The sequence below is a fragment of the Schistocerca serialis genome, chromosome 3 (genome assembly GCF_023864345.2).
Source record: "Schistocerca serialis cubense isolate TAMUIC-IGC-003099 chromosome 3, iqSchSeri2.2, whole genome shotgun sequence".
Lineage (NCBI taxonomy): Eukaryota > Metazoa > Arthropoda > Insecta > Orthoptera > Acrididae > Schistocerca > Schistocerca serialis.
Genome location: NC_064640.1, coordinates 519,654,825 through 519,726,913, shown reverse-complemented (window position 1 = coordinate 519,726,913; position 72,089 = coordinate 519,654,825). Strand labels below are relative to the sequence as shown.

The following is a 72,089-nucleotide window of genomic DNA, read 5'->3' as shown; positions in this document are numbered from 1 at the left end:
AGTGGTCGGCAGAAGGTGCACGTGCCCTTCGACCTGGGACCAGACCGCAGCGACGCACGGATGCACGCCAAGACCGTAGGATCCTACGCAGTGCCGTAGGGGACCGCACCGCCACTTCCCAGCAAATTAGGGACACTGTTGCTCCTGGGGTATCGGCGAGGACCATTCGCAACCGTCTCCATGAAGCTGGGCTACGGTCCCGCACACCGTTAGGCCGTCTTCCGCTCACGCCCCAACATCGTGCAGCCCGCCTCCAGTGGTGTCGCGACAGGCGTGAATGGAGGGACGAATGGAGAAGTGTCGTCTTCAGCGATGATAGTCGCTTCTGCCTTGGTGCCAATGATGGTCGTATGCGTGTTTGGCGCCGTGCAGGTGAGCGCCACAATCAGGACTGCATACGACCGAGGCACACAGGGCCAACACCCGGCATCATGGTGTGGGGAGCGATCTCCTACACTGGTCGTACACCACTGGTGATCGTCGAGGGGACACTGAATAATGCACGGTACATCCAAACCGTCATCGAACCCATCGTTCTACCATTCCTAGACCGGCAAGGGAACTTGCTGTTCCAACAGGACAATGCACGTCCGCATGTATCCCATGCCACCCAACGTGCTCTAGAAGGTGTAAGTCAACCACCCTGGCCAGCAAGATCTCCGGATCTGTCCCCCATTGAGCATGTTTGGGACTGGATGAAGCGTCGTCTCACGCGGTCTCCACGTCCAGCACGAACGCTGGTCCAACTGAGGCGCCAGGTGGAAATGGCATGGCAAGCCGTTCCACCGAACTACATCCAGCATCTCTACGATCGTCTCCATGGGAGAATAGCAGCCTGCATTGCTGCGAAAGGTGGATATACACTGTACTAGTGCCGACATTGTGCATGCTCTGTTGCCTGTGTCTATGTGCCTGTGGTTCTGTCAGTGTGACCATGTGATGTATCTGACCCCAGGAATGTGTCAATAAAGTTTCCCCTTCCTGGGACAATGAATTCACGGTGTTCTTATTTCAATTTCCAGGAGTGTACATTTACTGCTGCTGGCTTTGCCATTTTGCATTCTTTTCATTGCTGTTTGTATTAATTGTTTTGTGCTGCTGCATTGCCTCGTCCCTTTTGTTTAGCATCTGAGCTCAGTAGATTTAAGTTAGCTTAAGAGGGGGTAGTCTATAGAAGAGAATGAGTTGCGATGAATTGGAAGAAATGCATTGAGAATCTATACGAAAAACGTACAGAAAGCAGGTATAGGTAGGATTTTCTTGGAAATAAATAATGAGGTAAGAAATATGTGAAATAAATACAGAAAGCATGCTTGGATAGGATTTTTTTGGTGGAAACAAAGGATGAAATAAGAGGAAAGATATATGAAGTTTTGGGTTGGACTGCAGTACCACATGTTACACTGAAAACGAACCCTGTCCTTTCCTATTGGTGTTATCCCACTATATGTTTGTGTACCCTTGTGTATTTGTTTTCTTCCTGTCTCTGTGTACTGTTTCATAGATTTTTTTTCTCTTCTAACACTAAGTTACATTCACTATGATGAGGAATACTGTTATCCTCAAATACAATTGGCATTAATAATGTGTTATTTACTTTGTAAAGATGTTTAGACATTATTTACTCTGTTTTGTGTTAATGCTCATGTGTGAAGTTGATGTTTCGAAAGTTATTCTGATCTTTTATCTATGTACTTATGTAATAATTCCTGTAACACTGATGTATATGTCTATTTCTATTCTTTTGTAAAGCCTGTACTACAAATGTTATCTGTATTATTATGTTCTTTAATGATGTATTTTGTACCTTTGTAATTGTATTTTCATGTTGTAAATTTATAAAATTGTAATTGACACCAGATCATCTTATTATTAACTTGTAAGTTACGTTTCACTGCACACATTTCTGTTGGTCATAGTACATGGACAATATATGAGAAGTAGGGACTGATAGTGTTTGCACGTGTGTTAATAATTCAGCAAGGGACTGGATAACAGCATTGCTGGTTCTAAGGACAATTCCAGAAACTTTGTGAGTGCACAAGTGGTGGTTTATGGATTTGCTATATTCTCCGCAAGACTCTTCAATGGTGATTGTGCACCTGCACAGTCACAACAGATGGCTGCTGGCCATCTCTACAAGGACTACAGTGGGTCTGCATCTTTGATGACCCACCAGTACCATTATCTCTACAAGGACTACAGTGGGTCTACATCTTTGATGATCCATCAATATCATTATTTCTACAAGGACTGCAGTGGGTCTGCACCTCTGGTGGCCCACCAATACCATACTCTCTACCAGGACTACAGTGGGTCTACTCTGTGTTGACCTAACTACCAATATTCTTCAAAACGTCGAATGACTCTGCTGTGGGTTTGCTCTGTTGTGGCCCATTATCTGTCAGCAGCTTTTGACCAACATTGTATCAATAAGTGTGTGCATTTGATTTCTTTGTTATTGTAATTATGAAAAATTTTATCAAATCATTATTGGCCACTGCCCAAAAAAAAAAATTTGTAAAATTTTTTGTGGGGAGCATGGGGGCTATGTAAGTAGGCTGTTTATGTTTTCTCCATGTAAGTAGGCTGTTTATGTTTTCTCTATCTAAGTAGGCTGTTTATGTTTTCTCTATGTAAGTAGGCGGTTTATGTTTTTTTTTATTGGTAACGCCACCTCTGTATGAAAATCACTGGCTGTGCTGTGTGCAGTCTGTGGCTGCTTTGCATTGTTGTAATACTCGCCATTGTAGTGTTAGGCAGCTGGCTGTGAACAGCGCGTAGCGTTGCGCAGTTGGAGGTGAGCCGCCAGCAGTGGTGGATGTGGGGAGAGAGATGGCGGAGATTTGTAATTTGTCATGAACTGCTATATTTATATATGATGATATCAAGTTTGAATCTTTTATTTAGCTGGCAGTAGTGGCGCTCGCTGTATTGCAGTAGCTTGAGCAGCGAAGATTTTTGTGAGGTAAGTGATTTGTGAAAGGTATAGTTTAATGTTAGTCAGGGCCATTCTTTTGTAGAGAATTTTGAAAGTCAGATTGCGTTGCGCTAACAAAATATTGTGTGTCAGTTTAAGCACAGTCATGTATAATTGTTCAAAGGGGACGTTTCATCCTTCATCTATTATGCCTTTTAGATTCCTGTAGCTACTCCTGAGTGTTTTGCACATTCTACACCGTTCGGGCAACGTTGACAGCGCCACCGCTCGTGACCCAACTGCTTAGAGTCTTGCTAACGCTGAAATTAGAAACAGAATAATAATTACCAGATGTCTTTGATATTGGCAGGACATTGGGCGTTTTTACACTTCTTTCTACTCCTTTCCGCCTCTTCTTCATGATGCTTTTAGCCGCTATCGGATGCAATATTTTTAACACCCAATAAGTTTCCCCTTCTTCAGTGGGCGGTGAGCCGCGTTCATTATTTGTTTGAAAATTATCCCTGCAACCAATTTAAGCCTGTTACGGATTGTTTTATCAACGGTGAATGCTGCAGTACTTGTCCTATGTCTAAATACCTTCTACGTTGTATTTACTTCACCTTATTGGCTAAAATTCGATCTGCAGCGTCACTTCCTGCCAAACTTTGATTTGCAGATTACGCTAAATCGGGCATCTGCCACGCCTCGTCAAGTAGATTAATCACCTTACTACCACGAGCCAGGCGCTTTCCCAGTTTCGTTTCATGAAATTATACACACAAAGGTGAAGTTCGACTGGGAGAGTATCGAGAATCCCACCACCGTTTCTGCTGATACACTTCCTAACACTCATGGTATGCTACTGCACTGTATGAGGTTTGGGCACCCTGTTATATAGCAAATAGCGAGCGTTCACCCAGCTGTTTTCTGATCCTTTTCACTAACGCTCTGTTCCTGTGTCACCTAATGACACGCTCTACGAGAAACATGTTGGGTTCGGAACTTTTCTGTAATTACTCTGTGTAAAAACTTCTTGCAATTTCCCCACTATCATTGTCCTCTGTACTTTGGACACTGTAAGTATCTCCATTGGTCAGCTATGAAAGTAAGACTTCTTACTCACTTTGTACCTGTGCTTGCTTGGATCCGCCATCTTAATACAATTGTATGCTGTATTCAGAAATCCATTCTCATGTACATCGACAGGTCTCTTCCTAATCGTTCGATGCTGAGTTTCACTATACCCTCAATAATTTGTGGGAAAATGGCTAGCTATATGTACAAGCCACGACGACTCAACTGCATCCACATACAGTTATTAATGATTTTGCTCAGATGCTCTACAGTACTTGCTGTCCTGTAGAAGAATGTTGACTAGTGGTTTAACCTGTACCGCTCCATTACCGACTTGAAACCCTTATTGTAAAATTTACCTCTCTGGTCTGTCTGTATGTTGTCAAGACACCGATCCATACAAGTCTGAAGCAGTTGCTCAAAAGCCTGCGCGACGTGTCTCCCAGACTTTGCCTTCACAGGAAGGGCCCAGGCGAATTTGGAATACATATCTATGGTGATTAAGATATATTTCAACCCTTTATTCGATTGTGAGTATTCCCTCATATCCACGAGATCGGCCTGACATAAATCATCGAAACTACGTATTATGACACGTCTGCACTGGAACATTCTGCGAGCTGGCCTGTGAAGTTCATGGACCACCGTGTCCATTATTCAATAACGCTAACACGTCTTTCTCAAAGGCCTAAGATGTCTTACATTATTTAATTCGTGTGTACTGCATTCCCTGCTGCTGTTGATGCTGACGGTAGTCACAGTCTATCCATGATTTCGTTATGATCATTGTCATATACGAGGGTTGCCCAGAAAGTAATGCACCACAATTTTTTTCTTCAACAATTCTTTATTGAACATAACGAGAGCTATACACACAAAACAATGGTGTTTTATCTACACTCCCTATTTTTCCACGTAATCGCCATCCCGTTTTATGACCTTCCTCCAGCGCGAAACAAGGGCATGTATGCCCTGTCGGCACAAATCCTTGTCCTGGTAGCGGAGCCAGAGTTTCACTGTGCGAATCATTTCCTCGTCGTCCTCAAAATGTATTCCACGAATGACATCCTTTATTGGCCCAAACAAGGGGAAGTCTGAGGGGGCTAGGTCAGGTGTGTCAGGTGTGATGGCTGTGGATGGTCTCCCTGACCGCTGCAAATCGTGGAGCTCCGCCGAACCGACTAACTGTACTTTTGTCGACAGCAGATTTTCTATAGACATTGCACAAGCGTTTGTGAATATTCCCAACAGTTTCTTTCTCTGCAGTTAGAAGCTCAATGACGGCACGTTGCTAGTAACGTACGTCACCTACAGACGCCATTTTGAAGCTGTCCTGCAGCTACGCTATCTCTTGGAAACGACGGAACTTTGGCGCGCTCACTCAGGAGACGTTAAATAATACATACTAACGTTTCGCATTCGTCGCATTGTTTTCCGCTGAGAAAAAAATGCGGTGCATTACCCTCGTATATACTCCAGAGATAGCGTCTTCAGCTTTTTATATTGCATGACAACACTGTGGCCTTCGCTGAATTCACTATTCAACACCGGTCTAATAATGTTAATGTATGTCCTACTGTTAGTGTTTTTTAATCGTCCTTTTGGAGTGTTGTCTCGCCTATGTACGTAAGTCATTCGCAATATGTCAGCACATAATCTTTTCTTTTCTGGCAAATACTTTTGAGGCTTCAGTGATTTTTTAATATTAACTTCACTAAATCAGACCCCTGTCTCTAACGTGGATAGTATCCTTCTGTAAGTATATAGGTAGTTTTCCCAGTATGTGTGGTTGATCTCTACTGAGCCCATAATTTGCACCTAATTCACTGTGACATTTGATGAAATCGGAGACAGGGTATCTTTCTTCTTCATCATTTTCTGTTCTTCTTCTTCTACTACCATCTGACACTACCACCAAGAGCTGTTTAATACTTTCTGTTATGGGTCTGTTTCAGCGAGAGGCTGTTTATTACCCAGCTGTCCTAGTTTTAAAAGTAGCCATATGGCATGAATAGCTTTCTGTGGCTCCATGACTTTGCATTTTGTTGACATACTGTCACATACTGATCACACTTCGAGATATTACACATCTTATATACTCTGGGGTGATGGGTTGTTCTCCTTCTTAACTCCTCTACCTCAGATTCATATCAATGGACTCTTTCATTTGTATCCCCCACCAAGGATTCATACAATTAAATTTTCATAGCTATTTCCTTGAGCTCTCAAGTTCAGAAATTTTTCTCATATATTTTCTCAGCCATACGCCCTAGTTCACATTAATCACATCCCAAAGATAACATCCAAGTGCATAGGAGATTTTCTACTGAAAGTCCCTTTGCCCTTTCTTTGCCACTGAATCCTCTTGCAGAAAATTTAGAGCTTTATGTGGAGATTTACCCTTCCTTCAGTTTAAGCCTATCTACATACATTACTCTTTCAATAACTTGTCCACCAACCTTTTCCTTGAAAGACGTTTTGTCGTAAGTGTTATAATATTTTACAAAGTTTACTTTGATTTCCTTCCAGTTTTAGAAGTTCTGCTGCCTTTCCAGATACATGGCACAGGGAAGACTGCCTTTCTCTCCACTTGCAGTGTAGCTGCTGTCACAATAACTGATGTTATTATAATAGAAGCAGATGTAGTTAAATTTTGTAGCAGGTGTAGTTTTTATTAATTGCAGTTAATTAGTTATGCTGATAGGAAGTAGTATAAGGTTGGATGTAATAATGTACAGGGTTATTCAAAATGATCGATTCCACTTTCATGTGATTGTAAAAAATGTTTGTATGGAGGTACCTTAATATATGATTATATTTATGGATACCACAACTCAAGAAATTATTTTTGTTACAATAACTTCCAACAACATGTCTGCCAAACCAATGGAGAAGGTGAAACTTCCTGGCAGATTAAAACTGTGTGCCAGACCGAGACTCGAACTCGGGACCTTTGCCTTTCGCGGGCAAGTGGTCTACCAACTGAGCTACCCAAGCACGACTCATGCCCTGTCCTCACACCTTTACTTCTGCCAGTACCTCGTCTCCTATCTTCCAAACTTTACAGAAGCTCTCCTGCAATCCTTGCAGAACTAGCACTCCTGAAAGAAAGGATATTGCAGAGACATGGCTTAGCCACAGCCTGGGGGATGTTTCCAGAATGAGATTTTTCACTCTGCAGCGGAGTCTGCTCTGATATGAAACTTCCTGGCAGATTAAAACTGTGTGCCGGAAATTTGGTAGAGCATTTGCGCACGAAAGGCAAAGGTCCCGAGTTCGAGTCTCGGTTTGGCAAACAGTTTTAATCTACCAGGAAGTTTCATATCAGCGCACACTCCACTGCAGAGCGAAAATCTCATTCTGGAAACATCCCCCAGTCTGTGGCTAACCCATGTCTCCACAATATCCTTTCTTTCAGGAGTGCTAGTTCTGCAAAGGTTCGCAGGAGAGCTTCTGTAAAGTTTGGAAGGTAGGAGACGAGGTACTGGCAGAAGTAAAGCTGTGAGGACGGGGCGTGAGTCGTTCTTTGGTAGCTCAGTTGGTAGAGCACTTGCCTGCGAATGGCAAAGGTCCCGAGTTCGAGTCTCGTTCTGGCACACAATTTTAATCTGCCAGGAAGTTTCATATCAGCGCACATTCTGCTGCAGAGAGAAAATCTCATTCCCAATGGAGAAGCTGTTTTCCATGATCGAGTTCTGCATGAGTGAGCCCATAACTGCAGTGTTCTCGAAATTCAGGACAACATTTAGCTAGCTCCACCTACCAAACAATCCATGAGTAATTACAGAAGTTTACGGTAACAGGGTGTCTTTGTAAAGGGTACATGTGCTTGGCAGCTGTGTCTAACATCAATGTGTACAGTTTGGAGCAAGAGTGGGTCCAGTTGGACTACAGACTGAATGTGTGCCATGAAACTAACCATTCACATACTGAACATCTATGAACACATCACAAAAAACTTCCTGAGTTGTTCTTTTTAAACAAATAATCACATAATTTCTTAGCCCAATACAAACATTTCTAGTCACCTCATAGTGTCTACATCATTTTCAACACTTCACCCCAATGGCTGAGTGGCCAGTGCAACAGACTGTCATGCCAAGGGGCTCAGCTTCGATTCCCAGCTGGTTCAGGGATTTGCTCCGCTCAGAGACTGGGTGTTGTGTTGTTGTAATCATCATCATCTCATCCCCATTGACGCACAAGTCGCCGAAGTGGTGTCAACTCAAAAGACTTGCACCAGGTGATGGGCCTACCCGACGGGAGGCCCTAGCCACATGACATTTCATTTCATTTCATTTTGAACAAATCTGTATATAATATTTGAAATATAGTTTTGCATTGACTTTTAACTAGAAAACAAATAACTATGGATAATTTAGGTACAGAATTTGACTCTTTGATTTACAAAATCAAGCTAGAATTTTATTCGACTCTAATTGTGTATATAATACAAGTAAACCAAATAAAATAAAATTAAGTAAAGGAAATCGATATAATAATTTGATAAAAGAAATTGTTGCAGAATATTTTCCCACTTTTTCAGAAATAAATCTTAGTGATTCATTGAAAAAGTTGGTTAAGGTTTAGTAAAAAAATATTCATAAAAACCAATCGAATATGTTTTGATGGATGATGTTCATCAATTAGTTGATAGGCTAGCAGTAATCCATGGAGTAGAATTAGCTGAAAATTGACATTGCAAAGAAAAATTTGGAATAACTCAAGTGTTAACAAATAAACTTAGTGATTTTACTATTCAGTATCCAAAAGGAATACCTTATTTAATTAGATTTTTGAATAATTTACCACACATGTTTTGGAAAAGTGAAAAATATGGAATAGGGTCAGTTCATACTACCAATCGAAATTCATGTTCCAAATTATAAATTTTGTGGTCTGGGAACAAAATTAGAAGAAAGATTAGCTAGAGGAGATAAAGGACTTAAACAGTTAGATGAAGATTTAAAGAACATCATATTTCATATAGAGATAATTAAGATTTAGAACAATGACGACACAGATAAAAAGTCTCAGTTATTTGAAAAAAAAGAATTCATACAAGTGATCCTTCATTAGGAGAAAAAATAACTGTAACTGCAGATAAAGGAATAATGTATGAAAAACGAGAACTAGAAATGGGTTTCGATATACATAAAAATGGATCAGGTTTATAAAAAAATTTTATTAATTTTTAATCTACATAAATGAATAACTTTACAGTTGATTTTACTCTGGTATCTAGTGGCCAAATTAAAATAAAATCACTTAAACCCAATCATTAACAATTAAATACTACGCACTTTTACCTGATGCACAAAAAAGAAACATGGAAAAAACAGGTAAAAATATTCTTGTTTCATTAACTATTCATGTTGTGAAATAGACCGTTGAATATCTCACAAAAAACAAGGAAGGTAAACACAACATGAAGGTGGGTTTACATCATTATTATTGGCTGCATTACCGTATTTCACTGCAATTGGTTCACTTGCTGATGGTTCTGCAGCAATTTCAAAGGCAGTTATGAATAAGGAAAAAGGTGATAAAGAATTAGAAGAACAACAATGATACAATTTAGCAGTGGAAAATTGTCAAAGAAATAATTGCAAAATTTAATAATTCTTAATCTAATTCTGATATTGAACAGTTAGTTAAACAATTAAAAATTAAATATTTCCGTGGCAATTTTCTGACTGGTGAATTTCCTAATGAAGCAAAAAATTTAGAATGTGAAATATAGATACTTCTGATTAAATTGGTACTCACTGGATTGGAATTAGGATATGAAATTGGTTCATATGGAGGAAATACACAAATACTTATGATAAAGTACAAATCAACCTATTCTTAATGAATGGTGAAGTACAAATCAGCCTATTATAAGCGAAATGTTTTTCGAACTAAAAATCAAATCAAATTGTAAATAACTTAATTACAGACCACTGATGATGCTTTACCTTAATAAAGCAAAACACGTCTGCAGAAAAAATCACACATTTTTGTAGTTCCAATGACGTAACCAAAATACGCTCAAGAATTGTAAAGCACCTATGTACACTTTGGCTGCACAAATGAAGAATCTATTTTTAATTCTCTATGTTCTTTATAGTCGTTCTCATGATTGCTTAATTTTTCTAGGGAATCAAACACCTTAATCATCTATCACAAACATAAATTTTTCCACTGTCTTTACTTGTTTATGAACTAATTAATCTAGATAATATATCTTATAGTTAAATGTTTCCCTGAGACATTTAAGTCTGTTTTTATTATCTACAATAATGATCGAAACAGACGAAATAAATTAAAATTTGTGCTGTGGCTGGTACTTCTTGCTTGCTAGACTTCGGTGTAATGGTTGTCATTCTGCCTAGCAAGCAAGAACACCCAGGTTCGAGTCCTGGCTGCAGCACAAATTTTAATTCATTTCGTCTGCTTCGATGATTATCGTAGATAATAAAATGAGACTTAAATGTCTCAGGGAAAAATAACCATTTTATCCAACAACAATGTGAATTATTTTCATCTTTAATTAAAAGAAGATTAACATGTTTTTCTTGTTTATTTTGCCTATGGTAAAGAGGAAATACAATAATTGGCACTTCTTTATCTTTGCTTTCATATGTATAAACATTAACTGAAATATTGGACTTCTTTTCCAATTTTGTATCGTGTCTTAAATGAATAGGAAAATTAGTTTTCTCTTTTTCAAAAATTTCATCTAATGCACACCCAATATTTTTATAATTATTAACATATTCTAAATGAACATTTGCCGCATATAAAACTAATTTTATTGAGTAAAGAAGGCATTTGTGATCTGTGATTTGTACATTAACTACAGCTTTTTTATCTTTAATTACTTTTGGTAAGTCGACATAATAAGAACCTAAAAATTGGATTTTGTTTGTTAGCTCTTAGTTTAAACTATCTATATGAAATAAAGACCAATGAGATTTTTTCCTTTGCATTTTTTCCATTTCAGTTAATAGTTTATTCATTGATATTTGATAGTAACCTTCTAAATCAGTTGTCCTTAATTGAATTTCATTTGTTGTTTTAAAATTAAATTCTTGTATTCCATCTGTTCTTTTAAAATTAGAATAAAATTTCATGCTAACTTCCATCACTCTTCTTTGTATTAGAATATTCTTTAATTAGGCGATTATTTCTTCTTTCATTTGATTAAAAAATTCTTGTGGTTCAACAATATTATCAATATTATTAATTCCATAAGTTATTATCCTTGATTTAAAAGCAGAAACATTTCTATAAATTTATTAGAGTAATTGGAAAACAACTTCATCTAGTAAATTTAAAACTGATAAATTTTTCTGAATATTTTTTCTTTAATTTCTTCATATTTATCAACTGGAAACTTTGAAAAAATTTTCATTAATGATATTATTAATTTTACCCTCAGATATATTGATGAGGTCGATTAATTGTTGTTTATTGAGATCACAGTAATTTTCTAAATTTTTTGTTTAATAGATTTTACAAAGATCACAATGATTTTTTACTAAAATCCGTATTGTTATCAATTTTACCTTTAGATTTTGATAAGATCAATTAATTGATGTTTTCCGAAATTAGAATACTTCTTAATTTTTTTCATTTACAGTTTTCATTAAGTTCTGTTAAGGATATTTTATTCAGTTCATTATCATTATCTTTGTTTCTAATATTGACAATAAGTACGAGAAATTATTGTTTATTAAGTTTAGAATAATTCTTCCAGTTTTCTGTTTTACAATTTCATCGAAGTTCTTTTATAGTTTTATATCTTAGTTCTCTCTTCTTCATTTGTTTGTTCATTTCTTTCTTATTAAAATAGTCAGTAAATCCCATCAGATCTTGTCTAGTTACTTTTGAATAATCATTTTCTCTACAACAATTTTCTAAATCTGTGTTACTCAATCTGTACTTTCCTTTACTATAATTATCCAATATTTTAAATAGCTCAACTTCGTTGCTCATTTTGTTTTCGTTGTATTTATATTGAATGAAACTTGAGTTTGTTTATTAAAACGTTTACAGCTGAAATGCACTTTTGAGGTTTATAATTTAAATTTCAATCGATGATATAGATAGGCAATGTTTAACAGATCTTATTTATAAAGAGAATAATTTATTTGATTGTTATTTTCTTAAATAAATGACAATTTGGTTTTTTTCGATATAGGCATGTGAGGTTTGATGGTTCTTATTTATAGAGTACAAAATTTATTAGATTTGTAAATTTTTAAATGAGAAAATGAGAAACTGGTTTTTTCTATATAGGCAAATGAAATTTAGCTGGGGAACACTGTGAAATTAGAATCTTGGTTTGCATCCTGGAATTTTTAATCCAATATACTATTTGTCCCAGAACTCTCACAAAAATGTACTACTATGTAGGCAATCAGAAATGAGGGCAAAGCACTGATTCCTTTTTCCTAAATTGTTTCCTTGAGAAAGATCACACTGCAGTTCCTCTTTTCAGCCATCACACAAATATCAAAATGACAATTATCGAAATAACTGACCTTTCGATTGAAAATCAACTAAAATCGCTCAGCAGAGAAATGGTGACTGGGTCTGATAATATACCTATATGATTCTACATTGGGTAACAGAAATAACCTGCTTATCTTCCAGTAGAAGTCTACTGTAGGTCGCTGTAGGAGTGAAGAATCCCTTGTGATTGACAAAATGTGTAGGTCACGTCTGCTTTCGAAAAGAGAAATCCGATGGGCACACACAGTTCTTGGCCTGAGAGTGGTTGCAGTTCCAAAGCTCTGACTGGAAACAAAGGGTGTCATCAGGAAAGACACATGTTTCAAGCTGTCAAGCATCGTCCAACTAGAAACTAATCACATGTGGTGTCCCAGAAGGTTCCATCTTTGGGCCCTTATCTTTCCTTGTGTACATCAATGACACTTCATCAGCAAGAGTACCAGACTCAGAGTTTGATTTGTTTCCAAATGATACAAACATTGCAAAAAATAGCAAATTATGTATAGTCTTAGGAAAACCGTTTAATGAAATATTCATGGACATTAATAAATCGTTCTTAGCCATGTCTTTCATACTAAACTTTGAAAAAACTCACCCATTGACGTTTAGTCTTTATAAGAGGTTCCCCACAAGTATATGCCTAAAGCAGGACGACAGACAGACAGCAGACGTCTACAGTGTTAATTTCTTGCCTTTACAAATTTGTAATAAATTCAACAGGAGGAGCATTCCACAGACATGGTGAACTTCCTAAACAAATCTCTTTCTGCACTGCAAACATTATCAGACATAGATGATATAAAAATGAAAAGTTGGTGTACTCTGCTTACTTTCATTCCAGAATGACATAAGGGTTTTTTTTTTGCAACTCAAGTCTAGACAAAGTATTCCAGGTGTGTAATAAGAATTATTTGTGGCATGAACTCAAGAACATCCTGCAGGAGCTTGGTCAAGGAATTGGAAATACTAACCATTGCTCCCAATACATTTATTCCATAATGAAATTTGTCATTTAAAAGAATATCTATTTTTTAAACCAACAGCTTAGTTCATGGAATCAATAATAGATGTAAGAATAATCTTTACAAATAAAATAAAACTACATGGTTCCAGAGACCTTTTCAGGTTTCAAACATCTATGATGTATAGATGCAGACTGAAGTGACAAATGAAAATTTGTACCAAGGCTGGGATTCGAGCCCAGGTCTCCTACCAACTAGGTAGATGTGCTACCCGCTGCACTATCCTCACACAGTGGCTTTGCACAACTGCACAGACCGCCATAACATGCCTCCAAAGCCACTGTGCCAAGGCGGCACAGTGATTAGCACATCTGCCTAGTGAGCAGGAAACTTGGATCTGAATCCTGGCCTATGTAAAATTTTAATTTGCTGCTTCCATCTGCATAATGTCACTTGCTTTGGTCCCTCCTTTCACTCCATTGATGACTTTCTTAGTAGAACCAATTAATGTATATATGTTGCTAAGAATGCGATTATTGGTACAATCTGACTTCTATACAAATTCAGTGCAGTTATGTGAGCATTGTAAATGAGTGCTCTAAAATAATATATCTATTTTAGGATGCATGGCTAGTATCACTTAAGAATTTGCAGATGTGCCTCAGTGTTTTGACCATTGTCAATTTTGTGGCATGTTATTTATTATGAAAGTATGTCTTTGAGTTTTTTTTACTTGTTGCACACCATGGGACAATTTCACTACAGATCTAAAGATGGTACATTAACATTTTTTCTTTGTAAATATTTGTTGTTCGTTTTTGTTCTTCTGACATTTCCTACATATTCGAGGATGTCCTCACTATGAATCCACTGGATCGTTAAGTGCGCCTAATCTAAAACAATTGTACAGTGATGATAATTTTGTAGTCAGGTGTTGCATTAGTCTGATTCATGGGATTTTTCGTTACTATGTTGGTTTATTTGTCTGAAAAGCATCTTTAGATCAAAATGCATGGAAGCAAGAATAAAGGCAGACCTATGCAGAAAGCAGACATTGGCTGAAGCCAGGGCTTAGGGTTGTCCACCATCTTACGTTTTGTTCAGACCAAAACAAGGATTTCTCTGTTAAAACACAGTGTGAAACGTGCCCCCTTTACCTAATGCCACTGAATTGACAATATTTATTTATTATTGATTTATTTATTTATTAACATTACAGAGTGACTCACTGCCTTGGTAACTATGGTGGGTCTTTTCCTTCTAAAGATTTGTAACAAGCCACAGAGACAAACTCTTCCTCTTTTCTACAGTTTCTCTCAGTGCTGTTATTTTTCTTGTCTTTTGCATAGTCGCAGTGTCAAGTCTAAAAAACGTGTGATATATAAAGTTCATTTTGTGAAAGGAAAATTTTTTACTACATCCTTCAGAAGAAATAACAGAAGAAAGAAAAGATTTATACAACAGGAGAGCTCCCTTAACTACAGCACCAACCAACTGCTGGGTCATACTCACACCTTAGGGGTTACTGGATGTGGATATGGAGGGGCATGTGTTCAGCACATTGTTCACCAGCCATTGTCAGCTTTTGTGACCAGAGCTGCTTGTCCTTGGTCAAGTAGCTCCTCAATTGGCCTCACAAGGGCCGAGTGCACCTCATTTCCCAACAGCTCTTAGCAGACTCAGATGGTCACCCACCTAACTGCTAACCAAGCCTGACAGCTCTGGTAATCTAATGGAAACAAGAGTTACCACTGCAACAAGGCCGTTGGAATGATATTTTACAAAACAAAAATTAACATTTTGTTTTTGTCACGGCCAATTAACACCATCACATCATGGTGCCATCACTTCAGAATGTATTAACATTGTCTGACACATCAATATGTGTAGCCCTATACCAAATGCTGAAAGTGAGGTAATGAGGTAATCTGTGATACATGAAATCAGACAATAGAATCGGAATTGAGGCTCTAACAACAATAAAGTTTATTAATGGACAAAGCAAAATTCGTAGTGTTTGTTCTTCATCAATTTTGTGTGATAAACTGCTGAAATATAAAATATATTCATAAAAACACATCAAACAATATTTATAAGGGAATAAACAGAGCCTCATATATCTTATCTATTACGTTTATTTTCTCTTTACGTAAGTAGTAACAACATAAGCAACTGTACCGGTATTTTTCTCTGTCACTAGAGTTGACTTTTCCACATAAAATTTAATTTAATGAAAATATTTTTTTCATTTTTATATATCTAACCTCACTTGTGGAAGAACATACAATTGAAAAAATATCTGAGTCATTACGGAACGTCAGCAGCTTGTCACGGATTACAAAGCACAATAGTACAATAAGATTATGAAGATAAAAAAGCACAAAATACACAACTATAACATCTACATCTACATGATTACTCTGCAATTCACATTTAAGCGCTTGGCAGAGGGTTCTTCGAACCACAATCATACTATCTCCCTACCATTCCACTCCCGAATAGCGAGCGGGAAAAACGAACACCTAAACCTTTCTGTTCGAGCTCTGATTTCTCTTATTTTACTTTGATGATCATTCCTACCTATGTAGGTTGGGTTCAACAAAATATTTTCGCATTCGGAAGAGATAGTTGGTCACTGAAATTTCGTAAATAGATCTCGCCGTGACGAAAAACGTCTTTGCTTTAATGACTTCCATCTCAACTCGCGTATCATATCTGCCACACTCTCTCCCCTATTACGTGATAATACAAAACGAGCTGCCCTTTTTTGCACCCTTTCGATGTCCTCCGTCAATCCCACCTGGTAAGGATCCCACACCGCGCAGCAATATTCTAACAGAGGACGAACGAGTGTAGTGTAAGCTGTCTCTTTAGTGGACTTGTTGCATCTTCTAAGTGTCCTGCCAATGAAACGCAACCTTTGGCTCGCCTTCTCCACAATATTATCTATGTGGTCCTTCCAACTGAAGTTGTTCGTAATTTTTACACACAGGTACTTAGTTGAATTGACAGCCTTGAGAATTGTACTAATTATAGAGCAATCGAATTCCAACGAATTTCTTTTGGAACTCATGTGGATCACCTCACACTTTTCGTTATTTAGCGTCAACTGCCACCTGCCACACCATACAGCAATCTTTTCTAAATCGCTTTGCAACTGATACTGATCTTCGGATGACCTAACTAGACGGTAAATTACAGCATTATCTGCGAACAACCTAAGAGAACTGCTCAGATTGTCACCCAGGTCATTTATATAGATCAGGAACAGCTGAGGTCCCAGGACGCTTCCCTGGGGAACACCTGATATCACTTCAGTTTTACTCGATGATTTGCCGTCTATTACTGCGAACTGCGACCTTCCTGACAGGAAATCACGAATCCAATCGCACAACTGAGACGATACCCCATAGGCCTGCAGCTTGATTAGAAGTCGCATGTGAGGAATGGTGTCAAAAGCTTTCTGGAAATCTAGAAATACGGAATCAACTTGAGATCCCCTGTCGATAGCGGCCATTACTTTGTGCGAATAAAGAGCTAGCTGCGTTGCACAAGAACGATGTTTTCTGAAACCATGCGGATTACGTATCAATACATCGTTCCCTTCGAGGTAATTCATAATGTTTGAATACAGCATAGGCCCCGAAACCCTACTGGAAACCGACGTCAATGATATAGGTCTGTAGTTCGATGAATTACTCCTACTACCCTTCTTAAACACTGGTGCGACCTGCGCAATTTTCCAATCTGTAGCTACAGATCTATCGGTGAGCGAGCGGTTGTATATGATTGCTAAGTAGGGAGCTATTGTATCAGCGTAATCTGAAAGGAACCTAATCGGTATATAATCTGGACCTGAAGACTTGCCCATATCAAGCGATTTGAGTTACTTCGCAATCCCAAAGGTATCTACTTCTAAGAAACTCATGCTAGCAGCTGTTCGTGTTTCAAATTCTGGAATATTCCATTCGTCTTCCCTGGTGAAGGAAATTCGGAAAACTGCGTTCAATAACTCCGCTTTAGCGGCACAGTCGTCGGTAACAGTAACATCGGCACTGCGCAGCGAAGGTATTAACAGCGTTTTGCCGCTTGTGTACTTTACATACGACCAGAATTTCTTCGGATTTTCTACCAAATTTAGAGACAATGTTTCGTTGTGGAACCTATTAAAGGCATCTCGCATTGAAGTCCGTGCCAAATTTCGGGATTTCACACTCTTCTGAACTTTGCATGCTTTTTCCGTTGCCTCTGCAACATCGTTCGGACCTGTTTTGTGTACTATGGGGATCAGTTCCATCTCTTACCAATTTATGAGGTATGAATCTCTCAATTACTGTTGCTACTATATCTTTGAATTTGAGCCACATCTCGTCTACATTCGCATAGTCAGTTCGGAAGGAATGGAGATTGTCTCTTAGGAAGGCTTCTAGTGACACTTTATCCGCTTTTTTAAATAAAATTATTTTGCATTTGTTTCTGGTGGATTTGGAAAAAACGGTATTGAGCCTAGCTACAATGCAATGAAAATAGGTTAATTTATGAACGCTCTGTTAGTGCCTGATGCTCTGATGATGTCACAGACTAGGAGTAGACGAAGCTATAAGTGTGTTATAGGAGTGTTAGACGAAGTTACGAAGTTTTTATGTAATTTTTTTGCAAATAGTTTAGCTATTTAGTGATGGAAAACGCAATTACAACTTTTAAGTAACAATAGAGAGGAATTTTGTGAATGCTGATTGTGGAAGTCTTGCAAAAGTTGATACACTTATGATCCACCCATTTAGAGCGACAATGGGATCAACGGCGCACATTCTTTTACCTGCTCACTGCAACATCATTAAACTCACCCAAAACTAAGGAACTACAAAAAATTTCTCAATCGGTCCATGTATTGTAACTATATTGTCGAATATCAGTCATGAGCTATGACCCAAAGCACAAAAAAATTTCTTTGCGAAACTTAGTGCTGATTTCCCCTGTAGAAGATACTCAACATAGATATTGTTTCCAGCAGACATGCAGTGGCACAACAGATACCGCAGGTGATTGCAGTTTGAGGAGTCACATGTTTGCATAGTGCAACAGTCATATATTTTTAAAAGTTTTACAAGAAAATAGCGAAAGCAAGAACTGATTTTAGCTTGTCTCGATTGTGGAATGTATTGTGCATGGTGACTGTAATTAAAGTAAAACTTTCAGACCATTGTAGAAACAACACCACTGGTCGAATAACATCAAATTGCAATGGAATACTATAGGAGAAGGAGAAAAAGTATGGCTGAATAAAAATACATAGTTACAATATCTAGCAACAGATGGCACAGCAAGCATCATAATTTAATAGTGGTCGACTACAAATGACAAATCATACATCAATGCCTACGATGTACATTTGACTTTAAACGAACTGTACTACTCAGTGTGCATGAGTGTACAGGTGTGATACTGTTAGTTATGTAAGCCCATGCGCCACAGCAAGGTCATGTCACATCAGATGATAGATTTTTACTTCAGCAATGTTTTTACAAGCATACAGGAGCACTAGGTCCAATTGACATGCATAGCACCAGATAAAGACAGCAAAAGGATATGCTTCTTTCACAATAGAATGGACACCCTAATTTTTCCCTGCCGTTGCTCTGCAGCCACCGTATGTTTGTGATACTTATTTGTTTTTATCAGTATTCCAGCTACTTAGCACTTCCAACAAAACAGAGGCTATGCCTTGTGCACTCCAGCCTTTTCGATATGTCATAAAACACTACGAATTTCTCTTATATTTCTCCTGATTCGTTATGTGCAAAATGTGCCCACTGTACAAACCATTATGCTTCACTATACAGCTCTGAGAGCAGCCTTTAATAATATGATAAAAATTGAAGGGTGGGATGATAATTCATTACATGAAGCAATTGGGCTAAATAGTGTACTGGATGGTCAAACTTTCCTTTTTCTACAGCAACTGTCCAATTCGATTTTCCAGAATACAAGTATCTTGTCTGACATCTTACAAAGTAAAACTCTGAATATAGGACGCCCTAAATTCGAAACTGAAAACTGCATTAAGGGTATTGAAAGATTAAGATGTGGGGAAATTATTCTGAAATGCATAATGGGACCTAAGAGACTTATAAATTCAGCACGAGTATCTCAAATAAATTTTAATGAAACATAAGCAAATATTCGGAAATTGAGAAGGCTAGCATTCGAAATAATTGACACAGTAATAGTAAACATAAAAATTAGATTCCAGGACTTTCATGAAATACATTTTACAAAACTTGTAAATGAGAAAAATTTCGCAGGTTACAGTATGCCAAACAATCTCCTGGTACATGAAGTTGAAAAACTACTAAAAATATATCCTTTCCCTGACAGTGAAAAACTGGAAAGAGAATTTATATATTTACAACAGTGAGGCTAAACTTCTACAGCCTCATGATCACCATAAATCCATTACAAACAACCGATTAAAAAACGTGTTTTTTGAATGTGTGAAATCACTGTCGTTGGCTCTTGCAATGCCAGCAAACACCAGATCTTGCCAAAGATGCATGAGTACATTAAAACACAGTAAAACGTATCTTCACAACATAATGACAAACTTGGCAGTTTTAGTTAGCTATAGAGGAGGGAACTGTGAAATCTTCAATCAAACGACAGGAGTTAATATCTCGTGTTGTCGATATTTACGCCCAGAAAGAGGACAACAGAATAGAACTAATTTATAAAAAAGATGTAACAGTGAGTTACTATACGTTATATTTTTATTAATGTGTGACTGTTTAATATTTTTATGCATTTCTTTACAATAATTTATGTACAAGTTTCAGTCATAGTTGCAATAAGTTACTTTTGCAGTGTTTCTGTTTTACAAGTTCTTGTTTTAAGGTTCTTTTGTCTTCTTTCAATATTCGTAATTATTAGCATATCCTATAAAACAAATGACACACTTCGCCACTGCAGAGTACTGACTAGAGGTGGTTATGCCAGATCAACTGATGTCATTTAACGTTCGTCCTACCTCTCTGACCTGTTTTGAGCCTCCATTCATGTGTCTGTGTGTGTTAGAGCAACATGGTTAAATGTTGAAACTTCTCAGAATAAAAAAAATCTACTAAATCTGAGTACAGGAGATTAATAAATCACTCAAAATTAGAGAACTGTAGGAGATTGCTCAAAGACATGAACTGGATAGATGTTTACAATACTTCTGACTCAAATGGAAAATACAAAGCATTCATTAATAAAGTTACTTCCGCTTCTGAAAATTGTATTCCCCTAAAGGTAAGTCAAATCAAACGAAGTCAAAAAATGAATCATGGATTACACAAGGAATAAAGATATCATGTGGGACAAAAAGGAGACTATCTACTATCTAGGTACAGCTTTGATGTTATCATTGTAATGCATTGCAAAAAATACTGTACAGTACTGAAGCAAGTAATCCAGAAAACAAAGCAGTTTTATTATGAGAAAAAGATAATTACATCTGGCAAAAAATAAAAACTGTATGTGAAGACAGAGACAGGTGGGGTCAAAAAGGAAGATGAACAGATAGCTCCAAAAATAAATAAGACATTAGTAACAAGTGCAGGTTGTGTTGCAAACCCCCTAAACAAGTACTTTGTTTCTGTTGCTTACAGCATGGGGCTATCAGCTTTGGTGAACAGTGCAATGGATTATCTGAGACCATTCTTTAAAAATAAATTTAGTGAAATGGAAATGACACTTACATCTTCCAAAGGAGCAGCATCCATCATAAAATCCTAAAAATACGAGTATTCTAGGGGGTATGATAACATATCAACAAAGTTAATCAAAGAGTGCTCATGCAAGTTGACTTCGATCTAAAGTTATATGTGTAATCAATCTCTTATCAGTGGAACATATCTAGACTGGCTAAAATATGGTAAGGTTAAGTCTCGTTACAAGAAGGGAGATAAAGAGACACCATCAAACTATCGGCCAATTTCACTTCACTTTAGCTGGCTGTTTCAAAAATATTTGAAAAAGTTATGCTCAAGTGTCTCCTTAAGCATCTAACTGCAAATAATACACTCCTGGAAATGGAAAAAAGAACACATTGACACCGGTGTGTCAGACCCACCATACTTGCTCCGGACACTGCGAGAGGGCTGTACAGGCAATGATCACACGCACGGCACAGCGGACACACCAGGAACCGCGGTGTTGGCCGTCGAATGGCGCTAGCTGCGCAGCATTTGTGCACCGCCGCCGTCAGTGTCAGCCAGTTTGCCGTGGCATACGGAGCTCCATCGCAGTCTTTAACACTGGTAGCATGCCGCGACAGCGTGGACGTGAACCGTATGTGCAGTTGACGGACTTTGAGCGAGGGCGTATAGTGGGCATGCGGGAGGCCGGGTGGACGTACCGCCGAATTGCTCAACACGTGGGGCGTGAGGTCTCCACAGTACATCGATGTTGTCGCCAGTGGTCGGCGGAAGGTGTACGTGCCCGTCGACCTGGGACCGGACCGCAGTGACGCACGGATGCACGCCAAGACCGTAGGATCCTACGCAGTGCCGTAGGGGACTGCACCGCCACTTCCCAGCAAATTAGGGACACTGTTGCTCCTGGGGTATCGGCGAGGACCATTCGCAACCGTCTCCATGAAGCTGGGCTACGGTCCCGCACACCGTTAGGCCGTCTTCTGCTCACGCCCCAACATCGTGCAGCCCGCCTCCAGTGGTGTCGCGACAGGCGTGAATGGAGGGACGAATGGAGACGTGTCGTCTTCAGCGATGAGAGTCGCTTCTGCCTTGGTGCCAATGATGGTCGTATGCGTGTTTGGCGCGGTGCAGGTGAGCGCCACAATCAGGACTGCATACGACCGAGGCACACAGGGCCAACACCCGGCATCATGGTGTGGGGAGCGATCTCCTACACTGGCCGTACACCACTGGTGATCGTCGAGGGGACACTGAATAGTGCACGGTACATCCAAACCGTCATCGAACCCATCGTTCTACCATTCCTAGACCGGCAAGGGAACTTGCTGTTCCAACAGGACAATGCACGTCCGCATGTATCCCGTGCCACCCAACGTGCTCTAGAAGGTGTAAGTCAACTACCCTGGCCAGCAAGATCTCCGGATCTGTCCCCCATTAAGCATGTTTGGGACTGGATGAAGCGTCGTCTCACGCGGTCTGCACGTCCAGCACGAACGCTGGTCCAACTGAGGCGCCAGGTGGAAATGGAATGGCAAGCCGTTCCACAGGACTACATCCAGCATCTCTACGATCGTCTCCATGGGAGAATAGCAGCCTGCATTGCTGCGAAAGGTGGATATACACTGTACTAGTACCGACATTGTGCATGCTCTGTTGCCTGTGTCTATGTGCCTGTGGTTCTGTCAGTGTGATCATATGATGTATCTGACCCCAGGAATGTGTCAATAAAGTTTCCCCTTCCTGGGACAATGAATTCACAGTGTTCTTATTTCAATTTCCAGGAGTGTATATTGTCCACGTCACAGTTTGGGTTTCTTAATGGTTCTGATTTAGATAAAGCTATTGACACAGTGAGAATATACTTAATTCATTAGATAGTAAATTTGAGACTCCTGTCATTTTCTGTGACGTGTCAAGAGCCTTTGACTGTGTGAATCACAGCATCCTCTGAAGTAAGTTAAAATATTACAGTGTCACCAGCACTGCTCCGAAAGGGTTTGATTCTTATCTAACTAACAGAAAACATAGGGTGTCACTGCGAACTACCTGTGAGTAATCAGTCAACCTTCATCTGATTGGGAATTAATTAGATGTGGTGTTCCTCAAGGTTCCATCTTGGATCCATTGCTTTGTCTTGTGTACGTTAATGATCTCTCGTCATAGTTACACTGCCAGATGCTATGTTTGTTTTGTCTGCAGAGGATACAAACATTGCAGTAAGTAACAAGTGAAGTAAATACGGAGAAATAGCTGCTAATCAAATTTTCATTGACATTAATAAATGGTTTAAAGCTAGTACACTATCTTTAAACTTTGAAAAGACCCACTATATGCATAAAATAAAAAACTTACATACATCGTTTACTTCCATTCTATTATGTCGTGCAGGATCATATTCTGGGGTAACTCATCAAACCAAGCAAAGGTTTTGAGCGTGCAGAAGCGTGTAATAAGAATCATTTGCGGTGTAAATTCAAGAACACCATGTAGAAACCTATTCACGGAACTTTGTATTCTAACCACTGCTTCTTAGTGTATTTAGTCCTTAATGAAATTTGTTGCAAGTAATACACTGCTGGCCACCGTAAATGCAACACCAAGAAAGACAAGAGGTAGCACAACAAAATTTATTTTGTAGATAACATGTTGACCAAGTATCAAATCATTACGTTTACAGACGTCTGTGACATGTGGTTCCTGCCAGAATCAGTAGCCAGAGTAGCCGCCATTGTTGGAGATCACCGCTGCCACACGTCTCGGCATTGAGTCAAAGAGACGTTGGATGTGTTCCTGCGGTACAGCACCCCAAGCAGCTTCCACACGTTGCCAAAGATCATCTGGTGTGGCAGCTGGGGATGTAATCTGGGTCACTCGTTGAGCAACCATGGACCACATGTTTTCTATCGGCGAAAGATCCGGAGAGCGAGCCGGCCAGGGAAGCAATTCAATGTGGTTATTGACAAAGAACCTTTGGACAATGCGTGCCACGTGTGGTCGCGCATTATCCTGTTGAAATATGGCTGTGGCCGAGCCCTGAAGGTAAGGAAGGACAACTGGCTCCAGCACCTCGGATATGTAGCGCCAGCTATTTAAAGTACCGGCAATGCGTACTAGAGGTGTGCGAGAGTAATATCCAATACCGCCCCATACCATAATACCCGGTGCAAGACCAGTGTGGCGGTGCATAACGCAGCTGTCCAGCATCTTCTCTCCACGGTGTCTCCACACTCGAATCCGACCATCGTGGTGCTGCAGACAGAAGCGTGCCTCGTCAGTAAAGACAACGTCATTCCATTCTGCCATCCACATCCGTCTGTCATCACACCATTGGGGATGGAGACGTCTGTGGTTCTGCTTCAATGGTAGACGAAGCAATGGACGTCTTGCGGACAGACCACTCTGCTGTAAACGGCGTCGAATGGTATGCGCAGACACTGGATGATGCGTTACAGACGAAATGTGCTGTGCTATGGTTCGGGATGTCACTGAGCCATCCGTCACTGCCATGCGTACAATTTGCCTATCAGCACGTGCAGTGGTGCACCGAGGTGAATGCGATCGACCACGTCGGTCCGTCGTACCCTCCTGCATCCAACGGTCACATATCCGCATTACAGTTTTTTGGTTTCGTCCAACACGACTAGCGATTTCTCTGTATGATAATCCACAATCTCGGTAAGCCACTATCCTTCCTCTGTCGAGCTCGGATACTTGATCAAACGATGTTCGCTGTTGTCTACGAGGCATTACTGATCGTCTTGTGAAACAACCACAAGGTAAACACACGTGCCGAACGTACACTCGTCGAAATCGCCAAGCCTTAAATGGCGCTATGAGGTGGCGCCACAGGCGCGCGTGATGTGCGTCTGCGCTGAAATTCTAATCAGTTGCATATCTCATCGCTGCAAACCCATGGTGTAAAATTCACTTGAATCGGATGCTTCCTTCAGGGTGTTGCATTTACGGTGGCCAGCAGTGTATATCTCTATTCCAAACCAATAGCTCAATACATAGTATCAATACTAGGAATAAGAACCATCGACATAGAGACCTAAAATCACTTACCTTGGTCCAAAAAGGGGTCCTATATTCAGAAACACGCATTTTCAATAAATGGCCAGCCACCATACAAATTTTGGTTTCAGATAAAGCACGGTTTAAAGAGAATCAGAAAGACGTTTTGATAGGCCACTCCTTCTAACCTATAGATGAATATCTTTACAGGGACTATTAGGCAAGCTAAGGAAAAATGTATGTTAGATTTCAGTTTTGACAGCACTTGATCACAACAGTCAAGATTAGGTATTCTGTGTGTGATAAATTTATTAAAAGTGCATAACAGTGTTTCATTCCGACAATGTATTTATTCTGTAAATATTAGCAGTTCCAGTTTACTGCAATGTATTTTGACAGTTTCCAGACAAATGATCAGTGTAGTAAGTATTGTATTCAAACGTATTTTGTTTTTTATGTTATACTTTCTGATATGTTCCACACCCACGAGAATAACATCATTTTTGGGTCCATAGAACGAAAGCTGAATGTGATCTTATCTAATCTAATCTACACATCTGCAGAATACACTGACATGATCCTTCTGAATGGCGAAGCTCACAGTAGTGGAAGAGCGATTCGTCACCTGTATGAAGATCGTTCTCCACGACGTCCGTCTCCATGGCATACCCTTTTCGTCACAATTAGACAATGACTTTGAGAAATGTCACTGTCAGCAGGCGTGACTGTGATTCTCCAAGGAGACGTCACACACCCAAATTAGAAGAAGCCGTACAGTATCACGTTGAAAAGAGCCCGTCAACGAGTACAGGAGCAACATCTTTAGCTATTAATGAGTTCAATTGTAAAACAAGTGATTCGCTTGGTCATATCTAATCAGTTACTTGTAAAAGTGGTCGCATTACCAACATGTTTTCAAATAATTATAGCACGGAAACGATCCGGACATGGGTTCCAGTTCAAAATATTATCTACTCACTCCCCTCTGCAAGCCCTAAAAGTTTGTAACGGGAATTTCCGAATACCCTGTATGTACGATTTCTGTGCATACTGATTATGATTCGCACAGGGCGTCATCGGAACGGAAGACAAAAATGAAACGAATATCTTAGTGTAAAATTCAAGGAAATTATTATAACGAGAACTTGGATGAATGATGACTCACAGTAATGAAATGCGATTATTTTACTTTCTAGACTGTTGTGAAGAACGTTGTTGAATGGTGCTTCCAGAGATCACTAGATGCTTCCGAGTCTCATCTTTGCAGTTCGTAATATCGATAGTGATGGAAATTGATATTTGAAAATTGTGAAGAGTTTGGCGTCTGCTTCCAGAGACCAATTTCAGACAAATCTCTTACTCAGTGCTGGAACATGATGAAAATCAGTGTAAAAGTTCCGGATAGCAGTACCCTGCTACCGGTGGAGGTAAGAAATAGAAGTATACGTAGACAGCGACGACAAGGGGTTGAGAAGTGTGTATGTAGTGTAGCGAAGTTTACGTTTTCAGACAGTTCGTAACTTCGAAAGCAAGCCAAAAAGAACATGGTATTGTGTGCGAAACCTTTTTGACGGTGCTTTCTAATTTTCCCAACTGCTGTAAGTAAATTAATCTTCCAAGTGTGATATCAGAATGATTTGTATTTTCTGAGCTTAATATAAAGGCAAATCATGTGTAAAGACTCACAGGTCTGTAATGAGGTGACGACGGCGAGTGGTAGTGATCGACCGTTGTTTTCTTGGAGAATCGTCCCCGCATTTGCCTCAAGTAATTTTGGAAAAGTTCACGCTTTGTTATTTCCACACTGTCATTTGTTGTTCACACAAACTTACTCTGTTGTCATGTCAAATCCACCATCGGTAGCAGTTTTCATAAAACATATATATATTTGGTAAAGCTGTGTCACAGATAAATGGAAAAACATTGTTTGTTTACTTTTCATAAATCGTTAGCGACTAAGTGCAACATCTTGATTTCTTCAAAAGAGAGCCGCCAGTTTCCATAAATAAAATTCCACGAAACGCCTACACAAATAAGGTGTTTGGCATGCATTTGTGCCTTAGTTCTTTCCATATAGACTCTAAAACTGAAGCCATTTCATATAATTGTGCTACCTGTAGCCGTATGATGTTATAAAGAAAGCTAATTGCAGTGGGAGAATTTTCTGCTTGGCATTCATGAAGTCACTGCTGAGGGTTTTCAGATGTTGAGTTCAGTGTATTGTTTTGGCTGTCATCTAGTCTATATAACTTTCAGAGCTGTTAACAATAGCAAGGTAGAATTATTCCCATTGTGACTCGAATATGTGTATTGATTGTCTTCATGTGTTTGATATCCAGATTATGTGAAAAGATGAAGCACAATCTGGTGGTGTTCAATTGAGATAAAAATGTTAATGGCTGTATTGGTATTTAATGAAAGATTAATTTTTGATTTCTGTTGTATGTCCCTTTTACAGCAGGTAGTTATTTCCAATAAAAGGATAAATAAGTTTACTAGCAACTGTTGCAGTTACTGATACCTAAGTTGCATATAGAATGAAAGTTTTTATTTGTATTTAATATTGTGATTTTATTTAAGGTGTTTTTTTTGTCATTATGTTTACAAACCATTTTAATTACCACCACTGAGGGAAATGGGTTCCACCGTAATTATTTTTCCAAAGGTGTACGGTTTGCTTCACCATTCGTGTTACCTTTGTTGCTAAATGCTGTCATATTTTGGCCATATCTTTCTCGGGCATATGCCCTAGTTTACAATAATTGCACCCCAAAGATAGCGTGCTTATGTTTAGGTTTTAAAATGAAAGTCGCGGTGTCCTACAGAGCAAGCTGGTGCAGTGGTTACCACACTTGACTCACATTTGAGAGAACGGCAGTTCAAGCCTGCGTCCGGCCATCCTGATTTACATTTTCCATGATTTCCCTAAATTGCTTCAGGCAAATGCCATGATGGTTCCTTTGAAAGGGCATGATTGACTCCCGTCCCCATCCTTCCCCAATCCGATGGGACCGATGCGATGACCTCGCTGTTTGGTCGCCTCCCTGAAATAAACCAACTCTGTCCTTCCTTTTTCATTGAATCCCGTTTAAGGAAAGTCAGGGTTTTGTATTTACTTGGAGATTTACCCTTACATCCTTGACCTGAAAGCCACTGACGTCTTTTTGGACATCAGATACATCATTCTGTTTGTGCATTATGACAATGATTGCGCTGTATGCCACATCCCTCTGACATGTTTTATACCATCCTCTACTGCTAGTGCTGCCACCTGCAGTGTGAGTGGCTATTGCAAGTTGATGTCAAACATAGGTAGTGGCCACATTAATATGACTGGACTGTGTATTTTCCAATGTTTAATTTCCTTCATGTCAACAGTTCTGCTGCCTTTTCAGAAACGTAATGCACAGAAGTGTGCCTTTCTCTCCACTTGTAATATAGCTCCTGTCACAGCTCCCTGAATGGGACAGTAAATTTCATAAGGGTAGTGAATACAAAATGTTACGATGATAATATTGGCTTCATTATTTATCCACTACTTCCAAAAAACGCAATTCCTCACAACATATACAACCACTGTGGTCAACTGTACACCATCATCCTCGTAAAACAAACTCACCTCAACTGTGTATTTCTCAGTGCTTTGAACACTGAACTCAATGAGTGTTTGGAAGAGACATATTGCTCTGGTGCTGCTGTAACTTTAGTGACTTTTTGCCTGAGATGCTGGAACTTCTGTTGTATTAGCTTTATCAGTTGTTTTTTCAGTTTGTACAAAAGACGTGCAGTGAAAAAGGAGTTTATCTAGGATTCATGTGCTGTGACATCAGATGTATCAGCAGTCATTCAGCACTGTCAACAGCCGCTTCTCCATGGGATGTACAAAGGAAGTGCCAATATAACACAAAATAGTAAACTTCTTTGCTGAAAGTTATGTTGGCTGTGTATCGCTGTTTGAAATTTTGACTAGCCCCATAGAGAATATTTCCACCACTGTAAGATTAGGAAATATATTTTTTGAGATTCTGAAGTATTTTTGATTAAAAGCATGAACGGCTCATTTACCATGTTGCAGATAATAGATACTACTGCATAAAGACACAATGTTGCTTAACATTGTTCCCAAAATATCAAAAAGTTCTTTACAGATTTTCTTCAGATTTTTACACGATACTGTAATAAAAATTAAAGTGGATGTAAGCTATAAATTTCTTAAACAGCAGTGTTCAGGTCTCCTTTAAAACACTGAGAAAGAAAACATCCATTCATTTCAAGAGACTTCAATACCCTATCAAGTTTTGTTTGCAGGAAGAATGAACAAGGCTCAAGTTTAGCGAGAAGGGGAGGGGTCAGAAGATTAGGACATGTATCTAACTCCCATAAATATTTAGCAATTGTGAAGTATTGCTGGTTTAACTGCTCGGATAAAATAGGTTTTGAGTTTTGATTGGTAACTATGTTACTGCTGTGTAAATGGTGATTTGTTAAAGACTCCAGTGCCTGTACTCTGCATCTCTCTGAAGAGCGATTTAGTTATGTCAGTCTGGAGACAGTTCAGCAATATCAGTCTGGAGAGCACAAATGCTCTTTCAAACATTCTCAGCTTTTTTGTCACTTTAAAAAAGGAACTTTGCTTCTTTCCCATAAAACAGTAGATAAGAAATTTGGCTACATTGACTCTCCTGGTGCATTAACTGATTATATTCTTCTTGGGTCTGTAGTCAAATCATGCAATAATCTGAACACACTATTTCAGGATTCCACCTGGCCACCATGTTCAGGTGAAAACACTCCATGCTAATTTTTTGTCCATTTTAAGTACATACCACAGTTTTATCGTTGTTTATACAGATGGATCTCAGCAAGAGAATGCTCTCAATTGTTCTGCTGTTTTCCTTGATGGGGTTTTTGAAGTGCATCTTCCAAAACAATTTACAAATGATGTGGAATTACATGGCATTCTGATAGCATTAGAGGAGATTCAGAGACATCACTGTAAAAGGTTTCTTGTCTGTTCTGACTCTCTTAGTGCACTGTAAGCATTTCACCAAATGTATCCAGTAGACCCACTAATTCAGCTCATCCATGACTCCTTAAAGCAGCTTCAACACAGAGACAAGGAGGTGATCTTTTGCTGGATACCTGGCCACATTGGAATATATGGCAATGACATGGCCAACAAAGGTGCCAAGGAAACGTGTTGGGATAGTGCCATCCATCAATTCCCATCCAGTTGCTTGTCATCATCTCATTTTCTGACAGATGTATCATGCATCAATGGGAGACTGAATGGTTGCAGATGACAAATAACAAACTGCGGTCACTCAGATCAACCACAAAGGTGTGGTGGACTATATATCAATCTCACTGCTGGAAGGAGATTTTGCTTACCAGACTGTGCATCAGGCATAGCTTTTTAACACATGGCTTCCTCCTCCGGTGGGAAGAACCACCAATCTGTGATATACTGATATTAAGGCAGCCCTCATTGTCGCTGGAGATATGCCCATCATCCTCACAGATACTCATTTGTGTTACAAGGGTGGTGAAATTTTGTGAACTGCCAAGTCTCGTCCGTAAACTGGTGGGAGATGGTGACAGTCTTTAATGTATTATAAACTGGTCCGCATGTGGGGACAGCCTTCGTCTCAACCCATGAGATTTGCTTGCTGACTTTTCATCATGGCACTAACGACCATGATGTCGAGCACCCAATAATAATAATAATAATAATCTGGTATTTTCTGCCAGTCGTAAAAGGCGAAGAAAAAAAACAAACCACTAATAGGGCTAACCCCCCTTTTAGTGTGATTATTTGGTTCAGGACAGAACTAATGAATCCTCGGACAAGCGCTGTCATGGTCGAGGACGACGCTTGAACCCTATGCCCGTCCACAATGATAACGACACTGCTAGCCACACGGAAGATGATTTAAATCCAAATAGAGGTGTTTTGCAGGGTATGCTTCCTGCAACCACTCTAGAAGGAAAACAAAGACAGAGGATGAGATGGTCAGATGAAGTTAAGAGACACCTCATGTTCTGTTATTACCAAGCAACAAACTTAGGAACCAACACAACTGGATACAGATCACAAGTATACAGAACATTTATTACCAGATACCCAGAATTAAAATTTTTAACAGAACAAGGACTAGCTGATCAGATCAGTGTTGATCAGATCCTTGTAATAATAAAAAATAACAGGATACCCCAGTCAGAATTAGAAAACATCAAACAACAAGTACAACAAATACTGAAACAAAATAATGTGCAATCAGGAGAAGAAAATACAGTAATGGACTCAAACATCCCGGAGCAAACAAACAAAGAACAACATGCATCAATTAAACAATCAGAGAAAAACAAAATCTTAAGACAGCCACCAGAACAAGCACAAATAGAAAACAAAGTGACACACATGTTAGATATAAAAGAAAAATTTCAGCTGACATATAAATAATACAAAGACACAAATACAGACATTAGACCATTCTTGCACAGACCACCAAATAACCCACAAGTCGAAACAACTATCAACACAATCGTACAAAAAAATATGGAAGAGTTCCAACTACTGGTTTATATAGGAGCACTCACTACACTAAATATACACACTAGGCAGGGATCAGAACCAACCAACACACAGAAGAAACCCACAAAACCAGCATGGCAACACAGGCTACAGATCAGAATAGAAAAACTGAGAAAAGACATCGGACAGCTTACACAATGCATAAGAAATGAAATGTCAGGGGAAAAAAACGAAAAAGGTTAGGTAAAATCTCACAACAAGAGGCTATAGAGCAATTAGATGAAAAGAAGCAGAAAGTACAAGCATTGGCCAAACGACTTAGAAGACACAAAATAGTGAAAATAGAAGGAAACAAAACCAAACATTCAACACAAACCAAAAGAAATTTTACCAGACAATAGATAACACACACATTAAAATAGACAATCCACCAAGCATAACAGACATGGAACACTTCTGGAGCAACATATGGTCAAACCCGGTACAACATAACAGGCATGCACGGTGGATACAAGCGGAAACACACATAACAGACCATACCACGGATGCCTGAAGTGATAATTTTGCAACATGAAGTCACCCAAACAATTAATTCTATGCACAATTGGAAAGCCCCTTGAAAAGATAAAATACCAAATTTCTGGCTAAAGAAGTTCACCTCACCACATTAACATCTAACTAAATTAACAGTTACATTGCAGACCCATACACATTCCCTGATGCACTTACACATGGAATAACTTATCTGAACTTAAAGATCAAGCAGACACAGCAAACCCAGCTAAATATCGCCCCATAACATGCCTACCAACAATATACAAAATATTAACTTCAGTCATTACACAGAAATTAATAACACATACAACACAGAACAAAATTATAAATGAAGAACAAAAAGGCTGTTGCATAGGAGCACGAGGATGTAAAGAGCAACTGATAATAGATGCAGAGGTGACATATCAAGCTAAAACTAAACAAAGGTCGCTACGCATACATTGATTACCAAAAAGCTTTTGATAGTGTACCCCACTACAAATATTGGAAATATACAAATATAAAAAGAAGAAATTAACACAACTAATCGAAATATCCATAGCCAATACAACAAATATACAAAAGAAAATAGGAGAAAAAATTGAAAAATACATCCAACTGGCTGAGGAAGTCAAGGACATGTGGCATCAGGATATAGTTGACATTATACCAATTATACTATCAACTACAGGAGTCATACCACACAATATCCACCAGTACATCAATGCAATACAGCTACATCCAAACATTATATATATATATATATATATATATATATATATATATATATATATATATATATATATACACACACAACTACAGAAATCTGTAATTATTGATACATGTTCAATCACCCAAAAATTCCTAAATGCAATATAACATATACCGTACAGTTAAAAGGAAGTCACACTTGATCAAGGTCCGCGTCACTTTCCATTTTTGACCAGACATAACGTCTGAGAAAAGAAAGAAAAAAATAATAATAATCATCTATGCTAATATCGCTGGAACTGATTCATACCATGAATGGTGGCCCTTTCCTACACTGCAGAAGACCAACAGCATGTGTACAAAAAGTGTTGCAACTGTCCCTTAGCCCATATGAATGTACAGCACCCCACTGGTGAAAGCTGGCAAAAATGAGGACTCGCTGTCAATACATTTTGCTGGCTGAGTCAGTTTGTTACTGTGCATGTAGGATGGTGGGTTCTCTGACGTATCCTGGGGGCCTGTCTTTAGAAATAACAATAATTTTAGAAAGATATATATCAACAGAATGTATTCATCCACTACCTAAGACTAGAGTGCTCTTTAGCTCAATAAAAGGTGTTGTAGGATTGAGAAAACCCAGTATTTACAAACCTCTTGCCATAGTGGGAAAATCGTAAATTGGCTGTATAATTTATATCATTCAACACAGATGGGCTGAACACCATTGCCAAACATGTTTGATGCAGCCTTGCTAATCTGTGGTGGCAGAGCACTGTCTTTAAACATTCTGTGTCCCTCAGTACGGTGACACAAATGGTTGCCGCCTGTGTCTCTCTTTTGGGACTGTGTTTTAACCTATTGAAATTAGACTGGCAGAAAGCATTATGAAGGTTAGCCTTGATGTAAGATTTCGAAGCCATTTTACATAACTTTAAATAACAATGGTCAAGAATGTATTGACAGTGGTACTCGACAGCGATTCATCATTTTTGCCAGCTTCACCACGGGGGCATTGCACATTCACTTCTGTTAGGGCACAGCAGTGACGATTGCTGACACACATGCTGTTGGTCTTCTGAGGCATATGAGGGCAGCCATTCATGGTAGCAATCAAGAGATTAGCATACAGTGTTACCAGCTGAAGATGGCAGCTAGGTGCACTGCTGTCTGTTGTGCCATTTTTCCATTGATACCAGCTGAAGAGTTCATTTGAGCGTGGCGAGAAAGAGTATAGGGATTATTTTTGCATCATTAAATTTCCACATTCCTAGTCTTTTTCCAAACACACTATTTTTTTTTTTTTTTTTTTGCATCACATACACGTTATAGTTTTCACTAGATATAGATTGGGTGTCTCAAATGTTTATAACGGGTCGCAGGACAAAGAATCCAATGAAATTTTTTTAAGTGCTTTATCTGAAAACTACCTTGAGCAGTTAAACAGAGAACCGACTCATGGTGATAACATATTAGACCTTCTGGTGACAAACAGACCTGAACAATTTGAAACAGTTAACGCAGAACAGGGAATCAGCAATCATGAAGTAGTTATAGCATCGGTAATATTAAAAAAGGTAGGAAGATTTTTCTGTTTAGCAAAAGTGACAAAAAGCAGGTTTCAGAGTACTTGACGATTCAACACAGAAGTTTTATAGTTTTATCTCAAGTACAGATAGAGTTGAGGATCAGTGGACAAAGTTCAAAGCCATCGTACAATTTGCATCAGGTGAGTATGTGCCATGCAAGATTGTAAGAGATGACAAACGGCCACCGTGGTACAACAACAGAGTTAGAAAACTGCTACGGACGCAAAGGGAACTTCACAGCAAACATAAACATAGTCAAAGCCTTGCAGACAAATAGAAATTACACGGAGTGCAATGTAGTGTGAATAGGGCTATGCGCGAGGTGTTCAACAAATTCGAAAGTAAAGTTCTATGTTCTGACTTGGCAGAAAATCCTAAGAAATTTTGGTCTTACATCAAAGCGGTAGGTGGATCAAAACAAAATGTTCAGGCACTCTCTGACCAAAATGGTACTGAAACAGAGGATGGCAGACTAAAGGCTGAAATACTAAATGTCTTTTTCCAAAGCTGTTTTACAGAAGAAGACTGCACTGTAGTTTCTTCTCTAGATTGTTGCACAGATGACAAAATGGTAGATATGGAAATAGATGACAGAGGGATAGAAAAACAATTAAAATTGCTCAAAAGAGGAAAGGCTGCTGGACCTGATGGGGTACCAGTTCGGTTTTACACAGGGTACATGAAGGAACTTGCCCCCCCCCCCCCCCCCTTCTTGCAGCTGTGTACTGTAGGTCTCTAGAAGAGCGTAGAGTATAATGACTTTCCTACAGACTAGAAATCTACTCTGTAGGAATCAGCATGGGTTTTGAAAAAGGTGATTGTGTGAAACCCAGCTCACACTATTCATCCAGGAGATTCAGATGGCCATAGACACGGGTTCGCAGGTACATGCCATGTTTCTTGACTTCCGCAAGGCACTAGATACAGTTCCCCACAGTTGTTCAGTGAACAATGTAAGAGCATATGGACTATCAGACCAGTTGTGTGATTGGATTGAAGAGTTCCTAGATAACAGAACGCAGCATGTCATTCTCAATGGAGAGAAGCCTTCCGAAGTAAGTGATTTCAGGTGTGCCGCAGGGGAGTGTCGTAGGACTGTTGCTATTCACAATATATAAAAATGACCTTGTGGATAACATCGGAAGTTCCCTGAGGCTTTTTGCGGATGATGCTGTAGTATATTGAGAGGTTGCAAGAATAGAAAATTTTACTGAAATGCAGGAGGATCTGCAACATATTGACGCATGGTGCAGGGAATGGAATTCAATCTCAATGTAGACAAGTGTAATGTGCTGCGAATACATAGAAAGATAGAGCCCTTACTATTTAGCTACAATATAACATGTCAGCAACTGGAAGCAGTTAATTCCATAAATTATCAGTGAGTAGGCATTAGGAGTGGTTTAAAATGGAATGACCATATAAAATTAATCGTCGGTAAATCAGATGCCAGACTGAGATTCATTGGAAGAATCCTAAGGAAATGCAGTCCAAAAACAAAGGAAATAGGTTGCAGTACAGTTGTTCGCCCACTGCTTGAATACTGCTGACCGGTGTGGGCTGCGTACCAGATAGGGTTGATAGAAGAGATAGAGAAGATCCAACGGAGAGCAGCATGCGTTGTTACAGGATCATTTAGTAATCGCGAAAGCGTTACGGAGATGATAGATAAACTCCATTGGAAGACTCTGCAAGAGAGACGCTCAGTAGCTCGGTACGGGCTTTTGTTGAAGTTTCGAGAACATACCTTCACTGAGGAGTCAAGAAGTATATTGCTCCCTCCTATGTATATCTCGCGAAGAGACCATGAGGATAAAATCAGAGAGGTTAGAGCCCACACAGAGGCATACCGACAATCTTTCTTTCCACGAACGATAGAAACCGGTTTTTGCATCTGAATGTTTAATTTTAAGTATCATAATAGACACATTTATTCCGTTGTTTCTTCTTATGAAAGACCTAGTCTAGTGACAGTACCACCTTTTCCTTCCGGGGTCCTGATGTAATGTATTGTCACATTTATAGAAACTTAAATCCTTTATAACATTTTATGCGCTTTTTTTATCACAAGCTGAAGCAATTCACTAATTTTTATCAGAACTGTTTATTTTTAGGACATTTTGGGAGTGATCCTTGAATCTGAGCAAGTACCTTGCCTAAAGCTTGTTGAGATTTGTATGATTTGGAGACTCAGTGTTGGAACACTAATTTTTATTTAAAACATGGGGAACATTAATTTTTATTTAAAACATGGGGAACACTAATTTTTATTTAAAACATGGGCTTTCTTCAGTATCTGCTGCTTTTTAACTATAATCACTTGATTTGTTTAATGCTTCTTACCACTTCTTAATTACAGTATAAATTAGGCAGGCAGATCAGAATTCCAATATTTCCATTTAGAGTGGTTTTTAAGGGTTGCTGTGTAGTGTTAAGGAACAAATGTTACTGTAATTTCAGTATATAGAATCACAGGAAAGCAACTGCTGTACATTTCTTATGCAAATTTGTCTGCTAGAACAGCTCATTGAAGGAAAAATTTTGTAAATGTGAGAGTTTGAGCAGAAAAGGCTTGGGCATCTCGTTAGCTGTGGTTGTGTACCAATGAAGTTACAAATTTCATGTATCCTAGATCCTAATCAAGATATTAGTAAAGTGACATTACGGGATAATTTTCTGTTCATGGTATGTAAATCATAATTACTCAAAATTCAGAAATGCCTGTTAACAATGTAAGGGATTTTAATTTTTTTCATAACAAGTTACCCATGCCACTCATTCATCTTTGTATTATCTGTTGCAGGTTGCTCCAGATGCAACTCTTCAATCCCTTAAACAAGCTATTTCTGAAACCAGTGGCATACCAGCTGCTAATCAGAGGATAATTTTCAGGGGTGTCGCAATATTTGGTAAGTAAACATAAATACATGAAAGAAGTAAAAATCTTTGTAATTGTGCATGCAGAATGGTAGCTTTTCAAAGCAAGTGAAAAGTGTCGATTCATTTACGTCAGTGAACTGTTCGATGAACTGTTTCACAGCTCAGAGATTCTGCTGTGTTTCATTATTTGATAATTATAGTGAAAAATACGGGTGGGTAGATTCCAGCAGGCTCGGTATTAGAATCTCTGAAAAATCATTTCAGATAGTTTCCGGATTTTTGTCTTTGATTTATAGCTGGAGAGAGCATATTTTCTGTGTCTGTGCCTGTACCCACTCTTCAGCTATAGGTTGCTATTAACTGTGACCCTAAGGCTAACATATATGTGGTTTGGGGGCCCTACAAGAGCTTTGTGCTTTTTGCTTACATGTAAACTTTTTTCATCAAATTACTTTAATATGGGAATACTGTCAAGAGTGGACATGATTTCAATGCATGTAGGTGTGTTATTTCTTCTAAACCATGTCATGTAAATGCTAGGGTGCTTCCTTAAGGACACTGTGCTTTATCTTACTAGTTAATGCCTCTCATTTTAGATAGGTGTTACTGGATTAGATATTATTTACATACACACACACACATACATACATGCATACATGGTGTGATGTCCAAATTTGAAGGATTTATTAGGAAAACAAAATAGGCAAACAGTTCGAAAAAAAAAGAGCTGCTAATTTTCCAAACAGGATCACTGAGTGAAATAGAGCAATTTGCAGCAAGTCAAAAAACATTTCTTCTACAGATTAATACAAGATGTAGCAAAAGTCTGTCACAACATTGTAACTGTTGCCTGTTTGATGCCATTTTCACGGCCATAGTGCTGTTGCTAGTAAGCGCCATGCATTTCTTCTGGAAACTTTTCTTTTAAATCAATTTGCCCAGCACTTCGGGATGTGTTGAAGAGGACATGTTCCATCCTGTGACAAAATTTTGTTGTGGGTGAAAAACTTCAGAGAAACAGTTAAGGGGTAAAATCTGTGAAAGGGTCATCCATCAATCAGAACATTAGAAAGGATTGCGAAAGTATGACATTGGACATTATTAAATATTAGGCAGCTCATAAGCATGTCCGCTATGTGTGTGTCTGATAACTGTCAGAGGTTACTGCTTCATTATTGCCCTTACATTATGGCTGAGGTTTAGCAACTGAAGACTCAAGATTGCAAAAGATTTGTAATATTTTTAGAACAAATTCTGGAAGTGATGACTGATGACGTGATTCTCAGTATGACTGAAAAGGGTTTTGCCAATTACGTGGTTAACAACCAAAACTTATGTTATTGCCCATACATTGTGCACCTGAAAAGCTCATTGAATGGTCAAAAAAAAAAAAAGAAGAAGAAGGAAACAAGAGTTACAAACTGCTCTTACTGGCCTTCAAAGTAATCACCATTAGCTACAACACACTTCCGATATCAGTTGTAAAGCTGTTGGCAACGATCAGCAAACCCTTCTTGTAGAATCACTTAAAGCACTGTGATCATATGTTGTTCGATATCCGCATCATTACAGATGATGAGACCTGGTGCTACCAGTGCGCTCTAAATTAAAAGTTACAGTCAGTGACATGGTGTTTGTCTTCCCCACCTCTTGTTGCTAGAAAATCATGATAGATGAAGCTCTTGCTGTTGCATAATTTGATCTTAATCTTGGATTTTGTCAGCCAACTTCCTCTAGGAGGCAACCGAATATGGTTCCAATAATACAGCTTTACTGTTGTAAAGTTTCAATGAATTCTTTTAGCATTATATTTAGTGGTTGCCTAATTTCTCACAATTGACATTTCTTGACCACCATGTTTATCAGGTCTCATCCTGAAATTGAGGGTGTAGATCAATAAAGCACATGCACTGGATGATCTTAAAGGAGCTTCCATACCAAATTTTGTTGGGGGCGTGTGTAGACTTTTTCTATGACACTTAAATGGCATGTGTACCCCAGTATGATGTATCAATAATCATATAGAAATTTGGTGAATAAGTGAGGAGGTATTTTGTAGCACCCTTCACAGATCAGCAGAAGTATGTTACGGTATGCATTTTAAAGTGATAATATAATTCTTAGGCTAATGTAGCTATGTATCAAATGAAAACAGCTTAGAGTGCTTGCTTGCACAGATGGCATTCCTATGCTTTAGGTGTAAGGAAGTCTAATACTTAACAGGATTTAAGTTCAATGGTTAAAAAAAAGTAAAGTTGTCAGCAGAAAGGTTGGTTTGAACACAGTGCTTCATTAGGCATTGCTGCATTCAAGATAGTATACTCTTGCCTTGCTCAGATCACTGGACTGACTTTCACAGCCATTTATAGGAGGACCTACGGTTTAATGTGGGTTCATAATCGTGGAACAGTTTGGCTGTTTTCAAATTAACAAAACTTGCAAGAGGTGATACAGAGGTATAAGTGATGGATAAAAAGATTAGGACTGACTGGAATTTGAACCCTGAACCTGAAGAAATGTAATCTAAGCACACCACTGAGCCCCCAAGCCACATGTTACATGATAGTCGAGTATCAGTAGGTTTTCTGAAGAAATGCTTCCGTGGAATGCCAGGAATTTGTCATTTAGGGACTACTGTACTGTAGGCTCCTCTGAATAAAGCCCTCTAAATCCTGTTAAGTTACCTGCTTCTCAAACATGAAAATTACAAATGAAAATTTCATTTTAACATTGTTTTTGCTGTTGTCTTTAGTCAAAAGACTGATTTGATACAGCACAAGTTTGTTTTGAACAGTAATGCTGCTGACAAGATGACTCTTCTATATAAGTAATAGTATATACATTTGACAATGCTGGCGCTGATTTTGTGTTTAGCATTTGATGATGCCACAATGGCTCCAGTATATTAGGACATGTTTTTATGAAACGTAGACTGAAGCTGATAGTCTGATGACAAAAAATTTGTGACCATAGACACAAAGTAAAGGAAATTTACTGCTCTCAATGCTAGTTTATCTTGAGCAAGCTTACTGTCTCTGATTAATTACTGCAGGCTGCATTTATTTGAACCTGCTTGCTGTAGTCATACCTTGTCCTCCCTCTGATATTTCTGCCCCCCCCCCCCCCCCCCGCCCACTTTACTTTCCTCTAAAACCAAATTGACTATTCTTGATGACCATTTAGTCATCCGTCCTTTATCTGGTTGTGCCACAAATGCCCCCCCCCCCTCCCTCCCCTGTTTGATTCAGTACCTCCTCATTAGTCATATGATCTACCCATCTAATCTTCATCATTCTTAAAGAGCACCACATGTCAGTAGCTTGTATTCCCTTTTTGTCAGAACTTTTTATTATCAGTGTTTTACTTCCATACCTGGCTACACTAAATACCTTCAGAAAAGATTTCTTGTCACATAAGTTTATCTTCAATGTTAACAAATTCCTCCTTCAGAAATAAGTTCCTTTCTATTGTCAGTATGCATTTTATATGCTCTCTACTGTGGCAGTCAGTTGATTCGCTGTTCAAATAGCAGAACTTGTCTGCTACTTTCTCATTTCATATTCCAATTCTTTCAGTATCAGCTGATTTAATTCCACTATATTCCAGTACCCTTGTTTTAATTTTGTTGATGCCCTCCTTATAACCTTTCTCAAGACAATATCCATTCTGTTCCACTTGTCTTCAGTCATTTGCTGAGTTAATTACAGTATCATCAGCTAACATCAATTTCTATTTCTTCTTCGTGAACTGGAATTTGTTCTCCAAATTTTTATTTGATTTCCTTCACTGCTTGCTGAACATAGAGAGTGAAGAAAACTGTGGACAGGCTGCAACCCTGTCTCACTCCCTTCTCAACTGTAGCTTCCCTTTCGTGTTCTCTGACTGCAATCTGATTTATTTACAAGCTATGTATAACCTTTACGTCCCAGTATTTTATTCCTGGTGGCTGCAAAATTCCCTTTTAACTTAGTTTTCCTTGTGCTTTTAATGTGACAATATTTCCATACCCCAATCTCTGCAAGTGGGCACAGTCAAGTGCAAATTTGCCTCAAGAACACTTCAGGCAGCTGGCCTCTACATTTCTGTGAAGAGCTTGAAGTTCTTAACTGCAATGCCTTCTCCCAGCTCAAAGTTTCCATTCTGTGAAAAGTGAAGTGTGGGGAAGTGCTCCCATTGATACCACAAAGTGGAGAAATCTGCTTGCATCACATAATTAATAGTACTGTTATGGGACAGATCTTACATTGTAATAGTGATGATAAAGTAATAATGTGATGTTGTGTATACTTTATCGTTACTTTTGAAAGAAAACACGTCAGTGTTGTGTGACTGTTTGGAAACTCTTGATTCTTCAAGGTCTATTCTTTGCATTCATACTCCGTGTGCGTCTCCCCCCCCCCCCCCCCCCCCCCCCGTCTCTCTCTCTCTCTCTCTCTCTCTCTCTCTCTCTCTCTCTCTTCACATTCCCTTAGTCTCTTAGTTACTGTTTGTTGCCAGTAGAACTTCCTGCTCTGTTCAGAATTTCTAAAACATTTTGTTGAAAAGTATGTAATCCCATAAGTTGCTTGTACTAAAATTAAAAATGTTAAGCTATTAGCTACCTGGAGGTTCGTTTGACATTAAATGTTTTTCTAGAAGTGGTCTTCAGAACTGACTGTGTAATATGAGATCAGGTGTGTGGTGTAACTTTTCTTCCCTTACATGGCGCATTCCTAGAGATGAAAGTCAAATTATATAAAATCCTAAGACCAGCCATGTTTGCAACTCTGGACATTTGGGTGGTGTTGGACATACCTGCAGCATCAGCCATAGTAATTATCATAAGTAGTGCAGGCATTGCTAAAAATAACCACTCTGATAATGGGCAAAATGAAAAAATACAGTGTTAGATCTGTGCTTCACAAATAGTTGAGAAGTGCATGCTAGGAGATGCTGTTAGTTCTGATCTTTTGTTCATGGTTCTCTCTGTTCTTGTCTTGCATCGTGTGATTAGGGAAAATGAGTGCCAGTCTCTGTACTAAGTGTTGATCCTCTGGAGAGTTTCCTGCCTATAACTAAAACTTCGTGGTGTTCCCTGTATACATCCTCACTGTCAGTGAACAGCCTAATGGAGCTTCAGACATTACCCAGTTGATAGTGAATTTATATTCAAGCAGTATGTCCCTATAAGGTCCAATGCACACAAGAGTGGCATGGCATGGATGTGTGGCAGTCATGGCACTGGTTAAGGGCTGCCCTCTTATTAACAAATGGGACATCACACACAAGAGTCGCATGGCGGCAGCACATCCCTTCATCAGCTGCACCAAGTCAGTTTGCAGCCATGAGTGGTGTTTCAAAGTGATGCGTGGTGGAGGCATCACAGTCTCCAGTATTGGACCAGATGTAGCACTGTGCAGTTTGACAGATGAGAATGAATTTAATGCTGGCTACCACTTGTGAATTTGTCATACCTAGCTGAAAGCATTAAACAGGTTTATCTGAGGAAATCAGTTATCAGAAACATTTTACCTCAGTGCTTGTCATGAGTAAAGCATGTAAGCCGTCATCTGGAACAAATAAAATTTTGTGCATCTGAGTGCTTAGTAAACACAATAGCTGTTCTGAAAGTAAATGAGGATGAGGATGTTTCTGGAAGTATGTGGAAAGGCAGACTTCAATGTATCTTGGAGATGGCTGTTGCCTTAATTGTCCATTTTAATGTTGTACAAGGGCTGTGCCAAAAGTTTTTAGCAGCCTGTAAACCGTAAGGCGGAGGATAATGGGATTGTTTTCATTCGAAAGAGCAATGTTTTTCAACCTTGGGACGTGCGCGCGCAGCCCCTGGCTAGCGGTCATCCCCCCACAGTGCGGTAAGAAAGCACAGGCAGTGCTGAGTCATACGGTGCAGGATGAAGCTGTCGCCCCGCAACTTTTGCGCCATGATTTTTTACAATTATAAAAAGGGTTTAAGAGCCGAAGAATGCCATTCTTCTTTGCTGCATGTTTTTGGTGAAGCTTCCCCTTCTGGGGCCACAGTTGGAAATTGGTTTCTCAAGTTTTCGAGGGGTCGGCATCAGTTGAACATGAACCTCATCCTGGTGGGCCAGCAACAGCTGTGACTCCTGAAAACATTGGTGCTGTGAAGAAAATGATCAAAGAAGATCCACATCTTACATTTTTCGACATTGAAGGGACCCTAAATATTGGATCAACAGCAGTGCAGACCATCGTTCATAGTCACTTAGGCCTTACTAAGAGATGTGCCCATGTACATTCCCTGACAGAAAGCCAAAAGGAGGCGAGAGTGGACTGGTGTCATTTCATGCTTGAAAAATTCAGTGGAGGGAAGTGTCAAGACACCTACAATATCGTCACAGGTGATGAAATGTAGGTCTACCATTATGACCCCGAAATGAAGAGACAGTCTTCTGTGTGGTGCTTTCCAGGGGAGGAACCACCCACAAAAGTTAAACGGCATCAGAGCTCTGGAAAAAAGATGGTGGCAACTTTTTCATAAAGATCGGGCATCTCACCTCTGTGACCTTGGACACATGTCGTACAGTCAATGCTGAATGGTACGTGAAAGATTGTCTTCCAAAAGTCATTGCCACATGGAAGTCACAGCAACCGAAGTCCAAGAGTGGGCACCTTCTGCTGCATCACGACAATGCATCTGCGCACAGGGCTGCCAGAACGATGGATTTTCTGGAGAAGGAAAAAGTGGGAGTGTTAGCCCATCCCCCATACTCACCTGACCTGGCCCGCTGTGACTTCTTTCTGTTCCCTAAGACTAAGGAAAAAATTAAAGGGCAGCGGTTTTCATCAGACGAAGAGGCCATTGCAGCGTATGGGAGTGCACTGACATCCCAAAAGAAGCTTGGACTGACACGTTTTCTAAGTGGTTTCAGAGAATGGAAAAATGTATGCACGCTAATGGAGAGTATTTTTAAAAGTTGTAAACCTTTTTTTGCAAATAAATTTTTTTTTTCACACATTCTGCTAAAAACTTTCAGCATAGCCCTCGTATTGTGGTGTTGACACACAGACATGGAAATTATCCCATCACAAATCTGAATAATGTTGCGTAAAATGTGAGTACTTAGAATTATACCATCAACTTACAGAGGGCTGTAACACAGTTTTGTGTGTGTAGTTCCTATTTTTTATATTAAAGCACCAAATAGATTTTTCTGATTTTTGTCCTCTTAAAAACTTGGTACTGAGTATTTGTTGCTTGTTTGTAAACAGATTCATTGACACCGATTCCTTTAAATTTGTTCAAAGGGGTCCCTCTTACCTGTCACTGAATGGAAATCAGGTCCGCGTTCACCTCGGCCTCAGCTCGCTCCCAAAAGAGGTCACCCCCGGTTCGGTCTACCACTCCCGTTTTTTGGAACTTCGTTCGAAGTTCAAAAACATGACTTTCATTTATACAGATGGCTCTAAGACCAATGACGGGGTCGGGTGTTCCTTTATTGTCGGGGCACAAAGTTTCCAATACCGGCTCCATGGCCATTGTTCGGTCTTCACAGCTGAGCTCTTTGCCCTCTACCAGGCTGTTCTTTACATCTGCCGCCACCGACATTCTGCTTATGTCATCTGCTCAGATTCCCTGAGCGCCATCCAGAGCCTCAGTGATCCGTACCCGGTTCACCCTTTCGTACACCGGATCCAACGCTCTCTTCAGCAGCTGGTGGACGTCGGTACGCCGGTTAGCTTTATGTGGGTTCCTGGCCATGTCGGTATCCCTGGGAACGAAGCTGCAGATGCCGCGGCCAAGGCTGCGGTCCTCCAGCCTCGGACAGCTTCTTGTTGTGTCCCTTCGTCCGATTTTAGCAGGGTCATTTGTCGGCGCGTTGTGTCGCTGTGGCATGCCGATTGGGCTGCACTTACCGACAACAAGCTTCGGGCCTTAAAACCTCTTCCCGTGGCTTGGACGTCCTCCTCACGCCCTTCTCGGCGGGAGGAGGTCGTTTTAGCAAGGTTAAGAATTGGACACTGCCGGTTCAGCCATCGCCATCTGCTGACGGCTGCGCCGGCGCCGTTCTGCCCATGTGGGCACTTGCTGACGGTTAGACACATTTTAATGTCCTGTCCTGATCTTAACACACTGCGCCTCGATCTTAACCTGCCTAATACTTTCGATGCCATTTTAGCGGATGACCCACGAGCAGCTGCTCGTGTTCTTTGTTTTATCAATTTGACACACCTCGCTAAGGACATTTGATGATGTTTTTTAATCCTATGCCTGTCAGTCTGTCTTTTATTGTGTTTTCCCTTTTAGTTGTTGTGGTCAACTTGTGCCTCGCGGTGCATTCTTAGAGTAGTCAGGGCGCTAATGACCATTGAAGTTGTGCGCCCGAAAACCACAAAAAAAAAAAAAAAAAAAAAAAAACTGAATGGAAAGAAACCTTAAACATCGCACTTGACAATGTAATTTATATGGTAAATTAAGGTGGTGATGTTAAAAAGCTTGTCCAAAATAACTGCTATGAAATTTCACCCATCTTCCCTATTACAAATATACTTACTTCATATGTGAATGACAACACATTTAAAAAAGAATCAGATTGGTTTCAGTAACATACGCCGATCATGCATGCATCGTTACTTTTGTGTGTTTATTGTCCACCCCACTGACAGTTACCCAGGTTCCACGGTTCATATAAATGGGTAAATAGGTTCTCATGGGGCCATAGTATGTTGCTTTACTCCGAATTGTGTCCTTCACTTTCTCTAATACAATGTAGAAACACTTTTGAGACATCCTGTAAATATTCTGGAATGTTCAGTACACAATTTAATGTTTTTTTTCTCTTCTCATTTTTCAATTATAATGCAAGGATCCAGTATCTTCTTTGCTGCTCAACATCTAAATGCCACAAAATATTAAATGAGTTACTGTCTGGATCTGGTCTAGATGGCATCTGTGCCAGTATTTGGTTGCAGGACTGTCTTGTCTGAGCAGTGCAGCTTTAGTGTGCGTTGCCCATGTCCTCTCCATGCCACATGTCCACCACCCTGCTTCCACACCTGTGCCACATCTTTTTTGTTTCACTGTGCCTAACATTCATCTACATTGTGCCTGAAGTTAATTTTACATCTGATAATCTGTCTGTTCAGTATATCATTATTTTTAAAAAATAGTTGGTCTTCAATCCAATCTCAAAGCTGATGCAATAGTCTATGAGCTTGTATTTTATTCACTAGCTGATATTCAAAACTGTATTGAACACATTCTGGAAATTTAAGGAGATGGCATCAACCTGGGTGCTGTTGTCTACTGGTCTACTGGTTTGTCACTTTTGTGAATGGGCAGAATGAGAAAGGGAGGACAGTTTAATAAGATAAGTGTTCAAAAAGTCCCCATAGGTTCTGCAAAGAGTGATGTCATTGATGTAGGCCTCCAGCCAGTTGATGGCCCTTCTTGGTAATTGAAACGATATGTGGGTTTTTCTGATTGCTTAGAACAGTTTGTTTCTCCAGTAATTTATGCTAAACTATTGTTAGAAGTCGATCCGTTCTTCTGCGTGATTCATATCGGGGACAGCCAAGAATTCTGCATGTACACAGTAATGTCGCATGCATTTGGAGCACTGTTGCCTGGCTGCACACTTCCCCACTACCACGCATGGTGTCCACACTGGAAGAGGTGGAAACTGTGAATGTGCCATATTTAGGTGGCAACGCAGCTCACTAGGAAAACTTAACTGCTTGCATGCAGCTTTGTTTCATATTTCTAAACAACTTACATCACAAACAGAATAAATTTTCAGTATTGTTTTTGGCCTGCTGAAGATGTAATAAAATTTTGATCTTGTACAAACTGTTGGTGTACAGACAGAGGCAGAGAATTCTGCAGTTTTTCATCACTCAAGTTTCCGTGTAATTGTTACTCATTTAGTTTGATAATCAAGAAAGCCTTTAATGCACATAGGTCAACTGAAATATTGTATCATGTTTGCAGCCACGTTATGGAAATGTGGAACCTCTTCCCGAGGAAAACTACATAGAACTCCTGTACAGTTTTAACCTTAAAATATTTCTGTTAAATGAGAATTAAAGGTTGTGTCCAGAAAGTAATGTTAAAATTTTTTGTGACGTGATTATATGTTAGAGTAGTTGGGCCAGTTGGGAAGGGTGGGAGGGACCCATAGCTTTTGAGTGGTAAGTCACTCAATTGCCTCTGTGTGGTTTAGGATGACTTCTTTTGTGAACCTCTACATAATGGTCATGTTGAATGTACAACGTATAAATCTTTAGAGCAACGCCGTGCAATAGAGTTTTATGTGAAGCTCAACAAGATGCCGCTGGAAACTTTTGGAATGCTTAAGAAAACCTTTGGCGATGATTGGCTGTACGGGTCAGTCAGACAGGTGGCACAAGATGTTTAGAGGTGGTCACTGATAAAGTCTGTGCAGCACACACAACATCGAAAATGGATGACCATGTGCCTCATGTGTGCCAGTTACTGAATTCAGATCGTAGACTGAGTGTTTGCTTGGTGCTGGAAATTTTGGACATGCTGAAAATGCTTTTTTGCAAGATTGTATCTGAAGACTTGACCATTGGAAAGGTTCGTGCAAAACTTGTGCTGAGACTTTTGGTAGATGTGCATACATGGCACCAAGTGGAATTGTGTGAAGAAGTCGAACAACTCTCTGAACAGGAACCAGACTGTAGATGCTCAGTTTTACAAGGCAGTGCACCAGAGACTAAATCACAGGGGTGCTTATGTCAGAAAGGAGTTCCATGAATCTTGGAAATTGCACTAAAACAGTGTTCTTGCTCACACCACTTTTTTTTGTCATCTCTGACCTGACTAGTATCAGTGTGGCAACAGTACTACAGCCCCCCTACAGTCCCATCCTGTCCCCAGAGGTGTTCCAGAAAGCTCATAATGCATGGACGTTTTGCTGCCAAAAGTGTATTGACGGTGAAGAGTCATACTTTGGAAGAATTTTAAATTGCTGAACCCATCTGAACACAAAATAAAGAAAAGAGAAATGGTGCATTACTTTGCGGGCAAGCCCTGTACATTCCAGATATACCAGTTATGTTTGCTCATGCACAGTGTTCTGTAATGCAAATGGTCTCAAAAACAGATCAGAAACAGATATACAATTGGCAGAGCACTCAAAATGTTTAGAAAGCTAATCTGGTAATTCTTTGAATGCCACAGTTCTTCAAAATCATGTTCTTTTTAACGCCATTGAGTTTATGTAAATAGATACTGTTTTTGTCAGGATTCGTTGCTTCCACAATTAGATTTTCTTTTTAAATGCATCCCTGTCAAATCAGAAATAAGTTGTTTCTGACCTTGCAGTGTCTAATTTTAGACTTCGTACAGTCCAGTCTAGTTAGAATTTGAGATCAACAGTCTATTCCAGACGTTCTAATTTTTTTCCTGCCTTTCTTTTTTCCAGTAGTAATTCAACAATAGTGGCTTTTAAATTTAAATATTGTTGCAGGCATGCCCCTTGACATAACCAACATTGTTCGCAAAATATGTAAGGGCTCCACAATCATCATTCAATTTTTGTCAAAAACTATTGCAACAGGTAGTGTAATAGTGCATGCAACTTCATAACATTTACTGTTCACTCCACCAGTTTTAGCACATCCTGTACGCCTGCAAATTTAGCACAAAGTACTTCTTGGTGTATAGAACAGTGAATCCTGCACAAATCATATGTTGAGCATTGTAATGTTTTGCTCTTTTGTTGTTAACTGAATCTTTAAATCCTTTCTGTACTGTGTTGTAGTATCGTTCCATAACAAATTTGTGGTACCCATGACTGTGTGACTAGATAGTAAATATTAAGAACTTACGTCCATCTCTTCTCTTACTGGCATTCGTTTTGAAAGGTTTGTGGTGGCAGGTCACTAGACAGCCTTTTTTGTGCAATCAGCCACTGGAACTGTGAACTACCTTCATATTATGAATAAATAATGAAGGATAAAGAGAGCTGACACAGTGATTCAACTGAAATACCGCACTGCATTGCCGAATGAAATGTCTCCCTTCACTGAGTACTTCTGAGAAGGGCCAAATAGTGCCAAGACAGGCCAAGCCTGGGGCCACATGCATGCAGTTCGTGCATACTGTGCAAACTCTGATATTGGATCATAAGTGTACCATTAGCTCCAGTTGTCTTTCCTCTGTTGAGCAATTTTCCTTGATTTTGTTTTCTATCAACACACATTTAATTATTTGTGTGATGACAGAGAGAAACAATATTAAGATATTCCAGAGCTAAAACATTAAGGAAAAACGAAATTATTTTGTATTTCCCCATGTCATCATCCAATTCAGTACTAGTCTGATAAATGAGTGAGTGTCTAGATAATTTAACCATATTTACAGACTTCACATAAGGTCCAAGCTCCTTAGGGTGGTTCCTCAGATCGTTGGACAAAATTTCATCTTGTAATTCAGTGAATGCTCCTTGCATTACCCTCCTTACATTCTTTTCCTCTTAGTTTAATGTAGTTTTCTATGTGAAGGTTTTGCTTTGGTAAAAAAAAAAAACACATTCTTATTCCACACTGTATTTGTGTGATGGTGGGTGTTGCAATTGCTTCTGGTATGGTTTGTGTAAAAGTCAAACCTGTGAACATATATGGTACCCGTTTTTGTCAGTACAGTTTGTGGTAGGTCCAACATCATGATATTCAGGATACGCTCAATAAATAAATTACAAAGTTACGATACCTTATTTCACTGTCAGGAAGAAAATCACAATGAGTACTGGTGTAATTCTGCAGACTTTCCCGGCGCTCTAATGACATCTTGGGTTGTTGGGTGTTATGCCGGATATCAGTGTCGTACTTGCACAATATTTCGGTAACGTAGCTCGTTATCTTCATCAGGTGCGACCTGACACTACTCCTCGAGTGGACCTGGTCCAGTATTTATGCCTGTGGCCTTCTCCCTTCCCCAGGGGCTCCCTCTGTGGTCCGTGCCCACTCACTGCGATCTTCTGCCCCCCTGCGGGTCCGGGGTAAGAATAGGCCCGAGGTATTCCTGCCTGTCGTACGAGGCGACTAAAAGGAGTTTCAACCATTTCGGCCTTCCATGTGATGGTCCCCCTTGGGGTTTGACCTCCATTTTTCAAAATTCTACAGAAGTACGAGCCTTTTGGGGAAGGACACCTTACGTGGTGTACCACTGGTCCTAAGTGCACTAAGACCTTGGCACTCAGCATTGCGCCAGCGTTGTAACCATACCCACTATTCCTCAAATTGGGCCTAAACACCTGATGGGTTGTCCAAGTTATGCCCATAGTGCATCTCCATCTGCACCAGCGATCATGATGGACTTTCCATGGCACCAGAAATCCAGCACGGTAGCCAGCCCGTTGTGGTGGGGTCGCTATGTACCCTCTAGGTTGTAGCCCCCTGACAACACAGGGATCGTACTGCCGATACCTGAGCTGCACCCTCCCCACGTCGGCCAAGGTGTAGATGCCAGTCTCCTTGGGGCATCAGGACTCCCGGCAATGGTCATCCTGCCAGGTGGCCCTTGCTGCGTCTGGGTGGCGCCCGTGGGGAGAGCCCCTGGTCGGAGTGGGTGGTATCGGGGCGGACGTTTCACAGATGAAACGTCAACACGTATCAGGTCGCTCTGCGGCCGAGTCTTTCAAAAGAAAGGGTACCGTTTCTAGTTCTGGTTCTCCTGCCCTTTCCCCCTTGGCCACTCCATGGGAGGAGGGACAGGCCCGCCGGCTTGGGGCGAAGTACTTCCCCCGCTATTTGGTCTGTTCTCGAACCGATGGGGGGACATTTGCCACCTCCAAGCCCATGTTCTTTGTTCAGCACATTGAGGACATCTTCGGGGAAATCGAGGCTCTCAGCAAGATGCGTTCATGGTCCGTTCTTATCAAGACCACCTCCGCCACACAGTCGGCGGCGCTCCAGGCGTGCGACCGCCTAGGGGACATCCCAGTATCCATTGTCCCACATCTGGCACTAAATAGGACGCAGGGGGTTATTTTTCATCGTGACCTCCTGCTACAATCTGATGAGGAGCTCAGGGCCAACCTGGAGCGCTGAGGCGTGCATTTCGTCAGGGGAGTCCAGCGTGGCCCCAAAGACCATCGCATCGACACCGGGGCCTTTATCCTCGCCTACGAGGGGGACGTTCTCCCAGAGAAGGTAAAGGTGATGTGCTACCGGTGTGACGTGCGACCTTACGTCCCGCCTCCTATGTACTGTTTTAGGTGTTTGCGCTTTGGGCACATGTCGTCACGGTGTGAGGCTGAGCCCCTTTGTGGCGATTCTGGACGTCCTCTTCGTGAGGAACATACATGCACCCCACCACCTCGGTGCATTAATTGTCCTGGCGTCCACTCGCCTAGATCCTCAGACTGCCCCGCATATCAGAAGGAGAAGAAGATACAAGAAATCAAAACTTTGGAACGGCTCTCTTATTCTGAGGCCAGGAAGAAGTATGACCGTCTCCATCCCGTGCCATTGACCACTTCGTTTGCCTCAGTTGTGTCCACTCCTTCCGCGGTATCCTCACCCCTCTCCTGTCCCCCCTCCGCCTCCTCCGCCCATCAGGGGGCTCTGCCTCCGCCTCCCAAATCCCTCCCTTCCAAATCCTCCTCCCCCGTGGCCCCCACCCCCTCTGCCCCAGGGGCCACCCTTCCTCCTCCTCCTCCCCCCATGCCACCTGAGAAGCGATCCTCTTCTCAGGTGTCCACCGGGGAAACGTTCCGGACCCCAGCTTCCGAGGTCCGGCGCTCCAAAACGGACCCCGCGCGTGAGGACCTTCTTCGGGTCCAGCCCACCATCCCTGTGCCTCCTCGGCCTTCCAAGAAGGCCTCCAAGAAGTAGTCTCTATCCCCATCTCCACCCTGGCGCGTTTCGTCTGATGCTCCATCCGTGAGTCGCTGCTCCCGGCCGTCCTCAGTTTCGCCGGGACGCTCTGCTGCCAGGCGCTCAGCTGGCCTTTCGTCGGCAAATGATGCTGCCCCTCCTACACAACCAGGGACAGCGGCCGCAGCTGGCGACGAGTCGATGGAACCGGATCCGCCTCCCGTCGGTTGTAGCGTTCTTCCCTCGCAACCTGGCCCTCCGCGGCCGTCGAGGTGACCAGCTCTTCCCCCGTCACGTTCCACCAACTTTTTGACTAGCGATGGCATTGTTTCATTGGAACATAAGAGGTATTCGATCTAATCGGGAGGAATTACAACTGCTCCTCCACCTGCACTGTCCGCTCGTCCTTGGTCTCCAGGGAACCGAGTTGCGCCCGACTGACCGTATTGCCTTTACCCACTATACCTCGGAGCGGTATGACCTCACCCCTGTGGATGGTATCCCAGCTCATGGTGGGGTCATGTTGCTCGTTCGGGACGATGTCTATTACCATCCCATCCCATTGACCACCCCACTCCAAGCAATAGCTGTCCGCATTACTCTTCCTGTTTTTACTTTTTCAGTTTGTACCATCTACACTCCACCGTCATCTGCTGTTAGTCGGGCTGACATGATGCACCTGATCGTTCAGCTTCCCCCGCCGTTTTTATTGTTTGGCGACTTCAATGCCCATCATCCCCTTTGGGGCTCTCCTGCATCCTGTCAAAGAGGCTCACTCTTGGTGGATGTCTTCAACCATCTCAATCTTGTCTGCCTCAATACCGGCGCCCCGACTTTCCTCTCGGACTCTACTCATACCTACTCCCACTTGGACCTCTCGATCAGTTCTACCACTCTTGCCCGTCGGTTCGAGTGGTATGTCCTTTCTGACACCTATTCGAGCGACCACTTCCGCTGTGTCATTCGTCTCCTGCACCACACCCCATCCCCACGTCCTTCGAGCTGGAACATACTGAAAGCTGACTGGGGACTTTAGTCCTCCCTGGCGACCTTTCCGGACCACGATTTTCCCAGTTGTGACAGTCAGGTCGAATACCTCACGGCTGTTATCATCAATGCTGCCGAACGTTCCATTCCTCGTACTTCTTCTTCTTCTTCTTCACGTCGCGATTCCGTCCCCTGGTGGAACGAGGCTTGTAGGGACGCTATCCGTGCTCGACGACGTGCTTTACGCACCTTTTGCCGCCATCCTACGTTGGCGAATTGTATCGAATACAAACGACTCCGAGCGCAATGCCGTAGAGTCATCAAAGACAGCAAAAAAGGTTGTTGGGCCTCCTTCACCAGCTCCTTTAACAGTTTTACTCCCTCTTCCGTTGTTTGGGGTAGCCTGCGCCGGCTGTCGGGCATTAAGGCCCACTCCTCGGTACCTGGCCTGACCTCAGGTAATGAGGTCCTTGTTGATCCTGTGGCTGTCTCCAATGCCTTTGGCCGCTTTTTCGCGGAGGTTTCAAGCTCCGCCCATTACCACCCTGCCTTCCTTCCTAGGAAAGAGGCAGAAGAGGCTCGGCGACCTTCCTTCCACTCGCTGAATCTGGAAACTTATAATGCCCCCTTTACTATGCGGGAACTCGAACGTGCGCTTGCACTGTCCCGGTCCTCTGCTCCGGGGCCAGATGCCATTCACGTTCAGATGCTGGCACACCTTACTCCGGCGGGCAAAAGCTTCCTTCTTCGTACCTACAATCGCGTCTGGACCGAAGGTCACGTCCCCATGCGTTGGCGTGACGATGTTGTTGTTCCTATACCCAAACCCGGCAAGGATAGACACCTTCCTTCTAATTACCGCCCCATTTCTCTTACAAGCTGTGTCTGTAAGGTGATGGAGCACATGGTTAATGCTCGGTTAGTCTGGATTCTTGAATCTCGACGGCTACTTACTAATGTCCAATGCGGCTTTCGTCGCCGCCGCTCCGCTGTTGACCACCTTGTGACCTTGTCGACATTCATCATGAACAACTGTTTGTGAAGGCGCCAAACGGTAGCCATGTTCTTCGACTTGGAGAAGGCTTATGATACCTGTTGGAGAGGAGGTATCCTCCGCACTATGCACAGGTGGGGCCTACGCGGTCGCCTGCCCCTTTTTATTGATTCCTTTTTAACGGATCGAAAGTTTAGGGTACGTGTGGGTTCCGTATTGTCCGACGTCTTCCTCCAGGAGAACGGAGTGCCTCAGGGCTCCGTCTTGAGTGTAGCCCTTTTTGCCATCGCGATCAATCCAATTATGGATTGCATTCCACCTCATGTCTCCGGCTCTCTCTTTGTCGATGACTTCGCGATCTACTGCAGTGCCCAGAGAACATGCCTCCTGGAGCGCTGCCTTCAACGTTGTCTAGACAGCCTCTACTCATGGAGCGTGGCAAATGGCTTCCGGTTCTCTGAAGAGAAGACGGTTTGTATCAACTTTTGGCGATATAAAGCGTTCCTTCCGCCATCCTTACATCTCGGTCCCGTTGTTCTCCCATTCGTGGACACAACTAAGTTTCTAGGGCTCACGTTGGACAGGAAACTGTGTTGGTCTCCACATGTCTCTTATTTGGCGGCCCGTTGTACACGTTCCCTTAACGTCCTCAGAGTTCTTAGCGGTTCATCTTGGGGAGCGGATCGCACTGTCCTGCTTCGCTTGTATCGGTCCATAGTCCGATCGAAACTGGACTATGGGAGCTTCGTCTACTCGTCTGCTCGGCCATCCCTCTTACGCCGGCTCAACTCCATCCACCATCGGGGGATACGTCTTGCGACCGGAGCCTTCTACACTAGTCCTGTCGAGAGTCTTTATGCTGAAGCTGCCGAGTTACCATTGACCTACCGGCGCGACGTACTGCTGTGTCGGTATGCCTGCCGGCTGTTGTTTATGCCCGACCACCCCTCTTACAAGTCCTTCTTCGCCAATTCTCTCGACCATCAGTACGGGATGTATGTGTCTGCCCTGCTGCCCCCCGGAGTCCGCTTCCGTCGCCTGCTTCGACAATTGGATTTTGCCCTCCCTACCACCTTCAGAGAGGGTGAGAGCCCGACACCACCTTGGCTCCAGGCTCCGGTTCATATTTATCTCGACCTCAGCTCACTCCCGAAGGAGGGTACTCCGGCTGCAGTGTATTCCTCACGGTTTGTCGAACTTCGTGCTCGACTTGCCGGTCACACCTTTATTTACACCGATGGCTCCAAAACTGACGATGGTGTCGGCTGTGCCTTTGTCGTCGGGGCCGCCACCTTTAAATACCGGCTCCTCGACCAATGTTCCAGCTTTACGGCCGAGCTTTTTGCTCTCCATCAGGCCGTTCAGTATGCCCGCCGCCACCGCCATTCATCGTATGTACTCTGCTCTGACTCACTCAGTGCTCTTCAGAGCCTTGGAGCTCCCTATCCGGTCCATCCCTTGATTCAACGGATACAGCAGTCCCTCCATTCTTTCGCTGATAATGGTGGTTCTGTCAGTTTTCTGTGGGTTCCCGGACATGTAGGAGTGCCTGGGAATGAGGCTGCGGATGCTGCAGCCAAGGCTGCAGTCCTCCTGCCTCGGCCAGCCTCCCATTGTGTCCCGTCATCTGACGTTCGTGGGGATGTATGTAAGAGGCTTGTGTCGTTGTGGTGGGATGCTTAGTCATCCCTCCAAGGAAACAAGCTCCGGGCGGTAAAACCGCTCCCAAGTGCTTGGACAACATGCTCCCGACCGTCTCGGCACGAGGAGGTCCTCCTGACCAGGTTGCGGATTGGGCATTGCCGGTTTAGCCACCGCTACCTGCTCTCCGGTGACCCAGCCCCGCAGTGCCCTTGTGGTCAGGCATTAACAGTGCGCCATGTTTTATTGTCGTGTCCCCGTTTTAGTCACTTTCGTGTTGTCCTGTCCCTGCCATCTACTTTTCCGGATGTTTTAGCTGATTACGCTCGAGCAGCTGCTCGTATTCTGCGCTTTATAACTTTAACTGGCTTGTCCAAAGACATTTAACCTTTTTACTTATTTTATCTGCATCTTTGTCAGGTCCTTCTGGTGTCCCCCCCATCCCCTTGAGTTTTACCGGATCCATGTGCTCTAACAACAGTGACTGGGCGCTAATGACCTCAGCAGTTGAGCGCCCTTAACCCCCCCAAAAAAAAAACAAAAAAAAAAAAAAAAAAACTCTCTGCGATCTTCTGGAGCATTGCTGTTCCATTTTCCGTCCGCTGCAGTCCTGGGTGTTCTCTTTGCGGGCCACGCACGCCAGACATGCACCTGGGTGTTGCATCTTTGGTCTGGAGCGTTTGTAATCCCACCTGTGGTACCAGGCATTCCCCCAGTGATCCTCTCCCGCTCACTGTGATCTGCTGAAGTGTTGCCATTCCATTTTCGGTCCCTTGCGGTTCTAGATGTTCCCTCTGTGGGCCGCGTCCGTCAGACCCAACCCTGGGCATTCCATGTTCGATCTGGTATGCCTGGAACTCTGTATGGGGATCATTCTCCCTGTCCAAGCCTTCAGTTCTATTTGTGGAGTGCTGCAGCTGTCCCCGTTGCTTCTTCAATAATTACAGAGCAGGATCCCAGGCTCTACTTAGCTGGTGCCCCGTGTCACAGTTCATGAGATTATTGGTCACTTTTATCTCTATTGACTCCCTTATAACACTGTCCCAAAATCTGGGCATTTGTGCTTGAAACGTGGTTTCTTCCCAATTCATGGCATGACCAAGCTCTAGACAGTATTCAGCAATGGCTGATTTTGCTGCCTGTCTTAATCTGGTGTGCCTCTGATGTTCCTTGCACCTGATATCTACTGTTATTGTCGTCTGGCCATTGTAGGACATGCCACATTGGCAAGGTATGTTATAAATCCCTGGTTTCCGTAAACCCAGATCGTCCTTAACATTTCCCACCAGTCCCCCGGTCTTGCTGGATGGACAGAAAACACACTTGATATTGTGTTCACAGAGGATCCTACTAATGCCTGAACAGGTCCAGCAGAGCACCATCAAATTTTTCTGCCATCAGTTCTAGTGAGTCTCTCAGTGGGACCCTAGTGAACAGTGATACTACATCAAAACCAACCATGTCCGAATCTTTGATGCGTAGTTGCTTGAGGAGGGCATGCCTCTATGCCCTATTGTCAGTAATATTGGGTCACCTACGTATTCAACAGCCAAGTATTTGAAAAATCTGCTGCCTCCGTATGTGGGGAAATGTGTTCACCACATCCAAAACTCAGACGACTTCCTGCAATGCCTCAAGCGACTACGCATCACAGATTTGGGTATCATTGTTAGTTTTGATGTGGTATCATTGTTCACAAGGACCCCACTGAGAGACTCACTAGAACTTATGGCAGAAAAATTTGATGGTGCTCTACTGACCTGTTCACGCATAGTGACGTCAACGTATTTCCTGTATGGGAACCACTATTATGAGCAAACTGAAGGTGTAGCTATGGGTAGCCCACTGTCTCCTGTGGTTGCCAACAGGTTCAGTGAGAGATTTGAGGAGAGCGCACTACAGACAGCCAGATATAAACCCACATGCTTCTTCAGGTATGTGGATGACACCTTCATGATCTGGCCTCATGGCAAGGACAGTCTCAAAGAGTTTCTGGAACATCTTAACTTGTGCCACCCAAATATCAAGTTCACCATGGAACAGGAGAAGAATGGACAGCTGCCGTTTCTGGATGTACTAGTGAAAAGGAAAGCAGATAGATCAATTGGCCACAGTGTGTATTGAAAACCCACACATACTGATTTATATATGCAGGCCAGCAGCTGTCACCACCCTGCACAGAAGTATGGTGTTCGTAAGACATTGGTCCACAGAGCACGTGCCCTGTCAGACGGAGAAAGTTTACCTACAGAAATAGATAACTCAAAACAGTGTTCTGCAAAAATGGGTATACATCGAAAAAAATTGAGTTGGCACTCCAACTAGCCACTATACCACAAGTTCCAGAAGCAGAGCAAGATGAAGCAAAGAAGGTAGCGTATTTGCCCTATGCTGGTTTTGTTTCTGCCAGAATTAGTAGGATCCTCCGTGAACACAATATCAAGTGTGTTTTCTGTCCATCCAGAAAGATCGGGGGACTGGTGGGAAATGTTAAGGACAACCTGGGTTTACAGAAACCAGGGATTTATAATATACCTTGCCAATGTGGCATGTCCTACATTGGCCAGACGACAAGAACAGTAGATATCAGGTGCAAGGAACATCAGAGGCACACTCGATTAAGACAGGCAACAAAATCAGCCATTGCTGAACACTGTCTAGAGCTTGGTCATTCCTTGAATTATGAAGAAACCAAGTTTCTGACACAAATGTCCAGATTTTGGAACAGTGTTATAAGGGAATCAATAGAGATAAAAGTGACCAATAATCTCATGAACTGTGACACAGGGCACCAGCTAAGTAGAGCCTGGGATCCTGCTCTGTAATTGTTGAAGAAGCAACGGAGACAGCTGCAGCACTCCACAAATAGAACTAAAGGCTTGGACAGGGAGAATGATCCCCATACAGAGTTCCAGGCACGCCAGATCGAAGATGGAATACCCAGGGTCGGGTCTGCCCCCAGGGTCGGGTCTGACGGACGCGGACCATAGAGGGAACATGTAGAACCGCAGTGGACAACAAAAAAAAATGGAATGGCAATGCTCCAGCAGATCACAGTGAGTGGGCGCAGACTGCAGAGGGAGTGCCTGGGTAAGGAGGAAGGCCACAGGCATAAATACTGGACCAGGTCCACTCGAGTAGTTTCAGGTCGCACCTGATGACGATAACGAGCTACGTTGCCGAAATAGCGTGCAAGTACGACGCTGATATCGGGCAGAACACCCAACAACCCAAGATGTCATGATTACTGCTTTTGTTCAGATACTGATCATCATCTTTGTGCCTGTTTGCTGTGGCACTTCTGTCCCCTGTGCCCTTAAAACTGCTACCCTTCAATTGCTTCCTGTCTACTGTCTTCTCGGTGAGAATGTATTAGTGTTTGATCACACATAGGCATTAGACCCATATCCAGTGATTCTTCGATTAGCATACTAAACTTTTTTGTAGATGTTTGTATTTGTCACCACCAGACCAGGTCAGTATTGTCTTAAGCAAATTTATTGTATTCCAGCGTATAATGTCTTAAAGAATTATGCAACACACCAATGTTCTTCCAGCTTTCTTGTATACAAGAAATGCTTGCAGTTTTTTTACAGTTGCCTGGGACTTCTTGTTGTTTGAAATGTGTTCTTTTGTGTTACAGATGACTTTCCGCTTTCTGTGTATGGAATAAAGGATGAAGCAAAAGTAGCTGTTGTGAAGGCGAGGGAAGGTGAGGCAGACTGCACTGTCCTAAAGGATGCAATGTACAGATATTTACGGCAGTATTATAATGAAAGTGACTCCTCTAAAATTACTAGAGAATTCATGATATATTTCTACAAATCTGTTTTAAATCTCAGTTTAGATGATTTAGAAAAGCTTTGTGCCTCATTTCTTCGAGATGAAGCAAAATTGGGCAGCTGAATCATTTTAGTCTTTAATTTGGTATATATTTACTTTATACAGAATATGTACTTTCATGTTTCTTCAGATTTTGAGAGCTGATTTGTGTAAATTGGCAATTGAATAAAGTCTCTTGTGTAAACCCTGTAGAAGTCTTTATTTCAGAGTACCTCAAATATTGTCTGCATGCTTTTCTCGGCAATTTTGTGCCTTCATTTAGAGTTAAGACTGTGTAATTATTTCATGCATGTAATTACCATCATAAGACATTTCAGACATGAAAAACATCTTTGTCTTCTATATTTTCACCAGAAAAACATGATGAAAGTTGAGTTTGTCAGGTGAGGAAACCTTCAGAAATTAAAACTATAGCACAAATGGACAATAATCTGAATGGTTCTTTTCAGTAACGTGGTACTTACTTTCTCAGCATTACTTACCTTATGAAATTGTCAGTAATCTGTAGCACAGTTCACAACAAGAAAATGGTTTTCTTAAAAATGATGTATGTTAGATTGTCTTTTCACCTGTGTCCATAATAAGGACTTCAGTTTAGTACTTCTTATTTGTTGGCAACTTTGCCACACACACATTACAGCTGATAAGTACAACTAGTGTTGTTGGGTTAGCTGAGATGATGACTGTGTTCATTTCATCTGTAGCACTCAAGAGGTAGTAGATGGACAATCTATGTGACTATTATGGAGTGGCAGTAAACAGCAGCAAAAAGCATGCTGAAGTTTGTATATTAATAGGCGTCCCTGGTGCAGAGAAGCAACTGAAAACAAAGAAGTTGCCACTTAAGATGGATTTACAATCCTGTTTTACAGCAAGTACTCTTACGGCATTGGCCCCTCTACTTAGCTTGCATGCATCACAAACCTCCCATCCAGTGCGAAGTCCTAGGTGTCTGGGAAAAATTGCAGGCATTTCCTGTGTAAGAGAAGTGTAAAAGAACATTGGTTTGTTGCATAATTCTGGAACAAATTCTAAGCTTGCGTATATTTTCTTCAGACAGAAAAGCTTCTGTCCACAAATCAGCACAAATTTAGAAAGCATCTCTCATGTGAAACTCAGATTGCCTTTTTCTCACCTGATATCCTGCAAACCATGTGTGAAGGACAACAGGCTGATCCCATGGTTTCAGATTCCCAGATACTGCTTCACATGATGCTCCACTGCAGACTGTTAATGAAGGTCTAAATATATGGAGTAGGTTCCCAGATAAGGGAGTGGCTTGAAGACTTTTTAAATAACAGAAGCCATTACATTTGTGTGTGTGTGTGTGTGTGTGTGTGTGTGTGTGTGTGTGTGTGTGTGTGTCAGGCATAAGGATATTTTAGGGAGTGTCCCGAGGAACATGTGATAGGACCACGTTTGTATACTCAATGATCTGACAGAGCGTGAGCTGTGGTCTGTTAATTTTTGCTGACGTTGCTGCAGTAATCAGGAAAGTATCACTGTTAAGTACATGTAGAAAGATACAGTGACTTAGAATCTGTTTGGTGTGATGACTAAAAAAATGTAAATGAGTAGTGGAAAAAATCCCATAATGTTCTAATAAAGTATTAGTGTTGTGCTGCTTGACACAGCAATGTTGATTAAATACACTCCTGGAAATTGAAATAAGAACACCGTGAACTCGTTGTCCCAGGAGGGGGAAACTTTATTGACACATTCCTGGGGTCAGATACATCACATGATCACACTGAGAGAACCACAGGCACATAGACACAGGCAACAGAGCATGCACAACGTCGGCACTAGTACAGTGTATATCCACCTTTCGCAGCAATGCTGGCTGCTATTCTCCCATGGAGACGATCGTAGAGATGCTGGATGTAGTCCTGTGGAACGGCTTGCCACGCCATTTCCACCTGGCGCCTCAGTTGGACCAGCGTTCGTGCTGGACGTGCAGACCGCGTGAGACGACGCTTCATCCAGTCCCAAACATGCTCAATGGAGGACAGATCCGGAGATCTTGCTGGCCAGGGTAGTTGACTTACACCTTCTAGAGCACGTTGGGTGGCACGGGATACATGCGGACGTGCATTGTCCTGTTGGAACAGCAAGTTCCCTTGCCGGTCTAGGAATGGTAGAACGATGGGTTCAATGACGGTTTGGATGTACCGTGCACTATTCAGTGTCCCCTCGACGATCACCAGTGGTGTACGGCCAGTGTGGGAGATCGCTCCCCACACCATGATGCCGGGTGTTGGCCCTGTGTGCCTCGGTCGTATGCAGTCCTGATTGTGGCGCTCACCTGTACGGCGCCAAACACACATACGATTATCATTGGCACCAAGGCAGAAGCGACTCTCATCGCTGAAGACGACACGTCTCCATTCGTCCCTCCATTCACGCCTGTCGCGACACCACTGGAGGCGGGCTGCACGATGTTGGGGCGTGAGCGGAAGACGGCCTAACGGTGTGCGGGACCGTATCCCAGCTTCATGGAGATGGTTGCGAATGGTCCTCGCCGATACCCCAGGAGCAACAGTGTCCCTAATTTGCTGGGAAGTGGTGGTGCGGTCCCCTACGGCACTGCGTAGGATCCTACGGTCTTGGCGTGCATCCGTGCGTTGCTGCGGTCCGGTCCCAGGTCGACGGGCATGTGCACCTTCCGCCGACCACTGGCGACAACATCGATGTACTGTGGAGACCTCACGCCCCACGTGTTGAGCAATTCGGCGGTACGTCCACCCAGCCTCCCGCATGCCCACTATACGCCCACGCTCAAAGTCCGTCAACTGCACATACGGTTCACGTCCACGCTGTCGCGGCATGCTACCAGTGTTAAAGACTGCGATGGAGCTCCGTATGCCACGGCAAACTGGCTGACACTGACGGCGGCGGTGCACAAATGCTGCGCAGCTAGCGCCATTCGACGGCCAACACCGCGGTTCCGGGTTTGTCCGCTGTGCCGTGCGTGTGATCATTGCTTGTACAGCCCTCTCGCAGTGTCCGGAGCAAGTATGGTGGGTCTGACACACCGGTGTCAATGTGTTCTTTTTTCCATTTCCAGGAGTGTATATAGGCATAATGCTGCAAAGCAATACAAAATAGTTTATAACTTTGGTAGTAGAAAATGCAAATGTTATACAGCATTTTATTCGGAAAATGTATCTTATCTACATAAGAGTTTGCATATGGGACACTTGGGTGACCCATTCTTGAGTATCCCCATAAAATGTAGTGACCTTCCATGTATCTAAAACTGGATACTTAATTTGCTGTTTCTTGAAGTTTGTAAATGAGGTATGTATCTCCTCATAACATTTATATCCACCTGTAACAAAATTCTGGACTCCTTGTGATGCCAGGATCGACAAACTGAGTCAGTCAGTTCTATTAAATGATGTTTAATTTAAAAATCTCAACTTTTTAAATACAGGTTCAGTTTTGATACTAACATGAATCCTGCAACCTTACACTTAGCTGAACAATAATTACAGTGAGGATTCTGTGTATGAATTTTGTAAAAACAGGTTTTAACAGTTCTTTAAATTTTTCACTTATTCTCGGAGAGTAGCTATATTTCATTGCATTTTTATTGTATTTCACCATAGCTGTGTTCCAGGTATTCTAATTACATCAATATATTGAACTCAGTGTTGGAGTGCATGCTCATGTTTTTACTACTTCGTGTAAACATTGCAAAACAGTATCAGGTACTTCGATATAGTCAGAATGATAGTTTTGTTAACACTGCAGACCAAATCCTAGCATAGCTTGGGCCAAAACTTTGTGTTAAAAAGACTGCACCTGAGTACAGGTTGGGCCAGGATTTTCTTGATGTGCGAGCCACCTGTCACTCGAAAACTGGACTCATTTTGTGTGAGAACAATGTACAGACATCTTGCTACCTGTCCCTTGACTAGTCCTGCCTTCTGTTGTCAATTTGTAGAAATAGTTTGAAAGAAACATTAGTGAACATAACAGCTGCTTTCTCAAATGGCTGAGCCAATATGATTGCATTGACATAATTTTGTGTGTGTACTTGTTAGGTTTTGCAATTCGCTATAACTTTGCCACAGATACGTTAATTGCATGAGCAAGAAATTGTGGGAGCTCAAGAGGAATAAATTGCTCAATGACGCACTTCGAACTTTTTTAGTGGGTGAGTAGTTATACTTTGTAATTATTTTAAAATTCGTAATGTATCAAGAAGCTAAAGTAAACATGAAAAATAGATACTGGAACTTGTTTCATTTTTAGTATGTATTACTCTTAGAGATAAATCAGTTACATATGTACCAGTAATGCTTTAAATAATGACATAAATGCCCAGTTTACTAGGTCAGATATTATTCAAAGTGGGCTGTCTCCAAAGTGGTAAGTCACCCCATTCTGCTTCTTTAGATGCACACCCAAAGTATCACACACAAAAATTATGATAGTTTCCCATAGTATGCACATACCAGAACAGGTATGTTTTAGAATAATTTTAATGTCTGCATGTGTTTGTGTTGGACTATATTGGTAAGTACTACCAATTAAGTTAATTACATAAACATATGAGGTAAGAACTATCTTAAGAAGTATTTACAAACTACCACTACATAAACTATTAAAGGTTACTTAATTTTACAAATTTGTTTTCTCCATGTCCCCCCTCTTTTCTATTGAACCATCAGTACTATGCAAACTCCTATCCAACAAGTCATTGGAAGGCACCTCACTATTCCTTAAATCTTCTCAAATGTTATGTTTTTTCTCTGAAACAACACACAGTCTCTATCACTAATAGCTCAGGCAGAACACAATTATGAAGAGTTCATAGAGTATGAAATGACTGATGCATGATTTAGTCTTACAGTTTAGAACATCTCATAAATCATTCAAAAGTGTCAGGTAAATTAAGTTACCAACTAGTAAAAGTATGGGGCACCACTACATTTGGAGCTGAAGTTTAAAAGATGGATTGGTAACTAAATTTACTGATAATTTGGGGTGACCAGGTTTTTTTATGTAAAAAATGGAGCATTCCTGAAAAATACAAATTTAAAAAAATGGGGAAAAAGCAGGATGCTTAGTGTATGTCAGCAGTGCTTTAATGAAAAAATGAAAACTTTCGTATACAGAAATAGACATTCATTTTAATAATGAACTTAAAAACATACATATCATGACACTGAATCATATTCTAGTACATAGTTTTTCTAAGAATTCTGCCAGAATTTAAAAAAATAAATAAATAAAAGAAAAACAGTACCATAGACACAGATACTTCCTGAACACCAACGCAATGACGTCTGAACCAGGAATTTTGTACTTACCAGAAGACCTGAAATCTTGTAAGTGTTTCGGATTGCTTAGTTAGCAGGTTGCAGAGTTCCTTACACACACACACATCAAAAAAAGTTTTGCATGACCTTGGTTCCGAGAGTTCCGGAACCTGTATAGAAAATAGGAATAAAGATCAACATAAAATCATTTCTGCCCCTTCTTATTGCTCATGAAAACCACACACTGCATGTTGTACCACCATACAGCAAGACCTTCAGAGGTGGTGGTCCAAATTGCTGTACACATGGATATCTGTAATACCCAGTAGCATATCCTCTTGCATTTATGCATGCCTGTATTCACTGTGGCATATTATCCACAAGTTCATCAAGGCACTGTCGGTCCAAATTGTCCCACTTCCCAATGGCGATTTGGCATAGATCCCTCTGAGTGGTTGGTGGGCCACGTCATCCATAAACAGTTCTTTTCAATCTGTCCCAGGCATTTTCAATAGGGTTCATGTCTAGAGAAGATGCTGGCCACTCTAGTCAAGCGATGTTGTTATCCTGAAGGAAGTCATTTGCAAGGTGTGCACAATGGGGGCACAAATTGTCGTCCGCGAAGACAAATGCTTCGCCAATATGCTGCCGATATGGTTGCACTATCGGTCAGAGGATGGCATTCGCGTATCGTGTAGCCATTACGGCACCTTCCACGACCACCAGCGGCGTACGTCGGCCCCACGTAATGCCACCCCAAAACAGCAGGGAACCTCCACCTTGCTGCACTCGCTGGGCAGTGTGTCTAAGGTGTTCAAACTGACCAGGTTGCCTCCAAACACATCTCTGATGGTTATTTGGTTGAAGGCATATGTGACATTGGTGAAGAGAACATGATGCCAATCCTTGAACGGTCCTTTCGGCATTTGTTGGGCCCAGCTGTACCACGCTGCACAGTGTCTTGGTTTCAAAGGTGGACCTTGCCATGGACATGGGAGTGAAGTTGTGCATCACTTAGCCTATTGCACACAGTTGGAGTTGTAACATGACGTCCTGTGGCTGCACAAAAAGCATTATTCAACATGGTGGCATTGCTATCAGGGTTGCTCAGAGCCATAATCCATAGGTAGCTGTAATTCACTGCAGTAGTAGCCCTTGGGTGGCCGGAGTGAGGCATGTGATTGACTCTCTCTCTCTCTCTCTCTCTCTCTCTCTCTCTCTCTCTCTCTCTCTCTCTCTCTCTCTCCCCCCCCCCCCCCCCCCCACCCCCTCCATGTCCGAACAAAATTGCTTTGGTTCACTCAGAGACACGTGGACACTTCCCCTGATGAGAGGCCTTCCTGACACAAAGTAACAATGTGGATGTGATCAAACTGCGGTGTTGACCATCTAGGCATGGTTGAATTACAGGCAACATGAACCATGTACCTTCTTCCTGCCAGCCGCTGTGGCCGAGTGGTTCTAGGCACTTAAGTCTGGAACCGCACTGCTGCTACGGTCGCAGGTTCGAATCCTGCCTTGGGCATTTGATGTTCTTAGGTTTGTTGGGTTTAAGTAGTTCTAAGTCTAGGGGACTGATGACCTCAGATGTTAAGTCCCATAGTGCTTGGAGCTATGTGAATACCTCCTTTCTGGTGGAATGACTGGAAATGATCAGATGTCGGACTCCTTCCGTCTAATAGGTGCTGCTCATGCATGGTTGTTTACATCTTTGGGCGTGTTTAGTGACATCTCTGAACAGTCAAAGGGACTGTGCCTGTGATACTGTATCCAGTTAACATCTGTCTTCATGAGTTCTGGGAACCAGGGTGATGCAAAACATTTTTTGATGTGTACAGCTGAAGTATTGAAAATGCAGTTTAACAACTGCGATTGCAATTGTTTTGATAGTATAGTGATTTCTTATATCAATCCAAAGGGAGGTACACAACCAATGCCTTGAATGTTTCGCATTCGGGAGGACGACGGTTCAATCCCGCGTCCGGCCATTCTGATTTAGGTTTTCCGTGATTTCCCTAAATCACTCCAGGCAAATGCCGGGATGGTTCCTCTGAAAGGGCACGGCCGACTTCCTTCCCAATCCTTCCCTAATCCGATGAGACCGATGACCACGCTGTCTGGTCTCCTTCCCCAAACCAACCAACCAACCAACCTTGAATGTTCATTTTGATCACTCTCTTCACTTTGCAATAACCATTGTGTGTCCCGGCCTTTTTGTACCAACCAAAGTTAGCTTTACATTTATCTGCACAAAATGTGATGATCTTGTCAGCTAAATTATGCTTTCTTGTGATGCCTAGGGCATAACTGGAAAATAATTATGCTGTTTCGTCACCAGTTTTCTGCAGAAAATTATTTTGCCCTGAATACCTAACTATAATTGGGACTAATTTTACGCTTATTTGATTTGATGCTTCAACCATAAGAGACATGCACTTAGTGTCTTTGAGTTCTGGCTGCACCTCATGCATTGCATATGAAGATAACACGTTCACTAAAATTGACTCTCGATTTGTCCTGGAACATGTAAATTTCTTCTCAAAACATTCTTGTACAATAAGATCTATGCAGGCCATTGAGTGGAGTGAATGGTTGTTTTGCAGTATGAAACACAAACAACCCTTCTTCAGCAGTGATACATTTATCTTGCTCAGTTTGTTGTCAATTTGTACTTATAAAGGAAGTTGTACTACTGGAAGTTCTCACAGAAACTCCCAACATGTGCTGCTTTTTCTTAAGGTGCTGTGTTATATCAGCCTAACTTTGATGTTCGTTGGAGAAAACTGAATTACATAAAGTACATTCTACATTTGTATATGTTGTGTTTTGCTCAAGAAAAGAAATTCTGCTTTAAAAGTTTCGGAAAAAGTATATTTTCTTTTGCCCGTATTAACAAGCACAGGTGTCTTGAACAAAGTGAACAACATAAAATAGAATGTACTGGCACTAGCTCCTGAGGTAACCCAATTGTTAAAACCTGTTCTCTACTTCTTCTAATCGGAAGACCAAGCCACTTGCAGCTACTGTAAATCTGAGATCTAACAGTGTGCAGCCAATTCATATCCATTACTACATATATTCACACTATTTGAACATTAACATCCGTATAATGTGCTTTCGATAAACCTTGTTACTTGTGTGTGTCATTTCTATCATAAAAAATGATCAATATCGAGCTCACACCAGAGTTGCCAGCACTGAGCAAGATAGTGGAAAGTCTTCACTCTGTACCTTGGCTAGGAATGCATGAGGGAGGGGAGGCAGGTATATGAGCTAGGCATGGAATGCACAATTGTAGGGGCCAGTGGGGAGTGGTACATGCTGAAGGAGATACAGGGACATGAATTGGGAGGGGTGACAGTGCGGAGGAAGATGATGGGTGCAGGGACAGTATGTTACCTGAGATTGAGGCCAGGATGAGTGTGGGAGCAGAGGATGTGTTGTAAAGGTAACTCCGATCTATGTATTTCAGGGGAGCTAGTGGTGAAGGGAAGGATCCAGATGACCCAGGTTGTGAAGCAGACATTGAAACTGAGCATTTTGTGCTTAGCTGCATGTTGTGCCACCAGGTGGTAAACTTTGTTCTTGGCAATAGTTTGGTGGCAGCTATTAATCCTGATGGGCAGCTAGCTGGTAGTCATATTCATGTAAAAAGCTGTGCAGTGTTTGCCACAAAGTTGGTATATGATATGGCTGCTTGCATAGGTGGTGCATCCTCTGATGGGGTAGGATAAGCCTGTGACAGGACTGGAGTAGGATGTGCTGGATGGGTGGATTGGACAGGTCTTGCATCTTCATCTGCCACAGGTGTTGGAAGTGGGAATGGCATAAGGAGGGACTAGGCTGTTTCATAGGTTGGATGGGTGAAGAAACACCACTTTCAGATGGATGGGAAGGATCTTGGGTAGGATGCCCCTCATTTTAGGGTGGGATGAGAGAGCATCAAAGTGCTGGTAAAGGATATGGCTGAGTAATTCCAGTCTGGGGTGATTCTTGGGGGTGGAGGGAGGATTGGTGGTGTGTGAGGATATAGCGCAAGAAATCTGTTTGTGAATTATGTTTGGGCGGGGGGGGATTGCCTGTCTGTGAAGGCCTTTGACATTTTCAGCATACTGGGCAAGGTCGTTCTCATCACTGCAGATATGTTGTCCACGAGTAGCAAGATTGTGTGGGATGGTTTTTTAGTGTGTTTAGGATGGCAGCTGTCATAATGAAGGTGCTGTTGGTGATTAGTAGATTTAAAGTGAACAGTGGTATGAATGGAGCCACCGGAGAGGTGGAGGTAAACATCCAGGAAGGTGGCACGTTGGTTGGAGGAAGACCAGGTGAAGCAGATGGGAGAGAAGGTGATGAGGTTGTGAAGGAATGTGGATAGGGTGTCTTGACCCTGAGTCCAGATTGTAAAAGTATCAGAGAACCTGAACCAGACAAGGGGTTGGGAGGCATGGGAGGCTAGGAAGGTTTCCTCTAGATGGCCCATAAAACACTGGTATAGGAAGGTGTCGTGGGTGTGCTGTGGATTTGTGTACCTTCTTTTGAAAGGAAAGGTTGTTGTGCATCAGGGTACAGTTGGTAAGGTGTATAATGAATGAGTTGGTGGGTTTGGAGTCTGAAAGACAGTGAGAGAGGTATGTTTGATAGATGCAAGGCCATTGGTAAGGCGTATAGGAGATGGCATCAGCAATGATGAATAGAGATTGAGGAGCAATAGTGGAAAGTCAGGGAAGGAAGTGGTTAGTATCTTTGATGTGGAAGGGATAGGTTTCAGTCAGTTGGTTGAAGGTGTTGGTGAACAAGCGTTGAAGTTCTTTCAGTGGGAGCACAGTCTCCAGCTACAGTGGGGTATCCAGCATTGTAAGTATGTAGAAAGTGGGTCTGTGGGGTGTTGTTGGTGTGAGAGGGGCAGATGCCCTCAGGTGAGACATTCTTGGATGGGACTATGAATTTCAGTATGGATTGGAGATTATATTGGAGTTGAAACAGCTTTTTATGTTGTTATGACTACCAACCAACTATCCACCAGGATGAATGTCCACCACCAAGCTGTTGACAAGAACAAAATTGACCATCCAGTGGCACAACATGCAGTTCAGCACAACATTCTCATTTGATGCCTGCTTCACAACCACCTGGGCCATCTGGATCCTTCCCTACACCACCAGCTTCTCTGACCTACACAGATAGAAGTTATCATCTTGTAATTCTCCTGGCCTCAATCTCAGGTGACCCACTGTCCCCCCATCCTCAACCTGTCCATCCTGTCATTTCTTCCAGTTCATGTTCTCACATCAACTTCAGTGTGTGCTGCTCCCCCACTGGCTTCTACAATAAGAGTGTGAATGGGCAGCTTGAACCAACATCTACATTCATTCTAATTTCCATTACACCAAGACCTACACAGCCACATTAAGACACACTTCTTACGTTTACTGGTTTGTGCTTTTTTTTTTTTCCAAATCCCATGCAGTCTTTAAAGTGTCAAAGATTTGGTCAGACAACCATTGGGTGTAATGGTCATGCTACTTGTGGGAACTGTGGTCAAGCAGCTCGTGAACTAGATGTGGAATGTTCATCTCCACCAGTGGATGTTAATGGTTCTAACTCACATCTAGTCTGGAGTAGAGTGTGCCCCATCTATAAGGATGAAAAGAAAATTAAAGAACATAAAGTTACACATCACGTGTCACATGGTGAAGCAAGGAAGCAGCTTATGTCAAAGTAGTCCGCATCATTCGCTACCTCATTTGCATCAGCTGTGAAACAGCCCATAGTTAAAGTTAGTGTGATGACTCAAATGGGAGTGGAAACTGTTGCTACCAGCATGTGCTCCTGTTGCTTCACATGCCAACAACCAGGATCTGGTAACACTGTGCTTGCCAGAGACTCAGTTACAGAAACTTCTCAGACTGACAATATAGAGTCACTGCCCCCAACCGGAATGGTCCCACCAGCACCGACTGGTTCACTCATTCAGAGACGTTCCCATGTTTCAGTCCAACAAGGGAAAGCCACCACAAAGACTAAGTCAAAGCCCAGTGGAATTGTCCCTAAAGCACCAGCAGTGAGACCAGCTACTACTGCTGCTATTGACGATTTGGTAATGAGCGTCCATGACACACTTTACTCCTCCCCTGTAACCATAATCACCCCACTACAGGCAGTCACTGTCACTGTGCATTTTGTGTCCTTTCAGGTAACCTTCTGTTCCCTCTATCTTCTGCCACAAGCACCACTGGATGGCAAGGCACTTTGAGCCCATTGACCAGCTTTTGCTGTTAGGGGATTTCAATGCCCATAATATTATATGGATTAGTCTCTCCACCTTCCCAACGGGACGAGTAGTTGAAAGTGTATTATGAGCTGACACCATGTATCTGCTGAATACGGGGTCCATGACACATTTTTGCACAGCAACAGGGATATTATCTGCAATTGATTTGACAGTTTGCTCTCCTGCTCTCACAGACTGTCGAATGGGAGGTGCTAGATGACCTCCAGTGACCACTTCCCTATTACTGTCCACTTAATGCAGAGAATGGAGCCTGAGGGAACCCAAGTGGCTGCTATCCAAGGCAAACTGGACCTTTATAGTCAGCTGGCTGTGCTTGAGCACAGGGACAGCATCCACGACTGGATGGCTCACATTACCGGTGTGATCCACACTGCTGCTGATGCAACTATACCTGCCTGACAGGCAGTAATAAAGAGCAAGAAGCAATCATGGCATGAGTTTCTAAAGTCCATTAATTGGTCAGCTTCCACCACTGCAGTATAGGAGTCCGTAAGAAAAATATCTGAGAGAAGGATGCCCTGTCCCTTAGTTACCGTAAAGGACAAGGGAGTCCTGAAAATAATGCCCGCAGATATCGCTAACACCATGACGTGATACTTTCATGATGTAACATAACCCATGAGTCCAGTTCCAGGTTTCCACGCCTATTGCCATGTTTGGGAGAGGAGATATCTTGCTTTTGACTCCAAGAATTACAAGGCATATAACCTTCCGTTCTCCACGTGGGAATTGGACACAACAGCCGGCCGGAGTGGCCGAGCGGTTCTAGGCACTACAGTCTGGAATCGCGCGACCACAATGGTCACAGGTTCGAATCCTGCCTCGGGCATGGATGTTTGTGA

At 41.7% G+C, this 72,089-nt stretch overlaps 1 protein-coding gene across 1 annotated transcript; it reads left to right on the top strand.

Moving 5' to 3' along the window:
- The first annotated feature begins 26,437 nt into the window (after positions 1–26,437).
- LOC126469530 (uncharacterized) lies at positions 26,438–59,869 on the top strand. Its single transcript, XM_050096650.1, has 3 exons — positions 26,438–26,596; positions 37,339–37,444; positions 59,486–59,869. Exons 1-3 carry the CDS (start codon positions 26,543–26,545, stop codon positions 59,746–59,748), a joined length of 423 nt encoding a protein of 140 aa, XP_049952607.1. The 5' UTR covers positions 26,438–26,542; the 3' UTR covers positions 59,749–59,869.
- Positions 59,870–72,089: the final 12,220 nt, after the last annotated feature.

Excerpts from the sequence above, each read along its gene's own strand:
- LOC126469530 (XM_050096650.1), top strand. The coding sequence starts at position 26,543 with ATGATGAAAATCAGTGTAAAAGTTCCGGATAGCAGTACCCTGCTACCG. Across the intron at positions 26,597-37,338 it reads GTACCCTGCTACCGGTGGAG|GTTGCTCCAGATGCAACTCT; the intron begins GTAAGAAATAGA and ends TATCTGTTGCAG. Across the intron at positions 37,445-59,485 it reads CAGGGGTGTCGCAATATTTG|ATGACTTTCCGCTTTCTGTG; the intron begins GTAAGTAAACAT and ends TTTGTGTTACAG.